The sequence below is a fragment of the Thamnophis elegans genome, chromosome 17 (assembly GCF_009769535.1).
Source record: "Thamnophis elegans isolate rThaEle1 chromosome 17, rThaEle1.pri, whole genome shotgun sequence".
In the NCBI taxonomy this organism is placed as follows: Eukaryota; Metazoa; Chordata; class Lepidosauria; order Squamata; family Colubridae; genus Thamnophis; species Thamnophis elegans.
Window position 1 is genome coordinate 15,076,199 of NC_045557.1, and position 72,089 is coordinate 15,148,287.

Genomic DNA, 72,089 nt, shown 5'->3' on the forward strand with positions numbered 1-72,089 from the left:
TCCCTTTCGCAAGCGAGGCCGTGGCGGCGCCGGCGCCGCCCGCACAACGGGCGAGGCGGCCACGCGTAGTACGCGAGGCCGCGGCTTTTGCAGGGAAGGCCTCGACTTCCCTTTCGCAAGCGAGGCCGCCGCGGCGCCGCCGCCGCCCACACCACACGGAGGCGGCCACGCGGCCTATGCGAGGCCGCGGCTTTCGAAAGTGAGGCCGCCCCCCCCCCAACCCAGAAGACGCCACGCGTAGTACGCGACGCCGCGGCTTTCACGAGGGAAGGCCTGGAGGACTTCCCTCGCGAAAGCTAGGCGGCTACCGGCGCCCCCCCCCCAAAGCGGCCACGTGGCCTACTCGAGGCCGCGGCTTTCGCAAGCAAGGCCGCCGCCCCCACCACCCGGAGGCAGCCACGTGGCCTACGCGACGCCGCGGCTTTCACGAGGGAAGGCCTGGAGGCCTTCCCTGGCGAAACCTAGGCCACTACCGCTGCCACCCCTATCCCCCCCCAGCTTCCTACCGCCGCTACCACCGCTGCCGTCACCACCGCCCACCCGAAGTCCCGCCGCTAGCTCCCGAGTCTTGCCGCCAGGGCTTGGTTGCTTACCTGTGGGAAAGCAAAGCTCCTGGGCAAGGGAAGCGTGAAGCACGAAACGAGGCGTCTCGGCAACAAACAAACCCTTTGGAAAGACTCTTTGAGAGAAAGATTCTTTTCAAAAGAGGAATGTTAGCCGTTGGCGCCACACTTTTAAACGAAGCCAGCCCCGCTCACTGATTGGCTGGACTCCAGCCAAACAGTGAACGGCAGGCTGCGCTTAGTCCAGACGGGCGGGGGAGCGCACGACAGGGCCAGGACCGGTACCGCGTTCCCGGAAGTTCCTTACTTCCGGTTCACCGACGAACCGGATCGTGCGATCCGGTGCGAACCGGTAGGAACCCAGCCCTGGTGGAGCCCCTGACTTAGAAGGTTAAAGAAGGGGAAGGCTGAGTGTGTCAGTGTGTCCATGTTCGTGTGTGTCTCTATTTGCAGTTGGTTTTGTTCATTCAAGCTAAGTTCTCCTGGCCCAGAGCCTCCGTATTGACCAAATGTGGAACCCCCTGACCTAGAAGGTTAAAGTTTGCATGTAACAAGTTTTCCTCTGATGTGGCTCAAAGATTGATAGGAGTGTGGGGAAACTGATTAGCTTGCAAATGGATTTCCTTCAATGCCATTAGTCCATCAGCTCCTTCTCATTCATCAGTTCCCCTCAGAGTCATTCTTGTTTGTGCATCCTCTGTATTCTTTCAATACAATGAAAAAAAAGCAAAACAACTATTTGAATCAGAGGCTGCTACCATTTGGCTATTTCTGTTTATGCTCTACTAGCCAATACCCAGCATTCCCCGGGTATTTATTTATAGGGGGAAAATGTCCGGACCAAATATAATTTCTTTACCTGAGGGACACCCCTTCTGGAGTACTGCGAAGCCATTATCATGGCAACTCCACTGTACAGTAGAAGCCATTTTAAGGCACACAGGCTGCATTTTAACCCCCCTCCCCCGAGAGGTGTTAGGGGTGTCTAACCCTAACCGTATTTTGCTCAGGAGCGTAAGTCATCTGTGCTGAAGTTTGATTCAAATTGAAATTCTATATCGATTCTGGACCACTATGAGGTTTTTTTTTAAAAAAAACCTGTTTCTTAATGAGATTTAATTTTAGTTTCTTCTGGAAACATTGCTTCTTTTTAAGACTCTTTAAGATTTTGAAATTTTGTTTTTTGTTTTTCTTTGTTTATTTTTAATTTTGGAGGGAGGAGTTTTGTTTTATAACTTTTTTTCTCAATAAAATAAAAATAGAACCAAAATAAATATTTGAACCAGAAGCTGCTACCATCTGGCTATTTCTGTTTATCTCTTTAGGATATGGAATGGAATGGAATAAGAATTAGAATAGAATAAGAATAAGAATGGAATGGAATGGAATGAAATGGAATGGAACAGAATAGAAAAAAATAGAATGGAATTTGAAGAGAATAGAATAAGGAATAGAATAAGAAATGGAGGATCGAATACGAAATAGAGAATAATAGAAAATAGAATAGAATAGAATAGGAGCTGGAAAGGACTGTGAAGTTCTTCTAGTCCACCCCCTGCTCAAGTAGGAGACCATATCCCATTACAGACAAATGGTTTTCCAATTTCTTCTTGAAGCCCCCCAGTGAGGGCAAAGGAAGGAAGGAAGGAAGGAAGGAAGGTTAAAATAGCAGAATAACAGAATTGGAAGGGACCTGGGAGGTCTTCTAGTCCAGCCCCCTGCTCCACGGAGATACTAAGGAGCCGAGGTGGCTCAGTGGTTAGGGTGCAGTACTGCAGGCCACTTCAGCTGACTGAAGTTCAGCAGTTCAGCGGGTCAAAATCTCACCGGCTCAAGGTTTGACTCAGCCTTCCATCCTTCTGAGGTGGGTGAAAGGAGGACCCGGATTGTTTGTTGGGGGGCGATATGCTGACTCTAATAAACCGCTTAGAGAGGCCTGAAAGGCCTAGGAGCAGTATATAAGTCTAACTGCTAACTGCTATCCCATTTCAGATAAATGACTGTCTAGTCTCTTCTTAAAAACCTCCAGCGAGGGACAACCACACTTCTAGTGGCAGGCTGTTCCACTGGTTCATTGCCTCCACTGTTAGGAAGTTTCTCTCCATTCCAGGTTGCTTCTCTCCTTGATTCGTTCCAACCATGTTTCTTGTCCTGCCCTCTGGACTTCCTCCCCAAACCCAAAGGCCCACAGAAAGGCAACTCTCCAATGCCAGCTAATCATGCATTTTAATAACATTTGCCAGGGGACAAGCAGAGCGCATGGCAAAACACCAGAAGGGGGGGAGGTAGGAGAGACCATGACATGATTAGGATCAGGAGACAGGTTCTTCTGGAAGTTCTCAGGATGGTTTTCGCTGCCGAGTTCTCCGTCACGTGGGCTTTCGGTGGTTGGGTTGACCTTGAGAAGCCAACGGAATAAGCCACCCCAAAGTTTCCATGGACAGCATCAATTCCCAGGTCTTTTTTCTTGAGAGCTTCCGTCTTGGGTTGTGGTTGGAAGCCGAGAGATGACCTTCTCCTGCTCCATTCTCGTTCCGGATGTTGCCTTCAACAGCTTCTTAACAGCATCTTGGATTTTGATCCTTCTACTTGCGATAGCGTGCTGGGAAGGTGGCAGCACAGTTATAACATGGGTGTATCAGCGGCTGACATGGGGTGTAGCATGGGCTAACAGCATCTGGATTTTGATCCTGCTCCCCTGGGATATCACTGCTCACACCCGACTGCTGAGGAGGGACGCCTGACAGCTGAGGTGGGGTGCTGGAACGGCTGAGGTGGGGCGCCGGATGGCTGCGGTGGAGCACCAGACGGCTGAGGTGGGGCGCCGGATGGCTGAGGTGGAGCAACGGACGGCTGAGGTGGAGCACCGGATGGCTGAGGTGGAGCACCGGATGGCTGAGGTGGAGCGCCAGATGGCTGAGGTGGGCCATACCACTGAGCATAAAAGGTGGACCACTGCAGAGGTGGGGCATACCCCTGCTGAGATGAGGCGCCCGATGCCTGAGGTGGGGCATACCACTGCAGAGGTGGGGGCATACCATTGCTGAGATGAGGCGCCCGATGCCTGAGGTGGGGCTTACCACTGCAGAGGTGGGGCATACCACTGCTGAGATTGAGGTGCCCGATGGCTGAAGTGGGTTTCCCGATGGCTGAGACGTGGCACCGGATGGCTGAGGTGGGTTTCCTGATGGCTGAGGTGGGGCCACCACTGCTGAGGTGGGGGGACCCACTGTGGAAATGGGTGGTTGGGGTAGTTTTGACTGCCCTGCTGATTCTGGAAGTTCATCATGGATGACTTGAAGGAACCTGGGAAAGAAGTGAAAAAAAGAATCGTCCGGTTGTTTCAATCATCAAAATTTTATTGAGTAACTTGCCCCTTCCGCCTGCTTTCCTCCATCCCTTGATGGTAGACTGCTCCTGAACCTGGAAGCTCCACTCCGTCTCCCTCATTGGTGGAGATGACAGTTATCAAAATCGGACAGAGAGCTTCCCTTAACCCCCCAAAACCAGTTTCCATCCTTTTAAAAAAGGACGCAAGTAAAAAATGCAAGTAGAAAAATAAGGGCCACCTTTGGGGGAAGGGAGCAGCATTCCGTGGGCCTCGGCGTTGAGTCATGCCGGCCACATGACCCCGGAGATGCTTTCGGACAGTGCTGGCTCTTCGGCTTTGAAACGGAGATGAGCACCGCCCCCTAGAGTCAGGAACACTAGCAGATATGTGCGAGGGTTTGGATTTGAAACGATCTCAGCCAGGAAGCTAAGTGGGTTTATTTGGTTTTCCTTGGTTTTTGACAAATCGATGGGACTCAATGAATCTGAGGCAAAAATATAACATCCCAGTGTGTCCCATAACTAAGTGAAGCCAAGGTTATTTATTTTACTACTATAATTCAGGGGAGGCCAATCACCAGCTCCTAATTCATAAACCTGATGAACACAATCTATTGCCAAGCAGGAAGATTTTCCAATTCTTTGTGGCTTCTCCCAGTGTGTACATTTAGAAAATAATCACCAAAGATGTGATTCTGGGAACAATGGGTAAAAAACCCATTCAATTCAATCATCTGCCAATAACCCAATTCTTTTAAAAACAATTTCCTTCTTTGAAGATTGCAAACCTTCATCTGGGCTCAAAATAAATCTGAATTTAAGTGTAGCCTTAAGGTAAAATCTTCAAATTTTAAGGTGCATTGAAGCAGCCGTCGACAGTTAAAAGAGCCGCATTCAATTCAAGCACACTGCAATAGACTTGGTATTTTTTAAAAGAAACCTGGTTTTTTCCTCCTCCCTGATTGCCACTTTCATCTAAATTCCATCTGAAATAAATTGGAATTTAAATTTAGGTGTTAAGATAAATCTTCAGTTCTAAGGTCCATCAAAACAGCTGCTTAAGAATGAAAACAGCTGTGTCCCTTCAATAACTAGGTTCCCCCCCTTCCTTCCACCAAGATTGCAACCTTCATACGAATACAAGCCAAAATAAATCAGAATTTAAATTTAGGTTTTTAGTTAAAATCTTCAGGTTTTAAGGTGCATCAAAACAGCCTCTTAACAATGAAAACAGCCGTGTCCCTTCAATAACAGGGTTTTTTATTCCTTCCTTCCACCATGATTGCAACCATCCAAATTCAGACTGTAAATAAATCTGATGTAATTTAGGTGCTTAGTTAAAATCTGCAGGTTTTCAGGTGCATCAAAACAGACTCTTAACAATGAAAACAGCTGTGTCCATTACATAACTCACCTCGGCTGGGAGATCTGATTGGAGGAGTCTTCAGGAGCTCAGGGAACGAAGTGAATTGAGAAAGCAGAAGCTTTGGAAAATTTATAAAGCAGCTGCTGAATATTTCGTGGTCATCAAGTTCTTCCTCATTTGATGTTTGTGTGGCCCTTCTGGCATTACTTAGATCCGTCTTGGCCTTGAACTTATGACCATTTTATCACTGCCGCTTTTATCACATAAGTGATTGTCCAGAGAAAATTCGATTTCCATTTGTTCAGACAGAAGAATAGGATAGAATGGAATAGGATGAGTGGGTTCCAGAGAAATCCCAATTCATTGTAAACAAGACTCAGACCACAACCTCACCATCTGAGAAGGTTCATCACCACAGAGGAAATCCATATTTCGTGCAGTCTTTAACTTTCTAAGTCTGGGGGCTCCAGAGTTGGTTACTTTAAGAAAGAGGGAATTCAACTCGCAGAATTCCTCGGTTGTCAGAAGGTTGCAAAAAGGGATGACATGACAGTCATCGATATGAACCATTGCCAAGCATATTGAATTTTAATCATGTGATGGTAGGGATGGTGCACAGTCATAAGTGTGAGAAATGGTCATATTTGCAGTCTTGCGTCAAACCTGTCTTTTGTAAATCAAGCCTGACCTTGACCCTCTAGTGACCTTGAGAAAGTCTTGGTGAAACGTGGTTCTCTCAAATCTAGCCAGTAGCCCATCCTACAGAGACATTGTGGTCCAATAGAATAGAGTGAGTTGAGTTGAGTTGAGTAGAGTAGAGTAGAGTAGAGTAGAGTAGAGATAGAATAGAGCAGAGAATAGAATAGAATAGGATAGAATAAGGAATAGAGAATAGAATAGAATAGAAAAGAAAAGAATAAGGAATAGAGTAGAGATAGAAAAGAATAGAATAGAATAGAAGAAGGAATAGAGTAGAGAATAGAATAGAATAGAATAGAAAAGGAATAGAGTAGAGAACAGAAAAGAATAGAATAGAATAGAAGAAGGAATAGAGTAGAGAATAGAAAAGAATAGAATAGAATAGAAGAAGGAATAGAGTAATGTAGAGAATAGAATAAAAGGTCTGGCCTTTGAACTTATGATCCTTTTTATGACTGCCCCTTTTGAAATATGTGGTTTCCAGAGAAATCTGACTCATAGTAAACAAGACTCAGACCACACCTCACCATCAGAGAAGGTTCATCAGGTCAGAGGAATCCATATTTTGTGCATCTTTAATCTTCTAATAAGAGGGCTCCAGTGTTTGGTACTTTAAGACGGGTGGATTTCAACTCCCAGAATTCCTCGACTGCTGACAGCGCTGGCTCTTCGGCTTTGAAAGGGAGATGAGCACCGCCCCCTAGAGTCGGGAACGACTAGGAGATATGTGCGAGGGTTTGGATTGAAACAATCTCAGCCAGGAAGCTAAAGTGGGTTTATTTGGTTTTCTTTGGGGTTTTTCGGCAAATCGAGGGGTCTCAATGACTCCAAGGCAAAATATAACATGCCAGTGTGTCCCATAACTAAGTTTGAGCCAAGTGTATTTATTCTCATTACTATAATTCAGGTGAGGCCAATCACCAGCTCCCAAATTTATAAACCTGAATGAAACAATCTATTCCCAAGCATGATGATTTTTGCCAATTCTTTGTGGTTTCTCCCAATGTTAAATCTAAAAATAAGCACCAAAGATTATTGTTCTGGGAACAATGGGGAAACAGCCATTCAATTCAAGCACCTGCCAACATCGCAATTCTTGTTAAAATTGACTTGCCTTCTTGGAAGATTTCAACCTTCATTTGGGCAGGAAATAAATCAGAATTTAAGTTAGGCTAAATTAAAATATTCAGTTTTTAAGGTGCATTGAAACAGCTGCTATAAATTAAAACAGCCACATTCAATTAAAGCCGCTTTCAATAACTCACTTTGCTCTTTAAAAAATGGTTTCCGTCTTCCTCTCTTATATGCCACTTTCATCTGAATTCAAACTGAAATCAATTGGAATTTAAATTTAGTCTCAAGTTAAAACCTTCAGTTTTAAAGGTGCACAGAACAGCCCGCTAAAGATTAAAACAGCCGTCTTCAATTCTAGCACCTTTCAAAAATTCTTCTCCTTCCCTGATTGCTACCTTCATCTGAATCTGAAATAAATCTGAATTTAGGAGTAGCCTTAAGGTAAAATAATTCAGATTTTAAGGTGCATCGAAACAGCCACCAAGAGTTAAAAGAGCCGTATTCAATTCAAGCACACTGCAATAACTTGTTCTTTTTTTAAAAACCCACTGTTTGTTTTTCTTCCTCTATGATTGCAACTTCATCTGAATTTCAGCCGAAATATAATCAGAATTTAAATTTAGGTGTTAAGATAAATCTTCAGGTTTTAAGGTCCATCAAAACACCATTTAATGATGAAAACAGCCATGTCCCTTCAATAACCTAGGGTATTTTACCCTTCCTTCCACCAAGATTGCAACCTTCATCCAATTCAAACTGAAATAATCAGAATTTAAATTTAGGTGTTAAGAATAATCTTCAGGTTATAAGGTCCATCAAAACAGATGCTTAACGATGAAATGTGTGGTTTCCAGAGAAAACCCCACCCATGGTGAACCAGACTCAAGGAGACATTCCTGGGCAGGAGAACAAGGCATCTGTGGAACTGCCCGACTCCAGACTTGTGGGGTTCTTCATCACTGGAGGTTTTGAAAGAAGAGATTGGGCAACCGTTGCCTGGAATTGTGTAGGGTCTCCGGCCTTAGGAGGAAGTTGGGTAGAAGACTCTTCTATTCTTTATTCTATTCTACTCTATTCTCTTCCTTATTCTATTCTATTCCTTATTCTATTCTATTCTACTCTATTCTCTTCCTTGTTCTGTTTTATTTTATTCTATTCCTTATTCTATTCTATTCCTTGTTCTATTCCTTATTCTATTTCTTATTCTATTCTATTCTATTCTGCTCTACTCTACTCTATTCTATTCCTTATTCTATTTTATTCTATTCCTTATTCTATTCTACTCTATTTTATTCCTTATTCTATTTTATTCTATTCCTTATTCTATTCTACTCTATTCTATTCCTTATTCTATTCTATTTTATTCCACTCTACTCTATTCCATTCCATTCCATTTTATTTTATTCTATTCCGTTCTCTTCTATTCTAGAGCATCACAATGGCCCTGTAGGTGGATTACTGCCAGATTTGAGACACAACATCCAACAAGTTTCACCAAGACTTTCTCAAGGTCACTAGAGGGTCAGGGGTCAGGCTTGATTTACAAAAAAAACATGTTGACAGAAGATTGCAATTATGACCATTTCCACACTTATGACCATGGCACCACCTCTACCATCACATGATCAAAATTCAGATCCTTGGCCATTGGTTCATATCGATGACTGTCATGTCATCCCTTTTTCGGAAGTTCTGACACAGCCAATTCAAAGGGAAGCCAGGTTTCCTTACAACCAAGTTCCTAACTTACAACTGCAAGGATTGACTTAACAATGGGGCAAAGAAGGTCGGAAAACAGGGCAAAAGCCGCTTAAACCACTATCAATGGGGCTCAAACTTCACAACTTCCAGATGGGACCTTAAGAGCTTCCATGGATGGCTCAGGAGAGGGGCCTCCAAACTGGTCACTTTAAGACGGTGGACTTCAACTCCCAGGATTTCCTCAGTGAGCCGAAGTAATCTGGGGGTTGAATTCCACCCTTCTTAAAGTGATCAAGTGTGGAGCCCCCTGAGTAGAGGTTAAAGTTTGCATGTAACAAGGATTTCCTCTGATGTGGATCAAAGATTGATCAGGAGTTTGGGGCGTCCTTTTCCGCAGGTTGAATGATAGCCTGTAGGAATAATCACGGTTTTAAATTAATCCTGGGATTAGGTTAATCAAGTTACATTTTGGTGGATTCATTTGCTCTTTAAAGGGATTGAAGGTTGGGCCCATCTCTTGGGACCGGCATCGTGGGACTGGCATAAATTGGGCACCGGTCTCTGTGGAAGAGGGGCGAGGGTGGACTATAGGGCCTGTTGAACCCAGTTCCAACAATCCACTTGTGGTATTTGTAGAGGAAACTGCTCTCAAAATCCGCCTTCCCAACTCTAAAAGGATCTCGCTCCAGGGGTATGCAAGAGAACACAGAATCATGGAAGGAACCTCGGAGGTCTTCTAGTCCAACCCCCTGCTCAGGCAGAGACCCTACACAATTCCAGGCAAACAGTTGCCCCATATCTTCTTTCGAAACCTTCAGTGATGAAAAGTATAATTTTCTCTGGAAACCACTTATGTCGAATGGGGCAGTCATAAAAAAGGGTCATAAGTTTAAGGCCAAGGTGGCTGTGAGTAATAACCACAACGGCCACACAACATCAATGAGGAAGAACTCCATGCCCACAACTATTCAGCAGCTGCTTTATAAATTCCGCAAGGCTTCTCCTTCCTCAATTCACTTCTCTCTCCGAGCTCCTGAAGACTCCTCCGATCGGATCTCCCAGCCGAGGTGAGTTATTGAATGGGACACGGCTGTTTTCATTGTTAAGAGGCTGTTTTGATGCACCTGAAAACCTGCAGATTTTAATCTAAATTTAAATTCAGATTTATTTCAGTTTGAATTTGGATGAAGGTTGCAATCTTGGTGGAAGAAAAAAAACCCAGTGTTTCTTTTTAAAAAAACCAAGTTATTGCAGTGTGCTTGAATTGAATATTGCTCTTTTAACAGTTGGCGGCTGTTTTCGATGCACCTTAAAATCTGAAAATTTAACTTAAGCCTAAACTTAAATTCAGATTTATTTTGAAACCAAATGAAGGTTGTGATCTTCAAAGAAGGAACGTCGATTTTAAAAACGAATTGGGTTATTGGCAGGTGATTGAACTGAATGGGTGTTGTTCTCCATTGTTCCCAAGAACAATAATATTTGCTGATTATTTCTAGATTTACATATTGGGAGAACCACAAAGAATTGGCCAAAAAAAATCATCCTGCTTGGGAATAGATTGTTTCTTCAAGGTGTATGAATTCAGGAGCTGGTGATTGGCCTCACCTGAATTAAGTAGTAAGAATAAATATTGGCTTAACTTAGTTATGGGACACCTGGCATGTTATATTTTTGCCTCGGATTCATTGAGACGCCTCGATTTGCCAAAAACCAACGAAAACCAAACAAACCCACTTTAGCCAGCAGAGGGTAGCCATGTTCCTCCTCCTCCTCCTCCTCCTCCTCCTCCTCCTCCTCCTCCTCCTCCTCCACCACCTCCTCCTCCTCCTCCTCCTCCTCCTCCTCCTCCTCCTCCTCCTCCTCCTCCTCCTCCTCCTCCTCCTTCTTCTTCTTCTTCTTCTTCTTTCTTCTTCTTCTTCTTTTTTGAGAGTAAGAATGGAATCTTTATTTTTAAGCAAATTAAATAGCCCAATTTATTTATTTACTTATTTCCAAAACAACATATGTTGCAAAAAAGTATATCAGCTGGTTACAAAAAGCCTTTGTGCATCTCTTCCACCATCATCAAATATAATTCATATTAATTCAAATATCTTAACTCAAATATTTACCATATTAACATCATCATACCTCCACATTTATTTGACTACAGTTATTTAAACATCCTTCATCCTTAAATATACCAAGATTCAATCCATAACCACATGCTGCATTTCATTTACTTATTTATAAATCCTCCATTAACATTAAGTCCTCATAATCCTGTTTTAGCTAAACATCCATAATATTTAATACCAAAGATTTCTAATCCTCCATGTATATAATTTATTATCATTATCCTTTCTTTATTTAATTAGATCCTATATCATAGCATTTTCCCCCTATTAGTTAAAATTTAACTGTATATAATTTTTTAAAATGATAATTATTATTGTTATTAATAATCTTTATATATAGTCCAAAAATATTTCTAACCTTCCCTTCTCATATCCAATTATTACTTATCATGGTTCTTCTTCTTGAATTTATCTTATTATCATTTTTTTAAAAGGACGGAAACTTGGTTTTGGGGGGGGCAAAGGAAGCTCTATTGTCCGATTTTGATAACTGTCATCTCCACCAATGAGGGAGATGGAGCGGAGCCTCCAGGTTCAGGAGCAGTCTACCATCAAGGGATGGAGAAAGCAGGCCGGAAGGGAGCAAAATTACTCAATAAAAATTTGATGATTGAAACAACCGACGATTCTTTTTTTCATCTCTTTCCCAGGTTCCTTCAGTCATCCAGGATGAGCTACCAGAATCAGCAGGGCAATCAAAACACCTTTTACCCCCCAGTATATGCAGTGGGGCCCCACCTCAACAGTATGGCGGCCAACCTCCGCAGTATGGTGGCCCAGGTCAGCAGTTTGGCGGTCCCCCTCACGATGTATGGCGGGCCAACCTCAGATGTCTGGCGCCAACTCAGAGTATGGCGGTCCACCTCAGATGTCTGGCGGCCAACCTCAGATGTCTGGCAGCCAACCTCAGATGTCTGGCGGCCAACCTCAGATGTATGGCGCCCAACCTCACCGTGCTAACCGCCCATTTTACCATGCTGCTCCCCTCCCCAGCAACGCTACTGCAAGTAGAAGGACCAAAATGCAGATGCTGTTAAGAAGCTGTTGAAGGCAACGTCCAGAAGGAGAATGGAGAAGGAGAAGGTCCATCTCTCGGCGTCCAACCTCAACCCAACACGGAAGCCCACCAAGAAACAAGACCCTGAGAATTGATGCTGTCCACGCAACTCTGGGGTGGCTTATTCCGTTGGCTTCTCGAAGGCCAACCCAACCACCGAAGGCCCAAGGGGATGGAGAACTCAGCAGCCAAAACCATCATGAGAACTTCCAAGAGAACCGGTCTCCTGATCCTTAATCATGTCATGGTCTTCTCCTACCTTTCCCCTTCGGTGTTTTGCCCTGCGCTCTGCTTGTCCCTTGGCAAAATGTTATTAAAATGCATGAATTAGCCGGCATTGGAGAGTTGCCTTTCTGTGGGGCCTTGGGTGTGGGGAGGAAGTCCAGAGGGCAGGACAAGAAACAATGGTTGGAAATGAATCAAGGGGAGAAGCAACCTGGAATGGAGGAGAAACTTCCTAACAGTGGGGGCAATGAACCAGTGGAGGTTTTAAGAAGAGACTAGATCTGAAAGGGGATAGGTTCTCCCCCTTGAGCAGGAGGCTGGACTAGAAGACCTTCACGGTCCCTTCCAGCTCTAGTCTACTCTATTCTACTCTACTCTATCCTTATTCTATTCTATTCTATTCTATTCTATTCTATTCTATTCTATTTTTCTACTCCACTCCACTCCTCTCTACTCTACTCTACTCCTATTCTTTTCTTTTCTATTCTATTCTATTTTACACTACTCTACTCTTCTCTACTCTACTCCCCATTCTGTTCTGTTCTATTCAATTCTATTGGACCACAATGGCCCTGTAGGATGGACTTACTGGCCAGATTTCAGACAGAACATTCAACCAGGTTTCACCAAGACTTTCTCAAGGTCACTAGAGGGTCAGGGTCAGGCTTGATTTATAAAAACACAGGTTGACTTACAACTGCAATTATGACCATTTCTTACATTTATGACCGTGGCATCATCCCTACCATCACATGATCAAAATTCAGATACTTAGCCATTGGTTCATATCGATGACTGTCATGACATCCCTTTTTTCGGACCTTCCAAGCAGCCAATTCAAAGGGAAGCCAGGTTCCCTTAATGACCGTTTTCCTAACTTAACAACTGCAAGGATTGACTTAACAACGGTGGCAAGGAAGGTCGGGAAACGGGGCAAAAGCCACTTAGCCACTATCAATAGGGCTCAAACTTCACAACTTCCAGATGGGACCTTAAGAGCTTCCATGGATAGCTCAGGAGAGGGGCCTCCAAACTTGGCCACTTTAAGACAGGTGGACTTCAACTCCCAGAATTCGTCAGCCAGCCGAGGAACTCTGGGAGTTAAAATCCACCCATCTTAAAGTAACCAAGTATGGAGCCCCCTGACTTAGAAGGTTAAAGAAGGGGAAGGCTGAGGGTGTCAATGTTTCCATGTTCGTGTGTGTTTGTATTGCAGTGGTTTGTTCATTCAAGCTAAGTTCTCCTAGCCCAGAGCCTACGTATTATAATAACCATTATTAAATGATTAGGTAATACGCTTCTGAGTCTGCTCCAGGCAGAACCAGCAGCCCCCCCACCTCTGCAGGAGACCCTCCCCAATTCCAGGCAAATGGTTGTGCCGTATCTTCTTTCCAAACCTCCAGTGATGGATCATCCACACCTCCTGGAGGGAAGCCCTTCCACTGTGCATTGTTCTCATGACCAGGAAATTTCTCTTTAATTTCTCTAATTAACTTAGTTGAAGTTGGGATTTCTTTGGAAGCCATTTATATCAAAAGCGTCATAAGTGCAAGTCATTAAAACAGGGTCATAAGTTCAAGGCCAAATATAATCAATTGATTCATTGTCCCATTTTGTTCAAACAGAAGAATAGGGTAGAGTAGAGTGGAATAGACCAGAATAAGGAATAAAATAAGAATAAGAAAACAGCAAATCGAATCGAATCAAATAGCAGCTGGAAGGGACCTTGGAGGGTCTTCTAGTCCAGCCCCCTGCTCAAGTAGCCAGGGGGCTAAAGCTAAAGTGGGTTGATTGGTTTTCGTTGCTTTTTTGGCAAATCGAGGGGTCTCAATAAATCCGAGGCAAAATATAACATCCCATTGTGTCCGCCAACAGTTAAAAGAGCCGTATTCAATTCAAGCACATTGCAATAACTTGTTTTTAAAAAAGAAACTGGTTTTTTTTCTTCCTCTATGATTGCACTTTCATCTGAATTCAAACTGAATTTAATGATGAAAACAGCCGTGTCCCCTTCAATAACTTAGGGTTTACAATACAATACATACAATAGCAGAATTGGAAGGGACCTTGGGAGGTCTTCTAGTCCAACCCCCTGCCTAGGCAGGAAACCCTATACCGTTCCAGACCAATGGCTATCCATCTCTTCTTAAAGACTTCCAGTGTTGGGGCATTCACAACTTCTGGAGGCAACTTTTGTTCCACTGATTAATTGTTCTAACTGCCAGGAAATTCCTCCTTAGTTCTAAGTTGCTTCTCTCCTTGATTAGTTTCCATCTATTGCTTCTTGTTCTACCCTCAGGTGCCTTGGAAAATAATTGACTCCCTCTTCTTTGTGGCAACCCCTGAGATATTGGAACACTGCTAACATGTCTCGCATAGTCCTTCTTTCTCTTAAACTAGAAATACCCAATTCCTTCAACCGTTCTTCCTATGTTTTAGTCTCCAGTCCCCCTAATCCTCTTTGTTGGTTTTCTCTGCACTCTTTCTAGAGTCTCCACATCTTTTCTACATCGTGGCGACCAAACTGAATGCCGTATTCCACGTGTGGCCTTCCCAAGGCCTTATAAAGTGGTATTAACCCTTCACGTAATCTGATGTTATCCCTCTGTTGATCAGCCCTAGAATTGTGTTGGCTTTTTTGGCAGCTGCTGCACACGGCTGGCTCCTATTTAAATGGTTGTCCACTAGGACTCCAGATCCCTTCACAGTTACTATTATTGAGCAAGGTACCACCTATACTGTACCTGTGCATTTCGTTTTTCTTGCCTAATGTAGAACCTTACTCTTTCCACCACTGAATTTCATTTTGTTAGATAGTGACCAATGCTCAAGTTTGTCAAGATCCTTCTGTATCTTAAGCCTGTCTTCTGGAGTGTTGGCTATTCCTATCAGCTTGGTGTCATCTGCAAATTTGAGGAGTTCCCCATTTATTCCCTCATCCAAATAATTGATGAAGATGTTGAAGAGTATTGGGCCCAAAACAGAGCCTTGGGGTCTCCAACTGCATCCCTCCCTCCATGTAGATGCAGTTCCATTGAGGACTACACGTTGAATGCGATTGGTCAGCCACTTACAAATCCATCTGTCTAATGATTTGCGCATGTGCGAGGCAGGATGGCCGCTGGTTTCCTTTGCTCCGTCCGTGGAGCAAAAAAAACGCCGAAATAAACCGGCGTTCTGGATCGGAGCCTTACAAAACAGGGTCCCTGCAACGGAGCGAAATCCTGGGGAGCTGAACAAACAATCTTTCGCAGGGTCGACGCTCCCAAACGTCCTCTGTCCCACGCGGCAGCCCGGAGTGTGCTTTGCAGCGCTCGTTTAGGCTGGCGGAATGGCGGCGCTGCGCTAAAGGCTTTGCTTTGGCGTTTTTAAGCCTTAGGCGTTTTAGTCACCTACAAGCAGCTTTGGACCAGCGTTTTACGATCTTTTATGGTCCTAGCTTTAGCCCTATTTCCTTTGCTGATTGGGAGGACCCTGGTGCTTAGTTGTCTCCGGAGGACTATTGTTATTCAAGGAGGGTGGGTGATTCGAACGATGCTGGAGGAGGCAAGGCAGCTGGTTTTCTCCCGGCTGCTGTAGTCTCTTTAGGCGCCCCCCCCTCCCTTTCTACTCTGGTGGATTATATTACTGGATGTTTTTGGCGTTTTTCGACATCTTTGGCCCTGTTTTCCTTGGAATCTCTTTAGACTCTGTTGCTGACTTTATAGAGGGTAGTTGGTTTGATATGGGGCGGTATAAGACCTGGCAGCTGGCCTTGCGGCCATTACCACAACCCCTTAATCTACCCCCTAGGCCTTTTTTACAGCACGGCCTCTCCTTTTCTCCCTGGCCCTCAGTTCGCTCTTACTTATATGGGACTTTACCATATGGTTCCTTACTCACGGCTACTGGACATTGGACATTGGACTCACGATCTAGTTCGGTTGGTACGATCATTGCCGCCCGTTGTTGTTAAGAGACTCCATCTTAGCCCCTTTGGAGCTTCTATCCCATACCATCTACACCATCTTTACCATCTATCACGCAAGAAGAGAGAAGAAGACAAAATCTTTCTCCCTATTTATATTTCTGCGAACCCACCTGACTGGACTTTATGCGAACCCATCTACCATCCAATCCTAATTTAAGAGCTGCACATTATTTTTTATTCTTTTAACAAATTCTTCCTTTTTTCTTCTCTCTTCTTCTTTCTGTCTTAGTATGGGATATGTTTGTGTTATGCCTTTTGAGTGAATGTTCCCACTTTTATTGTAATTATTGCTGTATTTTTGTTTGTTTTTAACCATTACGTGGGGATTGTTTGGGTGAGTGAATGAATATGTATGACTCGGAGGGCCTGCTGGGGAATGTGGGGGCCACTGAGGTGGCTGGAGGGATTACTGCTACGGGAGTGGGTCGGAGCATTATGGTCACTACAGGGAGAGGCAGAATACGGCGGGGACTTAGGGCTGGCCATTACCGGGGAAGGAGGGTTCGCTATATTACAGAGATCCCTCCTTCTGGCCCTATGAGTCCCACTCCAAGGCCAGATGGTGCGAGTAATCAGGAACCCTGGTCTCAGGCTGCTGTTGCTAAATGCCAGTCTGTTGTTCACAAGGCTCCCCTGACCGCTGCAGATACCAGCCGGAACACAGAGGATCACTTGGCAAACCATCTCTGGGTTGAGTTTCAGGATGTTGCCTCTGGAGATGTGACAAGGCCATTCGAGCTGTGAGTGCCTCCACCTGTATTCTGGACCCGTGTCCATCCTGGCTGGTTGCCAACAGCAGTGAGGTGACACGTGCTGGATCCAGGCGGTCGTAACCGCCTCCCTTCGGCAGGGGCACTTCCCCGCTGCACTTAAAACGGCGGTGGTGAGACCCCTCCTGAAGAAACCATCCTTGGATCCAGCCATTTTAAATAACTACCGTCCTGTCTCCAACCTTCCCTTTGTTGGGAAGGTTGTTGAGAAGGTGGTGGCCTTCCAGCTTCAACGGGCCTTGGAGGAAGCTAGCTACCTTGACCCCTTCCAGTCTGGCTTCAGACCCGGTTACAGCACAGAAACCGCTTTGGTCGCATTGACCGATGATCTCTGGAGGGCCGAGATGGAGGCCATGCGTCCATCCTGGTTCTCCTTGACCTCTCGGCGGCTTTCGATACCATCGACCATGGTATCCTTCTGCGACGACTGCGGGAGGTGGGGGTGGGAGGCACTGTTTTGCAGTGGTTCTCCTCCTACCTCTCGGACAGGTCGCAGTCGGTGTTGGTCGGGGGGCAGAGATCGTCCCTGAGGCCCCTAAAATATGGGGTGCCGCAGGGTTCGGTCTTATCCCCCCTACTATTTAACATATACATGAAACCGCTGGGCGAGATCATTCGGAGGCACGGGATAAAATACCATCAATATGCGGACGATACGCAATTGTATCTGTCCGCCCCGTGCCAACTCAATGAAGCGGTGGACGTGATGAACCAGGGTCTTGAGGCCGTTAAGGACTGGATGAGCTCTAACAAACTGGTACTCAACCCGGACAAGACCGAGTGGCTGTTGTGTTTCCCTCCCAACAATTTGGCTAATGTTCCATCTATCAGGCTGGGGGGTCAAATTTTATACCCCTCAGATAGGGTTCGTAACTTAGGAGTCCTCCTGGATCCACAGCTGACTCTCGACCATCATCTGTCGGCTGTGACCAGGGGGGCATTTGCCCAGGTTCGCCTGGTCTGCCAGTTACGACCCTACCTGAATCGGGAGGCTCTCACAACAGTCACTCGAGCCCTTGTGATCTCTAGGCTGGAATACTGCAATGTGCTCTACATGGGGCTGCCCCTGAAGTGCATCCGGCGACTGCAGTTAGTTCAGAATGCGGCCCGCGCGAGTGATAGTGGGCGCACCTCGGTTCGCCCACATTACACCCATCCTCCGCGAGCTGCACTGGCTACCTGTTGATCTCCGGTGCGCTTCAGGGTGCTGTTGACCATCTTTAAAGCCCTTCATGGTAGTGGATCTGAGTACTTGAGAGACCGCCTTCTGCCGATTACCTCCCTCCGACCGATAAGATCGCACAGACTGGGCCTCCTCCGAATTCCATCCGCCAGTCAATGTCGACTGGCGACTACACGGAGGAGAGCCTTTTCTGTTGCAGCTCCGACCCTGTGGAACGATCTCCCCGTCGAGATACGCACCCTCACCACCATCCAGGCCTTCCGCGCAGCCCTTAAGACCTGGCTATCCCAACAGGCCTGGGGATAAGCCTCTAATTTGCCCCACCCGAGTGTTGAATGTTGAATGCAAGTTGTGTTTTTATTACTTTATTTTGCTCACATATTGTTTATTTTGAATTGCACCCCCTCCCTAATGATTGTAAGCCGCCCTGAGTCCCCTCAGGGAAAAGGGCGGCCTATAATCCTAATAAAATACTAAAAATACTAAAAATACTAAAAAAATACTAAAATACTAACCCACATTCTTCTACTTTATCTAGTAGTAAGTTATGGTCTACCTTATCAAATGCATTACTGAAATCCAAGGTAAACTATATCGATGGCATTCCTCTGGTCACTAATTTTGTCACTTTGTCAAAGAATGCAATAAGATTAGTCTGGCATGATCTGTTTTTGACAAACCCACGTTGGCTTTTGGCTATTACTTTGTTTGCTTCTAGGTGTTCGCTAATTCATTGCTTGATTATCTTTTCCAGAATCTTTCCTGGTATTGAGTTCAGGCTGATAGGTCTGTAGTTTCCTGGTTCTGTTTTTTTCCCCCTTTTTTGAAGATGGGAACCACATCAGTTCTTTTCCAGTCCCTGGCAGTTCCCCGGTGCTCCAGGATCTCTGAAAGATATAGTTCAGTGGTTCTGAGATCTCGTCTGCCAGTTCCTTCAGAACCCTGGGGTGTAATCCATCGGTCCTGGTGATTTGAACTCGTCTAGGGTAGACAGGTGCTCACTTACCATTTTCTTCCCTATTTCAATTTGTGTTCCTAATCTGATTTTTATGGTGCCGTTTTTGATAGGTTGGACTGTTTTATCCCTTTGTGTAAAGACAGATGCAAAACATGAGTTAAATAGTTCTGCTTTCTCCCTGTTGCTCATCACTTTCTTGCCATTTTCTCCCAGCAATCGACCAATTATTTCCTTAACCTTTTTCTTGTTTTTAACATGTTGGAAGAAGCTTTTTTGTTATTTTTTACTTTCGTGGCAAGCCTTTCTTCATTTTGAGCCTTTGCTTTCCTCACTTTATCTTTACATGCTCGGGCTATTTGCTGATATTCTGCCTTATTTATGTCTCTCCCCTTTCCACTTTTTATACTTATCTATTTTGTCTTTCAATTTGTCAGAGAGTTCTTTATGCAGCCATGCTAGTTTCTTTTGGGAGTTGTTATTTTTCTTCTTCATTGGTATTGTGCTAGACTGGGCTTTTGTAATCTCATTTTTCAAAATTTCCCAAGCTTCTTGAGTTGTTTTCCACTTGAGGATTCTCATCCATGGAATTCTTCCCAAGCTCTCTCTAAGTTTATTGAAATTAGCTTTCTTAAAGTCCAAGAGTCTAGTTTGACTTTGTTCTACTACTTGTGTTTGCATAATGTTGAATTCCAATATTGCATGGTCACTTCCCCCAGGGTTTCTGTGGCTTCAACACCTTCTATCATTTCCTCTCTGTTAGTGAGAATTAAGTCCAATATTGCTGATCCCTTTGTTCCCTTCTCTACTTTTGGGAAACAAAGTTGTCTGCTAGGTTTGCTGGAACCGGTTTTTTTCCCTTCCTTCCACCAAGATTGCAACCTTCGTCCAAATTCAAACTGAAATAAATCTGAATTTAAATTTAGGTGTTAAGATAAATCTTCAGGTTATAAAAACAGCTGCTTAATGATGAAAATGCGTGGTTGCCAGAGAAAACCCACCCATGGTAGACCAGACTCAAGGAGACATTTCCTGGGCAGGAGAACAAGGCATCTGTGGAACTGCCCAACTCCAGACGTTGTGGGTTGTTCATCACAGGAGGTTTCAAAAGAAGAGATTGGGCAAACCGTTTCCCTGGAATTGTGTAGGGTCTCCTGCCTATTCCTTATTCTATTCTATTCCTTATTCTATTCTATTCTATTCCATATTCTATTCATTCCTTATTCTATTCTATTCCTTATTCTATTCTATTCCTTATTCTATTCTATTCCTTATTCTATTCTATTCTATTCTATTCTATTCCTTATTCTATTCCTTATTCTATTCTATTCCTTATTCTATTCTATTCCTTATTCTATTCTATTCCTTATTCTATTCCTTATTTTATTCTATTCTATTCCTTATTCTATGCTGTTCCTTATTCTATTCTATCCTAATCTAACCTAATCTAATCTAAACCAGTCGATTCTGTTGGACCACAATGGCCCTGTAGGGTGGACTCCTGGACAGATTTGAGACACAACATCAAAGTTTCACCAAGACTTTCTCAAGGTCATTAGAGGTTTACAAAAGACAGGTTGATGTAAGACTGCAATTATGACCATTTCTCACACTTATGACCGTGGCATCATCCCTACCATCACATGATCAAAATTCAGATACTTAGCCATTGGTTCATATCGATGACTGTCATGACATCCCTTTTTCGGACCTTCCAAGCAGCCAATTCAAAGGGGAAGCCAAGCTCCCTTAATGACTGTGTTCCTAACTTAACCACTGCAAGGATTCCCTTAACAACGTGGCAAGGAAGGTCGGGAAACGGGGCAAAAGCCGCTTAGCCACTATCAATGGGGCTCAAACTTCACAACTTCCAGATGGGACCTTAAGAGCTTCCATGGATGGCTCAGGAGAGGGGCCTCCAAACTTGGTCACTTTAAGACGGGTAGACTTCAACTCCCAGGATTCCTCAGCCAGTCGAGGAATTCTGGGAGTTGAATTCCACCCGTCTTAAAATGACCAAGTGTGGAACCCCCTGACTTAGAAGGTTAAAGTTTGCATGTAACAAGGTTTTCCTCTGATGTGGCTCAAAGATTGATCAGGAGTATGGGGAAACTGATTAGCTTGCAAATGGATTTCCTTCAATGCCATTGGTCCATCAGCTCCTTCTCCTTCATCAGTTCCGCGTCAGAGTCATTCTTGTGTTTGTGCATCCTCTGTATTCTTTCAATACAATGAAAAATAGAAGCAAAAGAACTATTTGAATCAGAGGTTGCTACTATTTGTCTATTTCTGTTTATGCTCTACTAGCCAATAACTCAACATTCCCCGGGTATTTATTTATAGGGGAAAATGTCCAGACCAAATATAATTTCTTTACCAGAGGGAGACCCCTTCTGGAATACTGCGAAGCCGTTATCATGACAACTCCACTGTACAGTAGAAGCCATTTTAAGGCACAACAGACTGCATTTTAACCGACCCACCCCTGAGAGGTGTTAGGGGTATCTTACCCTAACTGTATTTTACTCAAGAGCATAAGTCATCTGTGCTGAAGTTTGATTCAAATTTAAATTATATATCGATTCTGGACCACTGTGAGTTTTTTTTTTAATCCTGTTTCTTAAATGAGATTTAATTTTAGTTTCTTCTGGAAACGTTGCTTCTTTTTAAGACTCTTTAACATTTTGAAATTTTGTTTTGTATTTTTCTTTGTTTATTTTTAATTTTGGAGGGAGGAGTTTTGTATTATAACTTTTTTTCTCAATAAAATAAAAAATAGAACCAAAATAAATATTTGAACCAGAAGCTGCTACCATCTGGCTATTTCTGTTTATCTCTTTAGGAAATGGAATGGAATGGAATAAGAATTAGAATAGAATGGAATTTTGAATAGAATAGAATAAGGAATAGAATAAGAAATGGAGGATCGAATACGAAAGAGAATAGAATAGAATAGAATAGAATAGAATAGAATAGGAGCTGGAAGGGACTGTGGAGATCTTCTAGTCCACCCCCTGCTCAAATAGGAGACCATATCCCATTACAGACAAATGATTTTCCAATTTCTTTTTGAAGCCCCCCAGTGAGGGCAAAGGAAGGAAGGAAGGAAGGAAGGAGGAAGGAAGGAAGGAAGGGAAGGAAGGAAGGAAGGAAGGAGTAGAATAGCAGAATAACAAGTTGGAAGGGACCTGGGAGGTCTTCTAGTCCAGCCTCCTGCTCACGCAGGAGATAACTTATCCCATTTCAGATAAATGACTGTCTAGTCTCTTCTTAAAAACCTCTCAGCGAGGGAGCAACCACAACTTCTAGTGGCAAGCTGTTCCACTGGTTCATTGCCCCCAATGTTAGGAAGTTTCTCCCTCCTCCATTCCAGGTTGCTTCTCTCCTTGATTCGTTTCCAAACCATTGTTTCTTGTCCTGCCCTCTGGACTTCCTCCCCACACCCAAAGGCCCCACAGAAAGGCAACTCTCCAATGCCGGCTAATTCATGCATTTTAATAACATTTGCCAGGGACAAGCAGAGCTCAGGGGCAAAACACCAAAAGGGGGAAGGCAGGAGAAGACCATAACATGATTAAGGATCAGGAGACCCGGTTTCTTCTTGGAAGTTCTCATGATGGTTTTGGCTGCCAAGTTCTCCATCCGCGTGGGCCTTCGGTAGTAGGGTTGACCTTTGAGACGCCAATGGAATAAGCCACCCCAAAGTTCCATGGACAGCATCAATTCCCAGGTCTTGTTTTCTTGGAGAGCTTCCGTGTTGGTTGAGGTTGGAAGCCGAGAGATGGACCTTCCCCTTCTCCATTCTCCTTCCGGATGTTGCCTTCAACAGCTTCTTAACAGCATCTTGGATTTTGGTCCCTTCTACTTGGCGGTAGCGTTGCTGGAAGGGGGCAGCACAGTTAACATGGGTGGTAGCACGGCTGACATGTGGTGTAGCATGGCTAACAAGCATCTTGGATTTTGATCCTGCTCATTGGGATATCACTGCTCAGCACCGACTGCTGAGGAGGGACGCCCAACAGCTGAGGTTGGGTGCCGGACGGCTGAGGTGGGGCACCGGATGGCTTGGTGGAGCACCGGATGGCTGAGGTGGAGCACCGGGACGGCTGAGGTGGAGCACTGGACGGGCTGAGGTGGAGCACCGGATGGCTGAGGTGGATCACCAGACGGCTGAGGTTGGAGCACCGGACCGCTGAGGTGGAGCGCCGATCGATTGAGGCATCGCAATGGATGGCTGAGATGGAGCGCCTGACGGCTGAGGTGGGCCATACCACTGCGCATAAAAGGTGGACCACTGCAGAGGTGGGGCATACCATTGAGTAGATGAGGCGCCCGATGCCTGAGGTGGGGCGTACCACTGCAGAGGTGGGGCCATACCACTGCTGAGATGAGGCACCCGATGGCTGAAGTGGGGTTCCCGATGGGCTGAGACGTGGCACCGGACGGTGCTGAGGTGGGGTTCCTGATGGCTGAGGTGGGGCACACCACTGCTGAGGTGGGGGACCCCCTGTGGAAATGGGTGGTTGGGTAGTTTGAACCAACGGCTGATTCTGGAAGTTCATCATGGATGACTTGAAGGACCTGGGAAGAGATGAAAAAAAAGAATCGTCCGGTGTTTCAATCATCAACATTTTTATTGAGTAACTTGCTCCCTTCCGGCCTGCTTTCCTCCATCCCTTGATGGTAGACTGCTCCTTAACCTGGAAGCTCCACTCTGTCTCACTCATTGGTGAGATGACAGTTATCAAAATCAGACAAGAGAGCTTCCCTTACCCCCCAAAACCAAGTTTCCATCCTTTTAAAAAAGGACGCAAGTAAAAAATGCAAGTAGAAAATAAGGGCCACCTTTGGGGGAAGGGAGCAGCATTCCGTGGGGCCGTCAGCGTTGAGTCATGCCGGCCACATGACCCCGGAGATGCTTTCGGATAGTGCTGGCTCTTCGGCTTTGAAACGGAGATGAGCACCACCCCCTAGAGTCAGGAAACGACTAGCAGATATGTCGAGGGTTTGGATTTGAAACGATCTCAGCCAGGAAGCTAAAGTGGGTTTATTTGGTTTTCCTTGGTTTTTGACAATCGATGAATCTGAGGCAAATATAACAACCCAGTGTGTCCCATAACTAAGTGAAGCCAAGTTATTTATTTTACTACTATAATTCAGGGGAGGGCCAATCACCAGCTCCTAAATTCATAAACTGAATGAAACAATCTATTCCCAAGCAGGATGATTTTCTAATTCTTTGTGGCTTCTCCCAGTGTGTACATTTAGAAATAATCACCAAAGATTTGATTCTGGGAACAATGGTAAAAAACCCATTCAATTCAATCATCTGCCAATAACCCAATTCTTTTTAAAAACAAATTCCTTCTTTGAAGATTGCAACCTTCATCTGAGCTCAAAATAAATCTGAATTTAGTGTAGCCTTAAGGTAAAATCTTCAGATTTTAAGGTGCATCGAAGCAGCCGTCGACAGTTTAAAAGAGCCGCATTCAATTCAAGCACACTGCAATAACTTGGTATTTTTTAAAAGAAACACTGGTTTTTTCCTCCTCCCTGATTGCAACTTTCATCTAAATTCAAACTGAAATAATTGGAATTTAAATTTAGGTGTTAAGATAAATCTTCAGTTCTAAGGTCCAGCAAAACAGCTGCTTAAGAATGAAAACAGCTATGTCCCTTCAATAACTAGGTTCCCCCCCCTTCCTTCCACCAAGATTGCAACCTTCATACGAATACAAGCCAAATAAATCAGAATTTAAATTTAGGTTTTAGTTAAAATCTTCAGGTTTTAAGGTGCATCAAAACAGGCTTAACTTGAAAACAGCCGTGTCCCTTCAATAACAGGGTTTTTTATTCCTTCCTTCCACCATGATTGCAACCATCCAAATTCAGACTGTAATAAATCTGAATTTAATTTTAGGTGCTTAGTTAAAATCTCAGGTTTTCAGGTGCATGCATCAAAACAGCCTCTTAACATGAAAACAGCCGTGTCCCATTACATAACTAACCTCAGCTGGGAGATCTGATTGGAGGAGTTTCAGGAGCTCAGGAACGAAGTGAATTGAGAAAGCAGAAGCTTTGGAAAATTTATAAAGCAGCCGCTGATTTCGTGGTCATCAAGTTCTTCCTCATTTATGTTTGTGTGGCCCTTCTGGCATTACTCAGATCCGTCTTGGCCTTGACCTATGACCATTTTTTATCCTGCCCCTTTTATCACATAAAGTGATTTCCAGAGAAAATTCGATTTCCATTTTGTTCAGACAGAAGAATAGGATAGAATGGAAAGGAGATGGGTCCAGAGAAATCCAATTCATTGTAAACAAGACTCAGACCACACTAACCATCTGAGAAGGTTCATCACCTCAGAGGAATCCATATTTCGTGCAGTCTTTAACTTTCTAAGTCAGGGGGCTCCAGAGTTGGTACTTTAAGAAGGGGAATTCAACTCGCGAATTCCCGGTTGTCAGAAGGTTGCAAAAAGGGATGACATGACAGTCATCGATATGAACCAATTGCCAAGCATATATGAATTTTGATCATGATGGTAGGGATGGTTGCCACAGTCATAAGTGTGTGAAATGGTCATATTTGCAGTCTTACGCCAACCTTTCTTTTGTAAATCAAGCCTGACCCTTGACCCTCTAGTGACCTTGAGAGTCTTGGTGAAACGTGGTTATCTCAAATCTAGCCAGTAGCCCATCCTACAGAGACATTTTGGTCCAATAGAATGAGTTGAGTTGAGTTGAGTTGAGTAGAGTTGAGTTGAATTGAGTAGAGTAGAGTAGAGTAGAGAATAGAATAGAGAGAGAAAGAATAGAATAGGAATAGAATAAGGAATAGAGAATAGAATAGAAAAGAAAAGAAAAGAATAAGAGGAATAGAGAGAGAGAATAGAAAAGAATAGAATAGAATAGAAGAAGGAATAGAGTAGAGAATAGAATAGAATAGAATAGAAGAAGGAATAGAGTAGAGAATAGAAAAGATCGAATAGAATAGAAAGGATAGAGTAGAGAATAGAAAAGAATAGAATAGAATAGAAGAAGGAATGGAGTAATGAGAGAATAGAATAAAAGGTCTTGGCCTTTGAACTTATGATCCTTTTTATGACTGCACCTTTGAAATATGTGGTTTCCAGAGAAATCCTGACTCATGTAAACAAGACTCAGACCAAACCTCACCATCAGAGAAGGTTCATCAGGTCCAGAGGGAAATCCATATTTCGTGCAATCTTTAATCTCTAAATAAGAGGGCTCCAGTGTTTGGTTACTTTAAGACGGGTGGATTTCAACTCCCAGAATTCCTCGACTGGCTGACAGCGCTGGCTCTTCGCTTTGAAAGGAGATGAGCACCGCCCCCTAGAGTCGGGAACGACTAGGAGATATGTGCGAGGGTTTGGATTTGAAACAGTCTCAGCCAGGAAGCTAAAGTGGGTTTATTTGGTTTTCTTTGGGGTTTTTTCGGCAAATCGAGGGGGTCTCAATAAATCCAAGGCAAAATATAACATGCCAGTGTGTCCCATAACTAAGTTTTAGCCAAGTTATTTATTCTCATTACTATAATTCAGGGGAGGCCAATCACCAGCTCCCAAATTTATAAACCTGAATGAAACAATCTATTCCCAAGGCAGGATGATTTTTGCCAATTCTTTGTGGTTTCTCCCAATGTGTAAATCTAAAAATAATCACCAAGATTATTGTTCTGGGAACAATGGGGAAACAGCCATTCAATTCAAGCACCTGCCAATATCGCAATTCTTGTTAAAATCGACTTGCCTTCTTTGAAGATTGTAACCTTCATTTGGTTTCAAAATATATCTCAATTTAGGTTTAGGCTTAAATTAAAATATTTAGTTTTCTAAGGTGCATTGAAACAGCTGCTATAAATTAAAACAGCCACATTCAATTAAAGTCACCTTTCAATACTCACTTTGCTCTTTAAAAAATGGGTTTTCTGTCTTCCTCTCTTATTGCCACTTTCATCTGAATTCAAACTGAAATCAATTGGAATTTAAATTTAGGCTCAAGTTAAAACCTTCAGTTTTTAAGGTGCACAGAACAGCCCGCTAAGATTAAACAGCCGTCTTTCAATTCTAGCACCTTTCAAAAATTCTTCTCCTTCCCTGATTGCTACCTTCATCTGAATCTGAAATAAATCTGAATTTAGGAGTAGCCTTAAGTTAAATATTCAGATTTTAAGGTGCATCGAAACAGCCACCAAGAGTTAAAGAGGCCGTATTCAATTCAAGCACTCTGCAATAACTTGTTCTTTTTTAAAAAAACCACACTATTTTTTTTTCTTCCTCTATAATTACAACTTTCATCTGAATACCAACCGAAATATAATCAGAATTAAATTTAGGTTTAAGATAAATCTTCAGGTTTTAAGGTGCATCAAAACACCATTTAATGATGAAAACAGCCGTGTCCCTTCAATAACCTAGGGTATATTTACCCTTCCTTCCACCAAGGATTGCAACCTTCATCAAATTCAAACTGAAATCAATCTGAATTAAATTTAGGTGTTAAGATAAATCTTCAGGTTTTAAGGTGCATCAAAAACAGCCGCTTAACGATGAAAATGAGTGGTTTCCAGAGAAAACCCCACCCATGGTGACCAAGACTCAAGGAGACATTTCCTGGGCAGGAGAACAAGGCATCTGTGGACTGCCCGCCTCCAGACATTGTGGGTTCTTCATCACTGGAGGTTTTGAAAGAAGAGATTGGGGCAACCGTTTGCCTGGATTGTGTAGGGTCTCCGGCCTTAGGAGGAGTTGGAGTAGAAGACTCTTCTCTTCTATTCTTATTCTATTCTATTCCTTATTCTATTCTATTCTATTCTATTCTACTCTATTCTCTTCCTTGTTCTGTTTTATTTTATTTATTCTGTTCTATTCCTTATTCTATCTATTCCTTGTTCTATCCTTATTCTATTCCTTATTCTATTTTATTCTATTCCTTATTCTATTCTGCTCTATTTATTCCTTATTCTATTTTATTCTATTCTATTCTACTCTATTCGATTCCTTATTCTGTTTATTCTATTCCTTATTCTATTCTACTCTATTCTATTTCTTATTCTATTCTATTCTATTCTATTCCACTCGGGAAACGGGGCAAAACCCACTTAGCCAGTATCTGTGGGTCTCAAACTTCACAACTTCCAGATGGAACCTTAAGAGCTTCCATGGAGGGCTCAGGAGAGGGGCCTCCAAACTTGGTCACTTTAAGACGGGTGGACTTCAACTCCCAGGATTCATCAGTGAGCCGAAGAAAATCTGGGGGTGAATTCAACCCATCTTAAAGTGATCAAGTGTGGAGCCCCCTGACTTAGAAGGTTAAGTTTGCATGTAACAAGGATTTCCTCTGATGTGGATCAAAGATTGATCAGGAGTTTGGGGTGTCCTTTTCAGCAGGTTGAATGGTAGCCTGTAGGAATAATCACAGTTTTAAATTAATCCTGGATTAGGTTAATCAAGTTACGTTTTGGTGGATTTATTTGCTCTTTAAAGGGATTGAAGGTTGGGCCCGTCTCTTGGGACCGGGCATCGTGGGACTGGCGTAAATTGGGCACCGGTCTCTGTGAGAGGGGCGAGGGTGGACTATGGGGTCTGTTGAACCCAGTTCCAACAATCCAACTTGTGGTATTTGTAGAGGAAACTGCTCTCAAATCCATCCTTCCCAACGCTAAAAGGATCTCGGCTCCAGGGTATGCAAGAGAACACAGAATCATGGAAGGAACCTCGAGGTCTTCTAGTCCAACCCCCTGCTCAGGCAGGAGACCCTACACAATTCCAAGCAAACAGTTGCCCAATCTCTTCTTTCAAAACCTACAGTGATGAGAAGTATAATTTTCTCTGGAAACCACTTATGTCGAAAGGGGCAGTCATAAAAAAGGGTCATAAGTTTAAGGCCAAGGTGGCTGTGAGTAATACCACAACGGCCACACAAACATCAAATGAGGAAGAACTCCATGCCCACAAACTATTCAGCGGCTGCTTTATAAATTCTGCAAGGCTTCTCCTTCCTCAATTCATCTCTCTCCGAACTCCTGAAGACTCCTCCAATCGGATCTCCAGCCGAGGTGAGTTATTGAATGGGACACGGCTGTTTTCATTGTTAAGAGGCTGTTTTGATTCACCTGAAAACCGACAGATTTTAACCTAAATTTAAATTCAGATTTATTTCAGTTTGAATTTGGATGAAGGTTGCAATCTTGGTGGAAGAAAAAAACCCAGTGTTCTTTTAAAAAACCAAGTTATTGCAGTGTGCTTGAATTGAATATTGCTCTTTTAACAGTTGGCGGCTGTTTCGATGCACCTTAAATCTGAAAATTTTAACTTAAGCCTAAACTTAAATTGAGATTTATTTTGAAACCAAATGAAGATTGTAATCTTCAAAGATGGAATGTCGATTTTAAAAAGAATTGGGTTATTGGCAGGTGATTGAACTGAATGGGTGTTTTCCCCATTGTTCCCAGAACAATAATATTTGCTGATTATTTCTAGATTTACATATTGGAGAAACCACAAAGAATTGGCCAAAAAATCATCCTGCTTGGGAATAGATTGTTTCATTCAGGTGTATGAATTCAGGAGCTGGTGATTGGCCTCACCTGAATTAAAATAGTAAGAATAAATAATTGGCTTAACTTACTTATGGGACACACTGGCATGTTATATTTTGCCTCGGATTCATTGAGACGCCTCGATTTGCCAAAAACCAACGAAAACCAAACAAACCCACTTTAGCCAGCAGAGGGTAGCCATGTTTCTCTCCTCCTCCTCCTCCTCCTCCTCCTCCTCCTCCTCCTCCTCTCCTCCTCCTCTCTCCTCCTCCTTCTTTCTTCTTCTTCTCCTTCTCCTCCTCTCCTCCTTCTCCTTCTCCTTCTCCTCCTCCTCCTTCTTCTTCTCATCTCTCCTCCTCCTCCTCCTCCTCTCTCCTTCTCTTTCTTCTCCTCCTCCTTTCCTTCTCTTCTCCTTCTCCTCCTCCTCCTCCTCCTCCTCCTCCCTCTCTCCTCCTCTATCCTCCTCTCCTCCTTCTTCTCTCTTCTTTTCTTCTCTTCTTCTTCTTCTTCTTTAGAGAGTTAGAATGGAATCTTATTTTTAAGCAAATTAAATAGCCCAGACAACATGATTTTTATTAAGCAATAAGAAATTTATCTTTTTTTTCTTTTTTAAAATAAATTTATTTATTTATTTATTTCCAAAACAAACATATGTTGCAAAAAGTATATCAGCTGGTTACAAAAAGCTTTTGTGCATCTCTTCCACCATCATCAATATAATTCATATTAATTCAAATATCTTAACTCAAATATTTACCATATTAACATAATCATACCTCCACTTTTATTTGACTACAGCTATTTAAACATCCTTCATCCTTAAATATACCAAGATTCAATCCATAACCACATGCTGGCATTTCATTTACTTATTTATAAAATCCTCCATTAACATTAAGTCCTCATATCCTGTTTTAGCTAAACATCCATAATATTAATACCAAAGATTTCTAATCCTCCATGTATATAATTATTATCATTATCCTTTCTTTATTTAATTATACCTTCCCTTCTCATATCCAATTATTACTTATCATGTTCTTCTTCTTGAATTTATCTTATTATCATTTTTTTAAAAGGACAGAAACTTGGTTTTGAGGGGGGGGGCAAAGGAAGCTCTCTTGTTTGATTTTGATAACTGTCATCCACCAATGAGGGAGATGGAGTGGAGCCTCCAGGTTCAGGAGCAGTCTACCATCAAGGGATGGAGGAAAGCAGGCCGGAAGGGAGCAAATTACTCGATAAAAAATTGATGATTGAAACAACCGGACGATTCTTTTTTCATCTCTTTCCCAGGTTCCTTCAAGTCCTCCAGGATGAGCTACCAGAATCAGCAGGGCATTGGAAACACCTTTTACCCCCAAAATATGCCATGGGGCCCACCTCAACAGTATGGCGGCCAACCTCCGCAGTATGGCGGCCCAGGTCAGCAGTTTGGCGGCCCAGGTCAGCAGCCTGGCGGTCCACCTCAGATGTATGGCGGCCAACCTCAGATGTATGGCGGCCAACCTCAGATGTATGGCGGCCAACGTCAGATGTATGGCGGCCAACCTCAGATGTCTGGCGGCCAACCTCAGATGTATGGCGGCCAACCTCAGATGTATGGCAGCCAACCTCAGCCGGGCTACCGCCCATTTTAACCGTGCTGCCCCCCCCCAGCAACGCTACCGCAAGTAAAAGGACCAAAATTCAAGATGCTGTTAAGAAGCTGTTGAAGGCAACATCCGGAAGGAGAACGGAGAAGGAGAAGCCATCGCTCAGCTTCCAACCTCAACCCAACACGGAAGCCCACCAAGAATACAAGACCCTGGGAATTGATGCTGTCCACGAAACTCCAGGGTGGCTTATTCCATTGGCTTCTCAAAGTCCAACCCAACCACCAAAGCCCACGAGGATGGAGAACTCGGCAGCCAAAACCATCATGAGAACTTCCAAGAAGAACCGGTCTACTAATCCTTAATCATGTCATGGTCTTCTCCTGCCTTCCCCCTTCTGGTGTTTTGCCCTGCGCTCTGCTTGTCCCTTGGCAAAATGTTATTAAAATGCATGAATTAGCCGGCATTGGAGAGTTGCCTTTCTGTGGGGCCTTTGGGTGAGGGAGGAAGTCCAGAAGGCAGGACAAGAAACAATGGTTGGAAATGAATTAAGGGGAGAAGGAACCCTCTATTCTATTATTCTATGTTCTGTTCTGTTCTGTTCTGTTCCGTTCTGTTCTATTCTATTGGACCACAATGGCCCTGTAGGATTGTCTACTGGCCAGATTTCAGACACAACATTCAACCAGGTTTCATCAAGACTTTCTCAAGGTACTAGAGGGTCAGGGGTCAGGCTTGATTTATAAAAGACACAGGTTGACTTACAACTGCAATTATGACCATTTCTCACACTTATGACCGTGGCACCATCCCTACCATCACATGATCAAGATTCAGATACTTAGGCATTGGTTCATATCGATGAACCAATGAATGAACTGTCATGACATCCCTTTTTCGGACCTTCCAAGCAGCCAATTCAAAGGGAAGCCAAGTTCCTTAACAACCGTGTTCCTAACTTAACCCCTGCAAGGATTCACTTAACAACGGTGGCAAGGAAGGTTGGGAAATGGAGCAAAAGCCACTTAGCCAGTATTTATGGGGCTCAAACTTCACAACTTCCAGATGGGACTTAAGAGCTTCCATGGATGGCTCAGGAGAGGGCCTCCAAACTTGGCCACTTTAAGACGGGTGGACTTCAACTCCCAGGATTCATCAGCCAGATGAATCCCACCCATCTTAAAGGACCAAGTGTGGAGCCCCTGACGTAGAAGGTTAAGAAGGGGAAGGCTGAGGGTGTCATGTGTCCATGTTCATGTGTGTTTGTATTCGCAGTTGGTTTGTTCATTCAAGCTAAGTTCTCCTGGCCCAGAGCCTACGTATTTTTAATAGCCATTATTAAATGATTAGGTAATACGCTTCTGAGTCTGCTCCAGGCACAACCAGCAGCCCCCCCACCTCTGCAGGAGACCCTCCCCAATTCCAGGCAAACAGTTGTGCCGTCTCTTCTTTCCAAACCTCCAGTGATGGATCATCCACACCTCCTGGAGGGAAGCCCTTCCACTGGTGCATTGTTCTATGACCAGGAAATTTCTCTTTAATTTCTCTAATTAACTTTAGTTGAAGTTGGGATTTCTGGAAGCCATTTATATCAAAAGCGTCATAAGTGCAAGTCATTAAAAAAGGGTCATACGTTGAAGGCCAAATAGAATCCATTGATTCATTGTCCCATTTTGTTCAAACAGAAGAGTGGAGTGGAATGTAATAGAATAGAATAGAATAAGAAATAGAATAAGAATAAGAAATAGCAAATCGAATCTAATCGAATAGCAGCTGGAAGGGACCTTGGAGGTCTTCTAGTCCAGCCCCCTGCTCAAGGAGGAGACCATATTCCATTGCAGACAAATGATTTCCAATCTCTTCTTTTTATATTAAAGTTTTTTTAATTTTAATGTTCATAACATATAATCACATGTATACTAATACATAACCAACATCATATTGTATTATTAAATGTTTATAACAATTCAATTTACCAACAACTCCCAAAAATCAGTTACTGTCTTCTGCTCTCTGTCTACCATATTTGTACTTTATCCATCACTTCCTTCTCCCCTCTTCCTCCCCCCCCCCTCCTTTCTTCCTCTGTCACCTCCCTACTTCCCCTTCCTCTCCCTTTCTCCTCTCTCTCCTTTCCACTCCTCTTTCTCTCCTCCTCTACCCCCCCCTTGCCCTCTTCCTATTCCTCCCTTCTTCCCTTCCCTCTCTCCTCTACTTCCCACTCTTCATCTCGTTTACTTGGTGTATTTCAGCCTCTGAGCAAGTTCCCTTTTAGGTTGATGGCATTTATAATTCCTTTTCAATATTTAATTTTTCTCCTCCTTTTTAGTAAAAAAAATCAAAATAAAAGTATGCATATATAGTCATTGTGCTTTTAAAACCCATCTCCCCTCCAGCCTAATTTTGGCCGAGATGTAGACCTGGTTACAATTCCTCGCTATTCTCATCATTATCTTTATATAATTAGACATCCTTCCATGCCCCAGAAAAAAGATTCTGTTTTTATCTCAATAGTTTCCCATTGTAGGTATATTTCACCTTCCCTCTCTATTTTTCCTTATCTTGGATTGGATTATCCTTAATTGTCTTTAGATGGAAATCCTCGCTGTTCAATGTTTCACTTCCCTTAATCTATTATATAAAATAACAAGCGGTAAACATATTTCAACCCATGCTTAGTTGTCCTTCTTTTGTCATATTCAATCAGTTCGCAACTCAATTTAATTATCTTAAAATTTTGGATCATAAACCTCTCCTTTACCACTCCCCATATCAGTTTCATATTATCCATGTTCCATATATTGTAACCTTTATTTAACTATCTTTCCATTATCATATTCAACCAGTTAGCAACTCCATTTCATTGTCATGGTTTAGGAATAAAGCCCTTATCTTTATGCTGGTTTTCCCAATTTCTTCTTGAAACCCCCTCCGTGATGGAGAAGGAAGGGAAGGAAGAAAAATAGCCAGAATAGCAGAATAACAGAGTTGGAAGGGGCCTTGAAGGTCTTCTAGTCCAGCCCCTTGCTCAAGCCGGAGAAAGGACCATTTCAGATAAATTATAATCTTTTTCTTCCTCCAGATTGCAGCTTTCATCTGAATTCAACTGAAATAAATCTGAATTTAAACTGACGGTGGTATGTTAAAATCTTCCGGTTTTGATGTGCATCGGAACAGCCGCTTATCGATGATAAACAGCTGCGTCCCATTCAATAACTCAGGGGTTTCCTCCCCACTTCCTTCCACCAAGATTGCAACCTTCATCGAATTCAAGCCGAAATAAATCTGAATTGAAGCTTGCCAGTCTTTGGATGCTGAGGCTGTTGGGAGCAACCCAAGCAACTCTCCTCGGCTGGGAGGTCCGATCGGAGGAGTCTTCAGTAGCTCGGAGAGCCAAGTGAATTGAGGAAGCAGAAGCTTTGGAGAATTTATAAAGCAGCCGCTGAATATCCCTTGGCATCGAGTTTTTCTTTATTTGATGTTTGTGCGGCCTTTCTGGCATTACTCACAGCCGCAGGGCTAAACCAGGATTGGGAAGGAGGTTAATTATCTGCCATTCACCCAGAGATAAGGGCTTTGTTGCCTTATCAGATCTGGGTTGATTCCCCCCCTCCTCCCCTCCTCTTCCTCTGGAGGAGGAGGAGGAGGAACGGCATTTCTAGAGTCCCTCTACTCGAAAAGCAGAAAAGAAAATGGAAATAATGAGAATGCGTGGAGTTCTCGACTTGTGGCAAGTCCTTACTGACAGTTTTACGTTAGCATTGGCTGCTGGGCTTCTATGTGACCCAAAGAGTTGTGGTCTTACTAAGGCTGTTTTAATCTTTAGTGGTCGCTTCTGTGCACCTTAAAAACTGACAGTTTTAATTCAAGCCTAAACTTAAATTCTGATTTTTCCAGCCCAAATGAAGGTTGCAAACTTCAAAGAAGGAAATTCAATTTTAAAAAGAATTGGGTTATTGGCAGGGGCTTCAACTGAATGGCTGTTTTCTCCATTGTTCCCAGAATAATAATCTTTGCTGATTATTTCTAGATTTACACATTGGGAGAAACCACAAAGAATTGGCAAAAAAAAATCATCCTGCTTGGGAATAGATTGCTTCATTCAGGTTTATGGATTTAGGAGCTGGTGATTGGCCTCACCTGAATTATAGTACTAACAATAAAAACTTGGCTCACTTGTTAGGGAACATATCTTCATATCCAGTTATATTACAATAATATCCTGATATCTGTCACACTGCTAAAATAATAATCCAACCTGTATAATTCTGGTATTAATACACATCATTGAAATATAGTCATAAAATTATTTTACTCTATTTTCCCTATCCTTTATCTTACCGCTTCCGATCCTTTAATCTTATTTAATCTATTTATTTATTCTATTACTCTCTACTTACTCTACTCTATCTACTCTACTCTACTCTACTCTACTCTACTCTACTCTACTCAATTCCTTTGTATTCTATTCCCATTCTATTCTATTCTATTCCCACCATGCCTGGTCCCACAACCTTCAATCCCTTTAAAGAGCCAAGGATCCACCAAAGCGTGACTTGATTAATTAAATCAAACACAAATACAATAGCAGAGTTGGAAGGGACCTTGGAGGTCTTCTAGTCCAACCCCCTGCCTAGGCAGGAAACCCTATACCGTTTCAGACAAATGGATATCCAACCTCTTCTTTTTTTTCTTTTTTTTCCGGTTCAAAAGTTTTATTTTCTTTAAAACAAACATTTCATCATTCCTCAATCAGTAAGGCATTAGAGTACAATTTTTTTGTGTGTCAAAATAGTTCTAGTTTACCACCAAATTCTTGTCTAGCCTAATGTATACCCCTCCTCCACCTCCCCCCAACCCCCTCCTCCTTCACCATCCCCGACTTCCCAGAACCCGTACACAGTATGGATTTTTAACAAACACAGTCTAAAATCTATTGAGAAAAAAGAAATAAAGAAATTAATGACATCTCTACGTTGATCTTAGCTTCTTCTTGCTGAGCTAACTTTAAACAATTGAAATCATTCCTGATCTTAAGCATAGGCTAACTGGAATTTCTTGGTCCCGTATTTATTTTGTGTATAGTCAATCCATTTTTTCCAGTCTCGTTTATATCTCTCATTTGAGTGATCTTTAAGATATGCCGATATTTTAGCCATCTCGGCTAAGTTTGTGACTTTCAATGTCCATTCTTGGGTTGTAGGCAGGTCTTCCTTCTTCCAGTATTGCGCCACCAACAGTCTTGCTGCCGTTATTAGGTGCAGAATCAAGTTGGTCTCTACCACTGTAAAGTCAGTACATATACCTAGTAAGAATAACTGAGGAGTAAACTTTATCCTTCTTTTAAAGATATTTTGCATAATCCACATATTTTTATCCAAAATGCCTTAACCTTTTGGCAGGTCCACCATATATGAAAATATGTAGCATCGAGAGAACCACACCTCCAACATTTAGGCTGTACATTCGGATACATAGAAGCCAGCTTTTTAGGATCTAAATGCCATCTATAGAACATCTTATAAAAATTTTCTTCAGGTTTTGAGCTTGTGTAAATTTCATTTCTTACCCAGATTCTTTCCCATGTATCCAACATTATTGGTTCTTCAATATTTTGAGCCCACTTTATCATACAATTTTAACTAATTCTGTTCCGAATCCATCTGTATTAATACATATATCCTCTTTATATGCATTAAGCTTTGATCTCTTATTTGTTTAAACGATTATCCTCAACTTGGATAAAACCAATTTTTTGATCTATTTTCCACCTGGCCTGTAATTGCCCATACTGGAACCATTTGAACTACCTTCTCCTCTTTTAATACCTCCAAAGATTTTAGTTGCAGTACCCCCCTTTCCAAAATGAGAAGCTGTCTATAGGTAGTTCTATCCTGTTTTTGTGCTATGTTCGTATTTTCAATTGCATGTCTAGGAATTGCCCACATGGGTATCTTGTCATTTAATTTATATTGGTATTTTTCCAGACCCGCAGTAAAGCATTTCTTAAAATATGACTTTAAACTTCTTATCCAATTTTTTTTGAATAACAGATAAGCATGCCAACCATATACCAGATCGTGTCCCTCGATATTCAGTATTCTATCATTAGTTAAATGAGTTAAATTAGTTTAATTGTCCTGCCCTCAGGTGCTTTGGAGAATAGCTTGATCCCTTTCTTTGTGGCAACCCCTGAGGTATTGGAAGCCTGCTATCATGTCTCCCTAGTCCTTCTTTCTCTTAAACTAGACCTACCCAGTTCCTGCAACCGTTCTTCATATGTTTTAGTCTCCAGTCCCTAATCCTCTTTGTTGCTCTCTCTGCACTCTTTCCAGAGTCTCCACATCTTTTCTACATCGTGGCGATCAAAACTGAATGCAGTATTCCAGTGGCCTTCCCAAGGCCTTATAAAGTGGTATTAACCCTTCACGTGATCCTCTGTTGATGCAGCCTAGAACTGTGTTGGCTTTTTTGGCAGCTGCTGCACACAGCTGGCTCCTATTTAAATGGTTGTCCACTAGGACTCCAAAATCCCTTTCACATTGCTACTATTGAGCAAGGTACCACCTATACTGTACCTGTGCATTTGGTTTTTCTTGCCTAAATGTAGAACCTACTCTTTTCACTGAATTTCATTTTGTTAGATAGTGCCCAATGTTCAAGTTTGTCAAGATCCTTCTGTATCTTAGCCTGTCTTCTGGAGTGTTGGCTATTCCTGCCAGCTTGGTGTCATCTGCAAATTTGAGGAGTTCCCCATTTATTCCCTCATCTAATCATCGATGAAGATGTTGAAGAGTCCTGGGCCCAAAACAGAGCCTTGGGGTACTTTAATCCAGAATTAATTGAAAGCCCTGATTTTTTCCATTTTATGATGACCGACGGGCTATATTTCAACCTGTCGAAAAGGACATTTTTATCTATGGGCATCCAAATCTGATTTAATCATCCAACAGGAGTCTGATTTAATAGCATTTAATGGCCTCCAGAATTCCGAGATTATTCTTGGTAGGAAAAGTACAGGTAATTTTTCCCGCGTCCCGCGCCATTCCCAAAGATCCCGCGTAATTTTGGCGCCTTCTTTGACTCGCTCCACCGCCAATCCATTGCTGCTCGCATGGGCGGGGTAGCGTAGTGAGTGAGCAGGCGGATGGGCGGGGGAGCGAGCTCGCCTTTCCAGCTCCACATCCGGATAAGCCGTGGGAAAGCCTCCACGAAAAGAGCCACCTGGGCCGCCGCTTCTTCTCCGAACTCAGATTGAGTGACAGGGGGGCGAGTGAGCGGGCGGATGGTGGTGGGATCGCCGCCGCTACACTGCAGCTGACTCACCCGGGCCGGGCGGGCTGGGAGGCTTTGGACGTCCGGGCGGGAAGAGCGTGGAGGATGGCAGAGCGGCGCTTGATGCGACTCTGCTACTTCTGCTGGAGCAGCCCCTAGATAGGGAAGGCAGGTGGCGGTGCGCAGCAAGGGAGTGCAAGCGGCGGATCCCGGGCTCATATGCACCCACCGGGACGGAGCATGCTCTCGATCGCTCCAGCCCTGCCTGCCAGCACGCTAAATAGCCGGCATGACTTTGAAGTGCTGGCTTGCTGCTTGCCTTCCATGTCGGCGGCGCAGAAGGCAATCCAGCCATTCAAAGTCATGCCGGCAGTTTAGAACTCGGCCGCCATTCAGCAAAACATGTTTCGCTGAATGGCGGCCGAGGGGCATGCTAAAGTGCCAGCATGACTTTGAAGGACTGGCTTGCCCCTTGCCTTCCACATCGGCCCGCGCGGAAGGCAATCCAGCCCTTCAAAGTCATGCCGGCAGTTTAGAACTCGGCCGCCGTTCAGCGAAACATGTTTCGCTGAAGGCGGCTGAGGGGCCGGCATGACTTTGAAAAGCTGGCTTGCCGCTTGCCTTCCACGTCGGCCGCGGAAGGCAATCCAGCCCTTCAAAGTCATGCCGGCAGTTTAGAACTCGGCCGCCGTTCAGCGAAACATGTTTCGCTGAACGGCGGCTGAGGGGCCGGCATGACTTTGAAAAGCTGGCTTGCCGCTTGCCTTCCACGTCGGCCCGCGCGGAAGGCAATCCAGCCCTTCAAAGTCATGCCGGCAGTTTAGAACTCAGCCGCCATTTAGCGAAACATGTTGGGTGGGAGACAAGAAGCGGGCAGGCTTTATGCGGCCGGCATGGAGGTGGCATTCGGCTCCGTCTGAACTCAGGTGCTGTTGTTGGCTTGAGAACCGCTCTCTTCGGTTCGCGAGGACGTGGTTTCGTCTATTTCGGCAAATGCGGTGACGCTAACTGCGCCGACAGAAGCTACTGGTTGGCGTGGGAGGACCCGGCTGTCTTGCCTCCACGGCTTTCGTTGACGCCGCCACTACTGGTGCTGCTTGTGCAAGGGGGGATTCGGGACAGGACAAGGAGCAGCTGAACGCCTCTCTTAACCTGCTTTCGAGCGCTGCCTGGGCAGAAAAGACGCGAGAGGTCTCCCCAACCGCTCCAAATTGGCTGGAGGAGGAGGAGGAGGAGGTGGTGGCTGATCCGCTGATGCTCAGATCCATTCCATTGTATTTGTATCCCCCATAAGAGCCGGCGTCCATGTTGCCTGGATCTCTATAGGATCCATCCATGGATCTGCCGGCCCCATAATTTAACAGCTGATAGTCTGGGGCATTAGGGTAGCGTCCTGAGAACGAATGTACAAAGTAATAACTCATGTGGGTTTATATCTTGGAGGGCTTGATTTGTGGGTTTGTGGTGGTTATAGCCCCCATGCTTGAGAATTTATGATGTATTAATGAGTTATAGTGGCAGTGCCTCCCCCTCTCCCTCCTCAGCTAGGAACACCTCAGCTGGGCAGGCAGGGGTGCTCGGCTTTGCCAGCTTCAGCTCAGCCGCAGCGTAGGTCAGCAAATTTTAAGAGGCACTTGTCTAAAATGGATAGGATCTCCTGCTTGAGGAGGGGAAGGACTAGAAGACCTCCAAGGTCCCCTCCAGCTCAATTCTGATTTGACCAGAGCCCTGGTCAACAGTTGCAACACCGACATTGTGGAATGAAGGTTGCAATGGCCATTGCAAGCCACTAAAGGACTTTCCAGCCCCTGTTGTCTTTCTTAGAGAAGAATGCAGAATACCGGAGCTGGAGGTCATCTAGTCCAACCCCTGCTCAAGCAGGAGACCTGATACCATTTCAGGCAAACTGTTGTACATTATTTTCCAAAACCTCCTGTGATGGATCACCCACAACTTCTGGAGGGAAGCCGTTCCACTGGTTAATTGTCCTCACTGTCAGGAAATTTCTCCTTAGTTCTAGGTTGTCTCTCCCTGGTTAGTTTCCATCAATTGCTTCTTGTCCTTCAGGGGCTTTGGAGAATAGGTTGACCCCTTCTTCTTTGGGGCAGCCCCTCAAATTTGGAAGACTGCCATCATGTCACTCCTAGATCTTCTTTTCTATAGTCTAGAAATCCACAATTCCTGCAACTGTTCTTCATATATTTTGTCCTCTGATCCCCTAATCATCTTTCTTGCTTTTCTCTGCACTTTCCAGAGTCTCCACGTCTTGAGACTGATTGATTGGTCGATCTCAAGTAGCTTCTATCCACCTCAAAGCCACAAAGTGTTTCCTCCAGGCTCTTATCACAGATCACTTATGTTAACTTATCAGCTGCAGTTATTCACTTAAGAACTGTGGCAAGAAAGGTGGTACAATGGGCTTAGTGACCAAAGTTACAATGGCATTGAAAAAAGTGACTGATGACCATTTTTCACACTTAGCGACCATTTTCACACTTAGCGACGGTTGCAGCATCCTCATGGTCACGTGATCAAAATTTTGATGTTTGGCAACAGTTACAATTTATATTTGTAAATTGCAGTTATGTTGAAATAAAAAAAATTACAATACTATTTTGCATTATATGAAAATTTTTGTTGCTCCGTATAAATTTTTAATCAAGCCCCCCCCCCCCCCCCCCCGCCGGGGCAAAGGTGTCCCTCTTTACCAATCTGAAAATGGTCACCTTACCTTTGGCAGGAAGACAGATGAAAAGATTGAATTAAGGGGTTCTATTTTCTCCCTGCTGGCTGTCACTGCTTTGCCACCTTCTCCCACTAGTGGACCTGGCCTTTCTTCTTGATTTTTTTCCTTGAAGGAGATTTCTAGCTTGAAGGCAAGGCTAGATGTGTCCCCTCTGCAACACCTGTTGTGTTGTGTCTGTTCTGTGTCCCCAGACAAGGGAGGCCACCAGAGCCTCTTCTGCGAAAGGGAAGCTCCTTCTTTGCAAATGGCCTTGAGGAAAAGGTGAAGCCCATGGGAAGCATGTTTGGCCATCTGAGGATTTGCAGACAAACCAAGTCTTTAGCAATGCCAAGGACCCAAGTTCAAGGCCCATCTCACCACTATTCCCACCTGCAAATTCAGTCCACAATGCATGCACATTCAGGTTTTGGGGTTCACAATTCCACGCCAAATCAAATCAACCTCGGTCTCCAAGCCCTAATAACAAACATTCATCCGGCTTCAAGCTTGTTCATGATCAAACTTGTTTTCATTGTTTTTGAAATACAAAGAAAAGAAAAAGACATAAAGATGGCCAAACCATCTCCAGTTTTCACATATGTCTTCTCAGTCTCCTCTGACAGCCCTGCGAGGGAGTCCAGACAAGAAAAGCACACCCAGGAGTGCAAGATCTGTATCTTTTCTGTGTTGTAAGGTTGCGCTCACAAAATCTTCCAAGTCTCAAAGACATTCTATCCTCCTGTCTTCCAAGGCCACCTCCACCCACCCTCTTGGTAAATCTTCTCCAGGTTAAATGGGAGGAAGTGGGCACCATTGTATAACAATTTGATAGCAATATAGCACCTTTTCTGATTCACACATTTTCTTGAAAGACAGAAGAAAATTATCAAATTAAATCCATTATCTTTATTGCAGTAAAAAAGAGAAATGGTTCCATGCCTTTGGCAGAGGGGAAGAAAGAACAACAGGACAATAAAATGCCTAAATAAGTCATTTGTCATTGTGACTCCCAATTGAGATGATCGGGGAGATCAGAGTCCAAAGTATGATGGATCTGTAAGGACCTGCCTCAGTTACCTTCCCAAGAAAGGAAAACTCTCGAAACAATTTACATTTCCAAAGAACTTTTACTGAGAGAGGTGATTGCAGAGAAGTCACAAAGCTTAGGATCCCTCTTCAACCCCCACCCTGATCCCCCACGTCCATCTGGAGCCAATAAGATGCCACAAAGGTGTTTTGGAGATCGCCAAGGCTGGGTGAGGGGAAAGGTTGGTCCTTGGGGCACTGCCACCTGGGATACCTGGCCCAAGATCCCAAGCACTTACAACTACAGCAAAGCGAAAGCATGCAAAGGCCTTCTCCTCTCCACCAGAATGGCAGTGTTCCAAGAGGGGCCGGACAAGATCTGAGGCTTATTTGGCAGAAGAGTTTGGCGACCTCTTGGATCAATCCAGGGGCCCCCAGCCATCCCCACTTGGGAAATTCAGCTGGATGGACCCAGGGAAAGGAGGAGGTCCCTGAGGGCCTGAGGTCCCCTGTGGAAATGGGGGTGCAATCCACCACCCCAATCCACCGAGCTGCTTGTCAGGGCACACAGGCACCGCAAGCTGTGTGCCCATGTGCAGTGTGCCTTTTGGCATAAAAACAGCCTACAGAGTGTGGACGGGGGTGGGCGAAACAAGCTCTACCAGTACAGTCTCTGCTGCTCCCAGCCACTAGCGGTGCAGCCGTCCTGAGCCGTACCCGCAGCAACCCACCACTGGTGCGAGTGGGCTGACCCATGACTGAAATAAAGGGTGGGCTTGAAGATACGGAGTCATGGATGAGACTGATATGGAGGGGAGGAAAACCGGGACAAAAGCCCCCTCAAAAACCCATGGAGAATAGGGAAGGTTCCCTGATCTTAAGCTGTGGAAGCTCCCTCGGCCTCCCTCACAGGGGTCTGGTGGGGAAAAGAACGGGGACTACTGTGAGCTCCTGAATATTAAAGAAAGAAACAACAAAAGTGGGATTTATTTGGGGGGGGAGAAGATGAGGCAGCAGCCAAAGCAGTTTCTGGGGCAATTGGGATGTGGGAAAGGAAAGAAGGGAGTGGCCACAGAGAGTGACATGGGCCAGCCTGTGGTCCCCTTTTGAACCCTTCCCCCAGTAGCCAAATTGGTAATGAACTTTCGTGTCCCAAAGAATCCTCTTGAAAGCCATCAAAGAAGACCATGGACATCTGAAGTGAAGGAATGGAGGAAGGCTCATCAGTCGCATCCATCAGTTGGGTTTCACATGGAGCTAGGATGGCCACGGCTTCTGGCTCTTGCAGGTAGTGGTGGTGGTCTCCTTTGGGAGGCTGGCCAGAATCGGACCAGCATCCTCCTTCCTCCAGCTGCTAAGTAGAAAACAAAGTAGATGGTTGAGCTTTAGTAGACAGGACGGGCCGGAAGGTCTAAGGGCCCATCATGTAGAATAGGTTGGAGGCAGGTAAGTCAACATACCGACATAAGAATTCTTCTGACCTGTCACTCCAGGATGAGAAGGGAAGGAGGGGAGGGAAGGAAGGGGAATGGAAGAGAAGGAAGGGGAAGGGGAAGGGGAAGGAGGGAAGGAAAGGAAGGGGAAGGGGAAGCAAAGGAAGGGGAAGGGGAAGGGAAGAGAGCCAAAGGAAGGGGAGGGAGGAGAGAAAAGGAAAAGTTGGTTTTCTCAGAGGGCTTCTTTAAAATGGTACCTTTTCTGGATTTCACCACCAGAAGAATCCCCAAACAGCCAAGGAGGAGAAGACTTCCTAGTTTGCTAAGGCACAGCAGGGCCCAGAGAGGCAGCCTTGAATGGTTTGTCCTGAAAAAGAGCAACAGCCCCTGTTAATCCTTTCAGGAGGTCCCAGAGAATGGAGGTGCTTGTCCGCGTTTGCAGCAGAAAAACCGCTAGACTCAAGTAGTTAAGCAGCACCTGGAATGGGACATATCACTCTGGCTGGCTGGGATGTAGATATTAAACCTCTTCCATGCCAAGCCCTCCTTTATCAACAAGTCATCCTTATGTCTCTGGAGCCATTCATCTGCCCCCAAGGCATCTTTCAGAACTTCCACTGGCTGCTCCCCCAGATCACTGTGACCCAGGGGGCTTGGCTGATCCTCTGCTTCTGCTGGGGCTCTCTGGTCCTTGGGGCCCAAGTAGGGTCCTCCTGTCACTCTCTCCCTCTTGAGCACGGGCTCCTGCTCCAGCTTCTCAGCCCTCTGTTTGGGGCAGCTCCGGCTGCTTGCATCCCAGCTTCGGCTTGGCCGCCGCCAGGGTCTCTTGAGAGGGGGCTTCCCTTGGTCCCCTCCCCCTTCCATTTCTTTGTTGGTTGCCAACATCTTGAAACTGCCAGCCTCCTGGTGGGTCCAAGTGGGCTGCTACTTGGGGAGCTGGTTTAATCTCAACTGTCCAGTTGGTGAATCAGAAAAAGAAACTCCTGCATTATTTTACCAAGTATATAAAACTTTACCGGCACGGAAGAAGTGAAACCAGTTCTGGGCTTCCCATGCAAGAGTGTGGTTCATCCCCCACCTTTCCCCAGGGGCCACACACAGTCCATTACATCCACCAATCCCTACTGTGCATTTTGCTATGGAAACTAGAAACCACACTGGGACATCTGTTTGAGTGTCCTTGAAGTGGGAGCAGTGTCTCATGGGAACCAACAATACTGGATGCCATTCCCCCCACCCCTCAATTCCATTCCACCCCTCCCTTTTTTGCAACCAAAGCAGAATATAGGTGGAGGTGCAAGTCAGCCTTGACACCCACCCAGACTCCATCAAGGAACCAGAGCAGGTGTTACCAGGGTGCACCAATCTGCACCCACAATGGCTTGTGGTGACCCCAGTGGATGCTCTGCGTGGTCTTCAGAGACTGGTCCCAACACAAGGTGAATCAGCATGTGTGACAGTGGCAGGAATTAGTGTGATTGTCTCTTGAGGTGGATGTATGCTAAGCCTCCTGGGCACGCTGAACACAAGCCAAGCGTCCATAAAAATTGCACAGAGGTTAGGGGAGTATGACCCCATGGAGAACTACGTTTGGAGAAGTCTGGAAACAGGATCCCTAAATCCACTGTCACTCAGACTTGCTAGGACTGAGCCTGAGCCTGGTCCTAGAATCCGGAACCTGATCATCATCTCCAGTTACACGTCACTCATGGAGACTTTGAAGTACTACCTCAACCCTCTCGAATCTCACATACAACCCGAAGGTTTGGCACCAGATTTATGCAGGGGATAAAAGAGTCCTCTCTATTCTTTAGTACAATACATTTGTTAGGTCCCCATAGATAGCAATCGGGACACTGCCATTCTGGAGGGGGGGGGGAGTTTGGGGGGAAGTTCTGTGATGTGTCTTTTACGTTGGTCCTCTTTCTCTTTGATGTATCTTCCTGGGAATGGGAGGGGGAGGGATGAGCCTGGGGCCATCTGTTTCATCTCAACTCCGGAGGAGCAAGATTGCAGCACCTGAGAACAACTTCTTATCACCCTCTCAGCTCCGAGTTCCCAGAACATCTTCACACCTTGAGGTTGGCTCCCATTGCACCAGACATCGGGAGGATTTTGAAGAGTGACTTTTACTCTAATGTTTCTGTGAGGGAAGTTTAGAGCCGAGGTGGCGCAGTGGTTAAATGCAGCACTGCAGGCCACTTCAGCTGACTGCAGTTCTGCAGTTCGGCTGTTCAAATCTCACTGGCTCAGGGTTGACTCAGACTTCCATCCTTCCGAGGTGGGTAAAATGAGGACCCGGACTGTTGTTGGGGGACAATATGCTGACTCTGTAAACCGCTTAGAGAGGGCTGAAAGCCCTATGAAGCGGTATATAAGTCTAACTGCTATTGCTATTGCTATAGTTTAGATCCTGCCTATTCTCTCCGCTATCCCTCTCTCTCAATAAAACTTCCTTTTGAAATGCGGCTTGTTTCAAGAGTTCTCCTTCCTTCAGGGAACTATTGCGATTAATCCAGGAGAAGTCATATCAAAAGTTGGGCAAAACATCTGTGCAATCAGACGATCCATCCATTTCTGAATCTGGGCTTGTAAAATGGATTTTATAAGAACTCATCGGATGCAACTGAGGGAGCTGAAGCAGCTTCACAAATGCTGCTACAATAAAATTAGCAGATTAAATCTGTATGTATAATAGCAGTGAGCACTTCTTCCTAATCTTCTACCATCTCTCTACCTGCAGCTTCAGCCTCTGCCCTAAGGTCTCTTTCAAGGAGTCAAAAACTTACCAGCACAAACTTGCTTTAAGGAAACTTCCTTAATTGCCTGACCAGAAGGGTTTTCTGCTGTGCAGGTAACAGTGAGATCAACATTTCGGGTGAGGAACTTGATTGTAGAACTCCCAGGGGTGGGTTGCGTACTCTGGACAGCTGAGCTCCATCTGAATGTTGTCCAGTCTTCCCAGGTCTCCTTAGAGCAGCTGCAGCTGCCAAGCTAGATTTTCACTGTCAGCAGGAATGCAGGTCACTCTCAGCTGAGACTTCTGCAAAGGTCCTGAGCCAGGAGATGGAGAGACACCATTTGTGAAAGGCAAAAAATCCCAGGAAGGCCAAGGAGGAAGGAAAGCATCAACAGAGGAGCCTCAAGTAATGTTTTGCATAGATTAGAGCAGAGAAGAAACATCTGTGACTAATTCCCACAACAATTTCCCCCTCTGCCTTCCATCAAGGCCTCTTTCTATCAAACCAGGGACTTGGTAAGCCTCACATTTCACCCCCCCAATGACCCCCTGAGAGCCCCTGGCGACTCCGGCCAGTCCCACCAGATTCTGAATTGACTGTCTGGAGATTCCAGCTTCAAAGACCCACCTGGATCCCATCCAGGAACCACTTGGTGTCAGCCTGTTTTGGAACGTTCATGGCTGCCACAGCAAGGCTGGTTGCAGCTGTGGGAACGGGGGAGGGGAGGGGGGAGGCATGAGCTTTGGGTTTTTGATTTTGGGTGGGGAAACATTGGGTCCTTCAGAGTCAGGTTTTCTCAGCTGTGCCAATAGGGCATTCCCAAGAAATGTTTACTGTGAGAAAACTCCAGGCCTCCAAAGTTTGATTTCATTGGGTCTGCTACTTGGAACCCTGATGCTTGGCCTGGCCCAGTTCAACCTCTGCCCCATGGAGAGGGGAGTCTAGAGAGAGCTGCGTTGGACACCTGCAGGTCCCCCTCCCTCCAGTGGGAGAAGAGTTCAGGAGAACACAGTTGAGCTTCACTTCTGACCCATCATACAAAGCAAGTCCTGAGCTGTGCCCAAAATCCTGCAGAGACGGTATTCAGACGGCTCTGGAGCAGGTTCAGGTAAACCATTAAAATGTAAAATACCTCCTCTGGTTGGCCCTCAGCCCTGCCACCACTTTCCACTGGCTCTCCCCGTCCATCCGTCGACGCTCCCCTCATCCTGCCCACCCGTTTGCTGCTTGTCCCAACCCATCCCAGCTCGATATATGTCGCCTTCACCACGTGGCCAAGCTAATGGCCTCGTCAGTTGCCTCCGTGCCTCGGCCACTCTGCTCAGCTCACCAAAGGTAAGTATGCTGCCAGCTCGCCTTCACCCTGACAGGTTGGGAATGTGCCATTCCCTGGGCTCTGGCCTTCCTGGGGCCTCCTCCTTTCGCCCTGCATCACCCCGATTCCCCTCCTGCAGAGGCCCTTACTCAATCTCACCATGCGACCACCGCCTCTCTCTTTGTGCTTACGCTTGGCCTGGCCCAGATCAACCTCTGCCACATGGAGAGGGGAAGTCTAGAGAGAGCTGTGTTCGGCTGACAAAGGGCAGCTGCAGGCTTCTTGCACCAAAACTACCCTAAAACTACAGCAAAAAAGAGGCCTGAAGTTCCATCACCACCATCACCACCCTGTTCTTCGCAGCGGCCGTACACATGCACCCCATTGCCTGCCGATGTGGCACCCCATTGCCAGACCCAGCCAGTGAGAAAGGCCTTCTGCCACCGGAGGAACAGCATTCGCAGCAGAGATGCTCGGAAGGCAGCCAGACTGCAGTGTACCTTTAAGGTACTTCAAAGTGAGGGGGAGGGGGACCATAAAGAGACAGGCCACAATAGCTGCCTTTTTCTGTCAATTTTGTGGAGATCACTTGATGGGCCATGGCTTGGATGGGGTCATGTGACTGAGTGGGGGTGGGCCAACTCAACATCAGGTTGAGTTGGCCATGCCCACTCAGTCACATGACCTCCCACTAAGCCACGCCCATAGAACCGCTAGTAAAAATAATAATCCCACCCACTGAGCTCCTGGCATGTAAGATGGGGAGCAGGGCGGAAACAGGGGGGGGGGGGGAAATGTTGGCATTTGTGGGTGTGGGGTGTGTACAAATGTGAACTGAGCTGGACCTCATCATAGCCTCTTCAACCAATTTGCATTGCTAAAGTGGACAAAACGAGGCCCAAACATCTGATGGACAGAGCAAGCTCGAACAGAGTTTAAAACAAGGGAGCAGCTGTGAGTCCCATCTTCGAAACTGGATACCCAAAGCCCCCCCCCAAACAGAAAAGCCCCCCACCCTCTCTACACCACCTGGGCAAAGGACGCAGGCCCAGGATTCTCCGCCATGGCTGGGATACTTACTAAACACTTGCAGATCAAAGGACTCATCCACTGTTTTTCCATTGTGTAGAAGAATTGTTGCTGTGTATCTGCCAGCATCCTTTTGCTCTAGATGGTTGAGGTGTAACTCTGTGCAGTCCTCAGAGACATTCAGACTCTTTTGCAAGTGAGAGTGAGTGACCTGGATGGTGACATGTCCCTGTAACGTTCACTTCAGCAATACTGAATGATGTAACCCTGGTGAGTCCCTGCTCTGTCTTCGTCCAGAAAATCCTTTTATATGGTGGGCAGGTCTTCACTTGGAAAGTGGCAGACTCCCCCTGGATGCCATTCACCCCTGCAAGGCCAGAGAGAAGAGCAAGGAAACCTTCAGGATTGGATCACAAGAGACCTTCCAAACCAGCCCATTTCTGACCCCGCAATTCCAGGATAAACTTTTTTCTGAGAAAGGACAAAATGACTCCCATCCAAAGGACATGGTGGGGGTCTCTGAACAATGCCTTTCCTTCCCAGCGTAGCAAGAGGTATTCTAATGTCCTATGTGGGAGTCTTCTCTGTCGCTCAAAAGACAATCGGTTCCCTGTCCGCCCTTACCCTGAGAGACCCAACTGTCAGCTAGCCTGCTGCTTGCTGCCATGGACAAGGGGGAGAGGTCAGTGGAGATATTTTTTGTTATTAATTTGCAACTATTGTCTGGGCTGTGCTCTCCAAGATCATTTCTCCCTAGCCACAAGAAATTGCCCTAACTACAAAAGAGGGGCTCTATACTTTGCTTCAATTTGCTGTTTTGCACACATTGCCTCAGATCTTGCCTGCAACTTGTTGCCTTCGTTCATTCCTACTCAAGTACATTCTCTGTTTCTATGGAGCCAAGGAGTTTTCTTTCCTAGGAAATGGACAGAAGTAGCACTGATATAGGCAAGACCTGCTTTAATAGTCAACTTGGAGGCTGCAGTCTAATATGGGATAGTGCGCATCCAATATCCAACCATAGGAAGTAAGCTGGAGGATAGTGGAGCTATGGCCGACTCTCCCACTAGACCGCGCATGCTTGAGATGAGGGAGAACGGTGAGAGGAGCCAGACTTCATCAAGAAAGCTATCAGGCTCAGATGGGAAGGGGTGTTGGACAGTGGAAGATGCCCCCCCCCCCCAAGTTGAAGCCAGAGGAAGCCATATTGAAGCAGGTTCTGATCCTGATACAAAAGGTTAGGGTGAGTTGAAGAGCCCAAGAATCTCCTGCACAGGCAGCTTCTCAAGGTTCCTGGTCACCACATACCAAGCAGAGGTGGTATTCAGTCGGTTTGCACCAGCTTGGGTGAACTGGTAGGGGCAATTTTAACTGCTTCACTGAACCAGTAATTGCCACCTATGCCTGGCCACGGCCACGGCCCCGTCTGCCGCTCAACACTCCCCCCCGCCCACTTGACACTTGCCCCACCCACCCCCATGCTATACACGTTGCCTTCACCATGCAGCCCAGCTAATCACCTTGTCAGTCGCCTCCATGCCTCGCCCGCCCTGCTCAGATCACCAAAGGTAAACATGTTGCCCGCTTGCCCTTTGCTTTGGGTCAGGGCCCAGAGACACACCATTCCTCAAGGCCCCAGGCTCTGCCGACTCACCATTCCCCTCACCCAGGTCAGGGAATGCCCCTTCCCGGGGCCTCCTCCTGCATGCCGCCTGTTCTCCCTTTGCCACATGTCACCCCGTTTTCCATCCTTCAGAGCCCTTAATCCCCTCACTTCCTCCCCCATGACCATCTCTTTCTTTGTCCTGTGCTGCAACCTTACCTTCCTCCCACGAATGGCTGCCAGGGAAGGCAAACCAGGGCTGAGCTTTTTCGGTGTGAGAAGCCTCTCAGCCACCGCCTCTTTGCCAGCTGGAACCAAGCCGACAGCGGTGGCTGGCTGGAGGCTTATTGCACCGAAAACTATGGCCTCCACTTCTCAAACGCGCCAAAAAAGAGCTTCAGTCCTGTGACCATCACTGTGATGTCCTGTTGTTCCCACCAGCTGCACACACACACACATATACGCACACTGTTGCCTGCTGTGCCAGAGGGACCTGCCCAGAGAAGTCCCTCCTCTCCAGCGCAGCAGGCAATGGGACACATAGCCGGCTCGAAGAACAGGTTGGCAACAGCAGTGACAAGACTGAAGCAGAACGATGTGAGCCTCACTAGCTGGGAGGTAAAATTGACAACGGGGGAAGGGAAATCCGCTCTCAGCTTACTGCAAAAAGGGTTGCCTTGGTGGTGAGGACATGGTGAGGCTCGGATGCCTTTTGGGACCAGGTTCAGCTTCCGTGGGGCCTCCAGGTGGGAGGCCTGAGAGAAAATGCCCCCCCCCCAAGGAGTGCCTCAAACCCTTTTCCTATTGTCTCATTGAAGAGCGCAAAGCTGATACTAGGGAGGGAGGGAGGGAGGGATTTACAGAATGGAGCTCAGGGCAGAATCTGAATGGGGAATGGCCCTTTGAGAGGGGGAGTGTGTGAAAGTGAAAGGGATCAGAAGACAAATAGCCCAATAGGTGAATCCAAGGAAACACAATAATCAACCCAGGGAAGGAGAAAAAGGAGAAGGAGAAAAAGGGAAAGCTGGGCTGAAGAATCCTCCAGTTTGGGACATAGACAGAAATTAAAGAGATAAAGGAAGGGGAAATGTAAGAATCTCTGGGAGGAAGGAAAAAGGATAATGTGCAGATTCAGGAGGTCTGGCAAGAGAAGCTCCTTCTGTGGACATGAAAGACCAGTTTGGACCATGAGTCCCAACTCCTACATGGAGCAAAAGAAACAGTCCCACTCAGTGGCCGTCCTGTGGACCAATGCACTAGGCTTCTGTCATGGGAGGAGAGGGGGCTGCAACGAGGCTCCTTTTGTCTCGTCTCTTTCATCCAGAGAAAAACTTACCACCACAAACTTCCTTTAAGGTGACTTCCCTCAATGCTACACTAGCCTTATTTAGTGCCATGCAAATGTGTGTTAGATCAAGGCCTTTGGAGATGAGCTCCAGCACAGAACTCCCGAGGGTGGCGGCCGTGTTCTTGACATCTGAGAACCATCTGAATTCCACTCCATCTTCCCAGGTCTCTTGAGAGCAGTTCAGCCGCCAAGCTCCGTTCCCAGGAATGCATGTCACCTTCAGCTGGCAGTCCTGCAAACGTCCTGAGCAGGAGATACAGAAACACCATTTGTGAAAGACCAGACAACCACAGGAAGGCCAAGGAAGGAGGACAACAGTAACCCATGCATCAACATGGGTCAATGAATGGTTTTGCTCAGATTAGAGCAGGGGAAACGCATGTTGCCCAATTCTGTTACAAAGAACAATTGCACAACAACCCTGCCTCTCTTTTATGACACTCGTTGAGAAGGGAGAGGCCCCCCATGGTAGCCTCTCATCCCCTGCCTTTCTCCAAGCCCTTTTCAAAACAGGCGAAAACATGCAAAGAACCGTTGCAAGAATTGGATAAGTGTAATCCGGTGAAAAGGAGACAAATATGTTATTCCAATATTTGAGGGGCTGCCACAGAGAAGACGGGGTCCACTTATTCTCCAAAGCACAAGAAGGCAAGACAAGAAATAGTTATAGTTATAGTTTATTAAACTTGTATGCCGCCCTATTCCCAGGGGGACTCAGGGCGGCTAACAAACCAATAGGGAAGGGGGGCAATACAAAGAAAACAAACAGGACAAAACAAATACAAAAAAACAGGTTAAAAACTCCTCAACAGCTGCAACAATTCGAGTGGGGCTGGGAACTCATCAGCCCCAGGCCTGCCGGAACAGCTAGCTTTTAACGGCTTTGCGGAAAGCCTGAAGGGTGGTGAGGGTCCGAATCTCCACGGGGAGATCGTTCCAGAGGGGCGGAGCAGCCACAGAGAAGGCCCTCCCCGGGGGGTCGACAGTCGGCATTGGCCGGCGGATGGAATCCGGAGGAGGCCTAATCTGTGGGATCTAATTGGTCATAGGGAGGTAATTGGCAGGAGGCGGTCTCTCAAGTACCCAAATCCGATACCATGTAGGGCTTTAAATATCAAAGAGAGATCCAACCTGGGAATAAAAATAAATTTTCTGCCAGTTAGAACAATGAATCAGGCTTGCCTCCATATGTTGTGGATTGTCCATCACTGGAGGCTTTCAAGAAGAGACTGGACAGCCACTTGTCTGGAATGATCTCCTGCTTGAGCAGGGGTTGGACTAGAAGTCCTCCAAGATCCCTTCCAACTCTTTTATTCTGTTAGACCAAAGCTATAAATTGAGGGCAACATGATGAATCTCTAGGCTGACCCTTCAAGGCCCCCTTAACTCTTCCCCAATCAGTTTGTGGGTCTAGCCACTCCCACCAGGTCCAGGGGGAAGATGCAGAACTGCCTCTCTGGAGATTCCAGCCTCAAAGCAACGCTGCCTGTCTTCCTTCCTAACAGCCCATGAGGAACCTGGCCTGGCCCAGTCCAGCCTGTGTCCATGGGGAGGGGAGCAAGGAGGGAGCTGGGCCTTTCCAGGCTCGGGGAGGAAAAATTATCCAGGGAGGAAAAGTTTGCAGGACAGAGTTTGAACTCTGGAACGGAGAGAAAAGTGACGAGTGTTTGGGCAGCGGTTCAAATGTGAGCAAGGCTGGACCTGATCAGAACATTTTTGAACTACTTTGCATTGTTAAAGTGAACCAAACTCTGCCCAAGCATCTGATGGACAGTGTTCTGGAGTCCAAAAGGAGGGAGCAGCAGGTGAGAAGCTCTGATCTCCATCCAGATGCTGCATCTCTGCAAAAACCGGGCACTTAAAGACCCTCCCTCAAAAGAACCCCCCTCCCAACTCTCCACATCAGCCTGGGCAAAGGAGGGAGGCCAGGAATTTCATGCCACGGACGGGATACTTACTAAACACCTGCAGGTCAAAGGACTCCTTTGCCCTTGTGTTTTGTCGAACAATGTCTGCCGTGTATCTGCCAGCATCCCCTTTCTCTAGGGGGCTGAGATGTAGTTTTCGGCAGTCCTCAGAGACGTTCAATCGCTCTTCATAGGCTGCGTGGGAGTCCTGGAGGCGACATGGTTCCTGAAAGGTCACCACAGTGATATTTGTGGAGTTGTTGCCGACACTTTTACTCCAGTAAATTTTTTGATATGGTAGAGGGTCCGTCAAATAGAAAGTGACAGAGTCCCCCAGAATGCCAATAACTTCTATTGTTTCAGAAGTTCCTGCAAGGCCAGAGAGAAGAGAGAAGAAGCCTTCAAAGTGGGGTCCCAAGGGATCTTCCCAGCATCCAATTTCTTTCCCTCAGATCCCTGGGGTGCCACCCCCTCAAGGGCCACTTGAGTCCAGATTCCTCTATCCCCTTTCTACAGGAACCCAGGCTCAGTCAGTTGCCAGGTGTCTCAATGTCCGTTGCTCTGGACATCTGATCTCCTGCCCACTTCCACTTGCCCAGCTCAGGTCATCTCCACTGTCCACTGGTGCCCCTCTTGTCACTGGCTCACCCACTTACATGGGTCATCTTGCCTCTGTTGTCTACTGGTACATCTGGCACCTCCTCTGGTTACTGGCTTGACCACTCACCTGGGTCAGCTGGCCTCTACTGTCTCCTGACTCACTGTCCTTCCTCTCTCCCCCTCTCCCATTTTTCCTCAACCTCCCCCTTTGTGCTGTCTCCTCTCAACTGAGGAGTCAGGTGGTCAGGTGGTGGGCAGATGTGCTGGTAAGCCCTTCTTCCTCTCTCTCTTTTCTCCTCAGTAATTCTCCCCCATTTTTTGCACCAAAACCTTTTCCCTTTTCTCCACTTCTCTCCTTTCCCATCTTCTTCTTCCCATCACACCAGGAAAGCCTTTTCTGGGAAAAGATAAAATGGCTCCAAGATAGCAGACATAGTGGGAACACGACATGACCAGAAACAAGGAGGAATTTGGACATCAGGGAAAATGTTTGAGTGGAATGAGTCCTCTGCTGATGTTTAATTGGATAGCAGGTCTTTAGTTGGGGATTTTGTAGCAGTAGATCTCTGCACTGGACTAGATCTTCTCCAAGGTCCTTCCAACTGTTGAAATCTGTGCTTCTCCTCAAACTACAAAGTCTCCAGCAAATTCTTCCCCGTTACTGAACTCAAGGGCTGGCAACTGCATGTGAATAAGTCAAATGGCTTGAGAGTTCATTTCCGGTAAACCGTGGGAAAGGTCAGGGTTCTTTGACATGTAGTTACCAAGGCTGTGAGCTCTTCAAGGTTTTTCATGATTTACAATAAAGGGTTTCTTCACATCTACTTCCTCAGTACGTCTGTCTGCTTCAACTTCCACAGAATTCAGTTGCCCTTCCAATTCTTTGGCCAAATTCATTGGTCCCAGTTCTCATGAGAGCTGCGTAGCAGTCAATTATTTCATTTTTATTTGTTTAGTTAGTTTGTTGAGCAAGTACAAGATAACAGGTATAAGTGTAAACATAGACATGGACAAGGAAATGAGTACAAATAAATGGGGACCTCTTAGGAAGGGGGTGAGGTCCACGGTGGAGAATTTAAGGATGGGGCTGTGGGGGTTTGAGGATGTAACAACGGAGTCAGGTAGAGCATTCAAGACGTTGACCACTGTTGCTGAAATCGTAAAACACCACTTACCGGCTCCTAAGAGAAGGATCGGGAACCACAAGCTGAGCATGCTTTTGAATGACAGGTCAATGACTCGCATTCCAAGAAGTGAAGTCAAGCGAAGTCTAATTTCTGCAAAATATAAATAGTCAGGTTAATTTGCATCGTTTATGGTATTCAAAGAGCTACAGTCTCTCTTTCTCCAATACAGGGGTTTGCCGTGTGCTTAGCTGCGCGCGTATCTCCTCCTGTTTTTTCCCCTCCCTCTTACGCGCCCCCTTGGTGCAGCGGGCTAACACCGGCGAAAGGAGTGGGGTGGACAGCATGGCACAACTGGGTAAATTATAAACCACAGATTTTAATCCTATTTTTTTTTAATTGAAATTTTTTGAAAAAAAGACTTTTATAAATATTTACCTCCCCTCCCTCACCCTCCCCACCCAAGCCCAACCCCCCCCCAACCTTCCCCCCCCCGACTTCCCAGAACAGATACAGGGTATAAATCTTTAACAAAGATATTCTAAAATAAACTTTAAAAAAGTTAGTATCATCTTTCATTTGAGCTTTAACTCCTCTTTTGTTAGGTTAACTCTAAATAGATTATATTGTTCCTCACTTTTTCAGTCATAAACTATCTGTCAGCACCTCTCCATTAGATAATTAGGAAAGAAGACCACGAGACTCCATGAGTAGAAATCAAGTGTACTTTTACTAATTATAAATGATTAAAGGCATAACGTAGCGAAGTCTGATTATTTAGGCGCGAAAGCAATTGATATATAGAATAACCCATTCCCCACCCCTTGGCATCACAGCTACAGTCCAATCATAATTCTCCCAAGTGTCAGGTGTGAGATAACTTCAAAAGGCATCACGAAGATGGAATGTGGGTGCTGTTAGTCCTGGCGGGAATCTCCTACGCATGCGTAGTCCGACAGGCAGCTGAGCTCCAGAACCTTCCCCCAGCACAATGAGTAACCCCTCCCAAATACCATGCCCTCCCTCCCCGTTTCATGGCAGCCGAAAGCAACAGCAAAGCAGAGGCTGACATCCGGCCGTCCTCCGGAAAAAGGCGTTCAGGCCTGGAAAATGACAAAACACAAACAAACAGACGAACAACAAAACAGAAGAGAAAAAGAGGGGGGGGGAGAGAAAGTCAAAGCTTGTCAGGATAAACAGAATAAAACTGTTGAAGCAGTCGGGGAGCACGGACATGGGACTTGTTCACCCATTCGGTATGAGATGGAGGAAAATGCTTCCAAGCCACTAGGTACTGAATCTGATTCCGCCTCCGTCGAGAGTCCAATATTTCTCAAATCTCAAAATGTTGTTCACCATCAATCAACAGGGGGGCAGGTGGTGGGTCCACAGGCGGACGTAAAGATGAGAAACGAACCGGTTTAATGAGGTTAACGTGGGAAACTGGATAAACATGGTTGAGATGCTTGGGTAGCTGCAAACGAACCGAAACAGGATTGATGACCTTGATGATGGGAAATGGGCCCACGTACTTAGGCCACAACTTCTTAGACTTTTGTGTAGTTTGAAGGAACTTTGTGGATAAATAAACCTGATCACCCACTTTGTATTGGTAAGGTTGCGCACGCTTCTTATCAGCCTGTTTCTTATGAGCGTGATGCGCAGCATCCAAAGTACTAAGTGCCAAAGGCCAAACATGGCTCAATCGCTCACTCCATTCAGAGTCGGAAGAAACTTGTGGTTGCTCAAGGGGAATTTCAGGAATAGGAACAAAGTCCTGACCAAACACAACACGAAAAGGAGTGAATCCAGTGCTGCTATGGACAGAATTATTATAAGCCACTTCAGCGTGTGGCAACAAGTCCACCCAATCATCTTGCTGATAATTGATGAAACAACGCAAATATTGCTCCAGAACAGAATTAGTCCTCTCGCAAGCCCCATTAGTCTGAGGGTGGTGGGCGGAGCTTAGGCCTTGGGCAGAGCCAATGCGCTTAAGAAATTCCTTCCAGAAAACAGAAGTGAACTGGACACCTCTATCGGAAATGATACGATCAGGCACCCCATGCAAACAGTAAATATGAGAAATGAAGAGCTTAGCAAGTGCCTTCGCAGAAGGAATCTTGTGGCACGGAATAAAATGAACTTGTTTGGAAAATAAGTCAGTAACCACCCAAATGATGGTGTGCCCCTGGTTCTTGGGAAGTTCGACAATAAAGTCCAAGGGGCAACACGGCGGGCTACAGATTGGAGCAGGCCTTGCGGTTTCCCTGGTGGTCCTTTAGCGGCTGCACAGACCGGACAACTGGCAACATGAAGTTCAATGTCTTTTTTCAAAGAGGGCCACCAAAACTGCCTCTTCACCAAATGCAGCGTCTTCACAAATCCAAAGTGACCCGCCAACTTGGAATCGTGAGCCCGTTGGAGAACGACGAGACGAAGAGAGGCAGGGACGTAAAGTTTCGCCCCAATCCACGGTAAATCGTCCCTCATTGTGCATTCACCTTGATGCTGCTGGAACCAGTCATCCTGGGGAAGGGCCTGTTTGAGGTCAGAAAGGAAATCTTTAAGCACTTCTACTTTCGAGCATGCCTGCTGCCGAGTGACAACCGAAGCAGCAAGGCTGGATGCGGGAACCACGGGTTGAACAATACTCAGCTTAGAGCAGTTGTACTGAGGGAGTCTGGACAAAGCATCAGCCATGAAATTCTTCCCTCCCGGGATGTACTTGAGTGTGAAATTGAAGTGGTTGAAATGCTGAGCCCAGCGCATCTGCTTAGGGGAGAGGCGCCTTGGAGTTCTCAAAGCCTCTAAGTTTTTATGGTCAATCCACACCTCAAATGGGTGCTTAGCGCCCTCCAGAAAGTGGCGCCACGTGGCCAAATCCCAACACACTGCAAATGCTTCTTTCTCCCAAATTGCCCAATGCCTTTCTGTGTCCATGAGCTTACGGGAGGTGTATGCACATGGTTGCAAATTACCTTGGTCGTTGGTCTGAAGCAAGACGGCCCCAACTGCCACATCGCTGGCATCAGCTTGAACGACAAAAGGCTTGTCCATGTCCAGATGCTTCAGAACCGGTTCCGCCGCAAAGAGCTGTTTCAACCTCTCAAAAGCAGCCTGGCACTCCATGGTCCAATCCAGCGGCTTGCTAGGCTTAGGTTTAGGCCCACCTTTGGACTTCAACAAATTAGTGATGGGAAGCGCAATTTTGGCAAAAGAAGAGATGAACTGACGATTGAAATTGGCAAAACCCAAAAATTTCTGCAATTGTCTACGTGTACGGGGCGCCTCCCACTCAGTGACCGCTTTCACCTTAGCGGGGTCCATCTCAATACCAGCGGGGGAGATATGGTACCCCAGGTAGTCAATCTTCTCCTAGTGAAACTCACACTTGGACAATTTGGCATACAGTTCAGCGGCCCTGAGCTTTTTCAAGACAGTGCGGACCAAAGTGATGTGTTCGTCATAAGTTTAAGTGTAAATAAGGATATCGTCCAAATATACGATAACGCCTTTGTAAAGATGATCATGCAAGATCTCATTAATTAATTGCATGAAAACTTCAGGCGCCCCCTGCAGGCCAAAGGGCATCACTCGGAACTGGAAGCCACCAAGGGGGCAGTTGAAAGCAGTCTTCCACTCATCCCCCTCCTTTATGCAGACTCTATAGTACGCTTCTCTGAGGTCCAGTTTAATGAAAATGCGGCCCTTCCCCAATTGGGCTAACATGTCCTTCATCAGCGGCAACGGGTAGAGGTTTTGGGCAGAGATACCGTTTAGGTTTTTGAAATTAACACATAATCTCAGGGAGCCATCCTTCTTCTCTCTGAATAATACGGGTGCAGCTACCTTGGGTCATGCTGGCTCGATGAAACCTCTTTCCATGTTTTTATCAATGAATTTTCTCATTTCCTCCATCTCTCTAGGGGACATGGAATATATTTGGGGCTTTGGAAGCTTGACACCGGGCAAAATATCGATGGAGCAATCAGTAGGTCTGTGGGGCGGAAGTTTATCTGAAGATTTTTCACTAAAAACTCCTTTCAGGTCCCAATACACTTTCGGAATCTTTTCCTCTCCCTCAATTCTTTCCTGACCCCGTCATATTTTACAGTTAAGGGAGTGACTTTTGCCATTCTGCATCTTCTGGGGGGCCCCCCTGCTCTGGCAACCGCCATGGCTGGTGGGGGGGGAGAAGCTGTTTCTGGGTTAGTTTACTCCCATCCTCCCTCGGCCTCTTCACCCTCCCTAAATTTTTGCATAGAGTACCTTTGTTCAAAGTCTTCCGTTTGGTCTCTTTCTCGGGGTTTTCGTTCGGGCAAGATTTGTTCCAATTCGACTGGCTTTGCCCTTTGTTTTCTCCTGGTAACTCCAGCATCCCAACTTTCGCTGTCCTCTTTTTGCCCCACATTCAAGGACCATCGAGGGGGAATCACAGGGTCCGCTATTCCTAGCCCAGCCATTCTTCCAGGTAATGATGGGTCAGCGGTTTCCCTTTCAATTTCTTCATCACTTGCTTGCAAAGACATCTCCCTCGTTCCTTCTTGTAAGTACACCCCCCACGGAAGGTTGAAATCTCCTGGTGGGGTGTGAGTGAGACTTCGCATACTGTCAGAACCTCTCCATTAGATAATTAGGAAAGAAGACCACAAGACTCCATGTGTAGAAATCAAGTGTACTTTTACTAATTATAAATGATTAAAGGCATAGCGAAGCGAAGTCTGATTATTTAGGTGCGAAAGCAATTGATATATAGAATAGCCCATTCCCCACCCCTTGGCATCACAGCTACAGTCCAATCATAATTCTCCCAAGTGTCAGGTGTGAGATAACTTCAAAAGGCATCATGAAGATGGAATGTGGGTGCCGTTAGTCCTGGCGGGAATCTCCTACGGATGCGTAGTCAGACAGGCAGCTGAGCTCCAGAACCTTCCTCCAGCACAATGAGTAACCCCTTCCAAATACCATGCCCTCCCTCCCCGTTTCATGGCAGTCAAAGCAACAGCAAAGCAGAGGCTGACAGGGACTTTTGCCATTCTTCGTCTTCTGCCCCCCCCCCCTACTCTGGCAGACACCCTGGCTGGGGGGGAAGCTGTTTCTGGGTTTGTTTGCTCCCATCCTCCCTCGGCCTCTTCACCCTCCCTAAATTTTTGCATAGAGTACCTTTGTTCAAATTCTTCTGTTTGGTCTCTTTCTCGGGGCTTCCGTTCGGTCAAGGTTTCTTCCCAGTCGGCTGGTTTTCCTCTTTGTTTTCTCCTAGTAACTCCAGCATCCCAACTTTCGCTGTCCTCTTTTTGCCCCACACTTAGGGACCAACGAGGGGGAACCGCAGGGTCCACTATTCCTAGGCCAGCCATCCTCCCAGGTAATGATGGGTCTGCAGTTTCCCTTTCAGTCTCTTCTTCATCGCTCGCTCGCAAAGACAGCAACAGCAAAGCAGAGGCTGACACTATCCGTATTTATTTTGAATATAGTCAATCCATCTTCTCCACTCCAGTTTATATTTCTCATTTGAATGGTCCTTGAGATATGCTGATATTTTAGCCATCTCTGCTAAGTTTGTTACTTTTAATGTCCATTCTTGTATAGTAGGCAAGTCTTCCTTCTTCCAGTATTGCGCCACCAACAGTCTTGCTACCGTTATTAAGTACAAAATCAAATTAGTCTCTATAACAGTACAATCAGTAGTTATACCAAACAAAAATAACTGAGGAGTAAACTTTATCCTTTTTTAAAGAACATTTTGCATAATCCACCATATTTTTATCCAAAATGCTTTAACCTTTTTACAAGTCCACCATATATGGTAATATGTAGCATCAACACAATCACATCTCCAGCATTTAGGTTGTAAATTTCGGATACATAGAGGCCAGTTTTTAAGGATCTAAATGCCATCTATAAAACATCTTATAGAAGTTGTCTCTCAAATTCTGGGCTGATGTCAGCTTCTGCCTTGCTGTTGCTTCAGCTGCCATGAAACGGGGAGGGAGGGCTGGTATTTGGGAGGGGTTAATTAATGTGCTGGAGGAGTCTTCTAGGATGTTCGAGATGCTCAGATGGCGCATGCGTGAGACCTTCCCGCGTAGAATAACGGCCTCGACATTCCATCTTCGTGATGCCTTTTGAAGTTATCTCACACCTGACACTTGAAGGACTTATGATTGGCCTGGAGCTATGATCCTAAGGGGTGGGGAATGGGCTATTCTATATATCAATTGCTTTCGCGCCTAATTAAGTAGACTTTGCTTCGCAACTGCTTGCTTACCATTTATAATTAGTAAAAGTACTTTGGATTTCCTTCCCATGGAGTCTCTAGTCTTTCTTTCCTAATTATGTAATGGAGTGATGCTGACAAGAAGCAAAGTCTACTTAAACCCTTTCCAGGAGATTTACGTCTACCGAGAAGGGAGGTAATGTCTTCTCCGATCAGGGAGGAGGAGGGGGCCATTGGAGGTGCAGATTCCAGCGGAGTAGGACCTCCCGACCTTTCGCTACACGAGCCCGGCCCGCCCGACCTCTCCTTACACGAAGATTTATTTCAACTGCAAATTTCCAGCCAGCCTGAACCTCCCCCACCCCGATGGTCGACTTCGGTGGGACAAAGAGAGGCAGAGACAAGCTGGAATGCTGGAATCACCCAAAGACAACCCCAACAACCATCGCTGGAGCCGGGAGCCGTGAGAAAACCCCAGACGAGTGAATTCCCTGATTATTGGAGTCAAAGGTACTTTGGGGAAAGAAGGGGGGACGATGAAAGAGACTGGAGAAGCTGGCAACACCAGGGGCCCATGAGAAAACCCCAGCGGAGTGAATTACCTGATTATTGGGGTCAAACATACTGTGAGGAAAGAAGGGGGGAGGAGGAAAGAGACTGGAGAAGTTGGCAACGTTACCCACACCCGCCGTCTCCCCCTCCCCCTCGGCCTGCTTCACCCCCTGCGGCTAGAGGTTTTGCTGACCAAGGGGGCCCACCCCCCGAAGACATCGGATGGCTAAAATCCCTCCCTTGCCTGTGCGTTACAATGGTGATTCTGCTGGCCTGGCCTCTTTTCTTATGCAGGTGTTTAATTACATGGAAATTTATGGCCGAGACTTTGAGACTGACATCATGAGGGTCAGAATGGTTCTTTTGTCTTTAGATGGTGAAGCTGCCAAATGGTCAACTGCTTTGCATATGTCTGGCTCTCCCCTCTTGGGGAATTTCAACCGCTTTATGGAGGCCTTCCGCCAACATTTTGATGACCCGTTAACGGAGAAGCAGAGCAAATTAAAATTTATAACCTTTGAACAGGACGATAGACCTGTCGCCCAGTACATCCAGGAATTTCAGTGTCTTTCACAATACATGAGAGGCTGGGGGGAGGACGCCCTACTGGACAAATTTGCTTCAGGATTAGATGAAGACATTTATCAGCAATATGTCAATCGTAACCTGCCTAGACGTTTGATCACGTGGTTTGAGCACGCAGCGGATGCTGAACTCGACTTAACCCGGCTCCGTTATGCTAAAGAGGAACGGAGGAAGCGGAAAGAGAGGGCTGCCAAGTCCCTCCCCCCTCAAGCCACTCAAACGCTCTTCAAACGGCGAGGTGAAGGGAGGGGGCCCCCTTCAGGCCTCTCCAGACCTTTAACATGCTTTCGTTGTGGAAAATTAGGGCACACCGCCCCCGAATGTCATGCTAAATTACCCCTCTCTGCTCAACTTCCTCCCAAACGTGAGGAAAAGTCTGGCAGAGTCACAGAGAAGAAGAAGAAGGAAACAGCTTTCGCTGTGGATTCCAACCCCCCTCCTTTCGCCCAGCCATTAGAGGGAGACGCGGACGCCAACTCCTCTTCTTCTGAGGACTCCGATGACGACACGTCGCCTCACTGGGTGAGTTCAAACAAGGGGCCCCTCCTAATCCCCATTGAGTTAAAAGTTCCCCCTGAGGGGCAACCTGCCACCCTTCAGGCCTTGCTCGATTCAGGCTGTTCCCGATCCATGATCAACCCCGCCATGGTGGAAAAATTGGGCCTCAAATTGCGCACTTTGAAAACCCCAATTGTGTTTTGCCAAATAGATGGATCTATTGCGGGGGGGGGGTGCCCATTTTTTTACGGAGCCTTTGGAAATGAAGATGGGTACCCATACTGAACTAATTTCCTTTGTGGTCGCACCTGGCATGGACAGGCCACTCATTTTGGGCATCCCGTGGCTCCGGAAGTGGAACCCTCGCGTTCGCTCCAAGGTGCCTCCAGTGGGGGAGGGCTCTCCGGACCAACCTATCACTGACATTCCTGAAGTGGCCGCTAGAGGGCAGGAGAGAATTGCAGGAGAGGAGAAAATTCCGAAAGAGTATTGGGATCTTAAGGAAGTCTTCAGCGAAACATCTTCGGACAATCTGCCCCCCCACAGGCCTACTGATTGCTCCATAGACATTTTACCCGGGGTTAAGCTCCCTAAACCCCAGATTTACTCCATGTCGCCTAGGGAAATGGAGGAAATGCGTTCTTTCATTGACAAAAATTTGAAACGTGGTTTCATTGAGCCGGCTCGACCCAAAGTGGCTGCCCCTGTACTTTTTCGTGAAAAAAAGATGGTTCTCTTCGTTTATGCTGTAATTTTAAAAACCTTAACGCTATCTCAACTCAGAACCTCTACCCGCTCCCGCTGATGAAAGATTTGTTGGCACAGCTAGGGAAGGGCCGCATCTTTACTAAATTGGACCTCCGGGAAGCTTACTATAGAGTACGCATTAAGGAAGGAGACGAATGGAAGACTGCTTTCAACTGCCCTCTTGGTTGCTTTCAGTTCCGGGTCATGCCTTTTGGCCTACAGGGGGCTCCTGCTGTTTTCATGCAACTTATTAATGACATCTTGCACGATCATCTGTACAAAGGAGTTATCGTATATTTGGATGATATCCTTATCTATACCCGCACCTATGACCACCACGTCGCTCTGGTGCGCACTGTTTTGAAAAAACTCCGTGCCGCTGACCTCTATGCCAAATTGTCTAAGTGTGAGTTTCACCAAACTAAAATTGACTATCTTGGCTATCGCATCTCACCTGATGGCATTGAAATGGACCCTGAGAAGGTGAGGGCGGTCACTGAATGGGACGCGCCCAAAACTCGTAAGCAATTGCAAAAAAATTTGGGTTTCGCTAATTTCTACCGTCAGTTCATTCCCTCTTTTGCTAACATTGCTCTTCCTATTACTAATTTGCTCAAGACGAAAGGCGACCCGAAACCTAAACCTACTAAGCCTTTGGACTGGAACATGGAATGCCAGGCGGCATTCGAGAAACTTAAACGCCTCTTTGCCGCTGAACCAGTCCTTAAGCATCCTGACCTCGACCGGCCTTTCGTCGTCCAGGCTGATGCCAGTGATGTTGCCGTAGGGGCCATTCTGCTGCAAGCCAACGACCAAGGTAACCTGCAGCCTTGCGCGTACACCTCCCGAAAGCTCACTGACACGGAGAGGCGTTGGGCGGTTTGGGAAAAGGAGGCTTTCGCGGTCCGGTGGGCCCTGGCTACGTGGCGCCATTTCCTAGAGGGCGCTAAACACCCATTTGAGGTGTGGACTGACCACAAGAACTTGGAAGCGTTGCGGACGCCTCATCGTCTCTCCCCCAAACAAATGCGATGGGCCCAATATTTCAACCGTTTCAATTTCACTCTAAAGTATATCCCGGGAGGGAAGAACTTCATGGCGGATGCTTTGTCCAGATTACCTCAATATAATTGCTCTAAACTGAGTATCGTCCAACCGCTCCTGGCAGCTCCGGTACTCACGCGTCAACAGGCCCAAGCACAGAGGGAGGTGCCTCAAGATCTACTTTCTGACCTTAAAAAAGCTCTCCCTCACGACGACTGGTTCCTGAACCATCGGGACGAGTGCACCATGAGGGACGATCTACCGTGGATTGGTGCTAAATTATACATCCCTGCGTCCCTACGGCTACTGGTCCTTCGTCGAGCTCATGACTCCAGATTGGCGGGTCATTTTGGATTCGTAAAAACTTTGCACCTCGTGAAGAGACAATTCTGGTGGCCCTCTTTAAAAAAGGACATTGAACTTTATGTGGCCAGTTGCCCAGTTTGCGCTGCCGCCAAAAAACCACCAGGGAAACCGCAAGGACTGCTCCAGTCTGTCGCTCGCCCGGTTGCCCCTTGGAAGGAGATTTCTATGGACTTTATTGTTGAGCTTCCCGAAAGCCAGGGGCATACCGTTATATGGGTGGTCACTGATTTGTTTTCCAAGCAAGTTCATTTCGTGCCTTGTCACAAAATTCCTTCCGCCAAGGCATTAGCTAAACTGTTCATTTCCCACATCTACCGTTTGCATGGAGTGCCCGACCGTATTATCTCCGATCGTGGGGTCCAATTTACATCTAATTTTTGGAAGGAATTTCTCAAACGCATTGGCTCCGCCCAGGGCCTTAGCTCCGCCTACCATCCTCAGACTAATGGCGGCTGTGAACGTACTAATTCCGTGCTTGAGCAATATTTGCGTTGTTTCATCAATTATCAACAAGACGATTGGGTGGACTTGTTACCACATGCTGAGGTAGCCTACAACAACTCGGTTCACTCCAGCACGGGTTTCACCCCTTTTCGGGTCATTTACGGTCAAGATTTTGTTCCCATTCCCGAATTGCCTAGTGTCCAACCACAAGTCCCTTCAATTGCGGACTGGAGTGAGCGTCTCAGTAGAATTTGGCCGTTGACCCTCTCCACTTTGGACGCGGCACATAAAGCCCATAAGAAGCAAGCGGATAAAAAACGCTCTCAGCCCTATGAATACCGGCCTGGGGATTTGGTATATTTGTCCACGAAATTCCTGCACACTACACAGAAGTCAAAGAAGTTGGGACCCAAATATGTTGGCCCTTTCCCTATTGTAAAGGTCATCAATCCTGTTTCTGTTCGTTTACAATTGCCAAAACATCTCAACCGAATCCACCCGGTGTTCCACATTAACCTCATCAAACCTGTTCGGGTTTCCCACTTATGTCCCCCAGATGAACCTCCACCTGCTCCATTGCTTATTGATGGGGAACGTCACTTTGAAGTTCGTGCCATTCTTGATTCTCGCAAGCACCGTAATCGCATCCAATACCTGGTGGCTTGGAAGCACTTCCCTCCCTCACACACAGAATGGGTTGATAAATCCCATGTTCGTGCTCCCCGCCTACTTCAAGAATTTTATGCTGCTTATCCCAACAAGCCTTGACTCTCTTTCCCCCCCTCCTTCTTCTTTTTGTGTTTTGTTGTTTGTCTATTTCGTTTTTTTTTTTTTTCCGGCCTGACTGCCTTTTTTCCGGGGGACGGCCGGATGTCAGCTTCTGCCTTGCTGTTGCTTCAGCTGCCATGAAACGGGGAGGGAGGGCTGGTATTTGGGAGGGGTTAATTAATGTGCTGGAGGAGTCTTCTAGGATGTTCGAGATGCTCAGATGGCGCATGCGTGAGACCTTTCCGCGTAGAATAACGGCCTCGACATTCCATCTTCGTGATGCCTTTTGAAGTTATCTCACACCTGACACTTGAAGGACTTATGATTGGCCTGGAGCTATGATACTAAGGGGTGGGGAATGGGCTATTCTATATATCAATTGCTTTCGCGCCTAATTAAGTAGACTTTGCTTCGCAACTGCTTGCTTACCATTTATAATTAGTAAAAGTACTTTGGATTTCCTTCCCATGGAGTCTCTAGTCTTTCTTTCCTAATTATGTAATGGAGTGATGCTGACAGCTTGTGTGAATTTTACATTTCTTACCCATATATTTTCCCATGTATCCAACATTATTGGTTCTTCAAAATTTTGTGCCCACTTTATCATACAATCTTTGACTAATTCTGTTTCTGAATCCATTTCTATTAATACATTGTATAACCTTTTTATATGCATTTGACTTTGATCCCTAATTTGTTTTAGTAAATTATCCTCATTTTGCGTAAAACCAATTTTTTGATCTTTTTCCCATCTGGCCTGTAACTGTCCATACTGAAACCATGTTTGAATTACCTTTTCCTCTTTTAATCCTATTTTATTTTTAATGATATCAAATTTAGCTATAAAGTGGCCTTACCTACTTTTTTCCCCCTGGGCCTGCTAAATTCTGGTCCCTGGCGAGTTAAATGCATTCTGGCCTGGATTTCCTATTGTGCAATTTGTGTCATGGACTTCATCATTTTAAATTCCATAACATGCCAGTACACCTCCTTTCTGCCAAGAGATCAGAAAAAACAATGCTGGGATCTTCTGATATTTAAATGATTTATGATGTTTAGATATATAATTTGGATTACATTTGAAAACTATGCATTGATTAAATACTACGGAATACAATCCTGCGGCAGTTCTTCTTTCTTTTTTGGTTTTAGAAAAGGATAATTCCCTTTTTAGCCAGGCTTTTTGAATTAGATTATGGGGATGTTCATACCAGTTTTTAAGTGGATTTCAATTTTTAAAAAAATCTGTTAGCTGCTTTGAATGCCTTGGAGATGAAAAGATGGGGTACAAAACTGAAATAATAAAAAATAGTTTTTTATAAACTATGAAATAATTTTTCATTTTGAAAAATAAATGCAATACTTGATTAATTCCATATCTTTATTTAAAATAGTTTTGGCATGGCATATGATTTTATCGACTCAGTTGGAAAGACGTAGATGTTGTATCTGATTCTGAGGTATGTATATTCTTAAGTAACATAACACAACACATAGTCCAAACTTGCTAGACGATTTAATTGATCTTACTACTTTAAAGAGGGAGAGTTTCATGATAAATTATTTTATTACATTTATATTGCATTTATATATTATATTTATTACATTTATATTCCACATTATATATTTGTATTTAGTGTTTATTGTCAATTTTGATTGATATTATATTGATATATCAATACTGATTTTAGTCATATTAAATAACAATTACTGCTATTATTTATCAGCATTAAATATTTACAGTTTTTAATATTGAGTTAGTCATATTTTAGAATAATAGGATTATCTTTTAATAGGACAATTGGCAAAATCTAATTCAAATGTGATAGGTTGCATTCCAAAGAATGTGAGAGGACGGGTTGCCCACAAAATGCCAGGACCAGGCTGGTGGTGCCATGTCTCTCTCTACCCAGTCTAACAATGTAAAACCTGAGCAGAGAGGCTTTTTTCCCCCAGTGTGAGCGGAAAAGTATAGTGTTTGAGCGGCCCATTTTCATGCCTGGCATTCATCAGGCTGAAACCTCGCTCGCAATCGGCGTTTGACGCTTGGAAGGTTGCGCAAATGTCCAGCAGACGTGGCAGCAGTTCAAACTGTGGCTCTCTTAGATGCTCAGGCATGAAAATGTGCCGCTCAAACACTATACTTTCCCAGTCACACTGAAAAAAAATTAGAGGGAACATTGGATGCCTTCTCCCTCTCCGCCTGTTTTCTCCGCAGCAGTGCTCACCTCCCGCAGGAGGGAGGGAGAGAGAGAGAGAGAGAAACGGGGGGCGAGGCTGGATGGGTCCGCTCAGCTGAGAGGCTGGCAAAGGCACCTTGGTTTTCCCACTGCTGGGGCTCTCAGAGGGAGGAGGCAGCGATACTGGTCGGAACCCATTTCCCTTCCTGCTCATTGCCGCTTGCTCCCTCGCGGCTTAGCCAGCCAACTACCGCACCAACTGTATTAAACACCAAACCAATGGCTCACGTCCCTACAATCACAACAACCCAACAATCAACAACCCCAACACCCCAACATCCAAGACTAGGCATGCAGGCCCCCCAAGACCATCCAGGTTCACCGCTACAGACCTTAAATGCAACCTCTTCAACTCAAGAAGACTCACATATAAAATGCTGGAATTTCTTCTCCTAAATACGACTCAATTCAACCTTGCATTTGTCTGCAAAACGTGGTTAAACAAATCCTTTCCAGACTCCATTACCGCTCCAAGTGACTACCATGCCCACCGATCTGACTGTGAAATCCGAAGAGGAGGAGGTGTTGCGGTCTTCTACAAAAAGTCCCTAGATCTGAAAAATATTCAAGTCTCTTCCTGAGACCATTATCTGTGATCTGCCACTAGATACCACAATTCACTTCCTTTTATGTTACAGAGCCCCTGATTAGGACCTTCATCATGCGAGAAGCTACATGGCTAATGTGGGCAGCCTCATGCCCATATCCCATGATCTTCCTTGGTGATCTCAATTTGCCTCTTATTCATTGGACCCTCAATGAGTGCACTACTGAAACAACACATACGACCCTGTATAATGCCGTCACTACTTGAGGACTCGTTCAATTGGTAACTATTAGCACTAGATTCAACAATTGCCACGATCTAATCTTCTGCAACGGTTTAAACGCAATTTATAGCCTTCATATCAAAGAGCCTTTTTCCAACAGTGACCACCTCATGATGGACTTTTGTCTCAATTTGCAGGCTTAATAGCAGTGACTGGGAGAAGGATCTTGGAGTCTTAGTGGACAACCAGCTAAATAGGAGCCAGCAGCCAAAAAAGCCAACGCAATCCTAAACTGCATTAATAGAAGATCAAGGGAGGTCCTAATACCACCCTATAAAGCCTCAGTAAGGCCACACCTAGAGTCCTGCATCCAGTTTTGGTCCCCACACCATAAAATAGAGGTTGAGACTCTAGAAAAGGGTGCAGAGAAGAGCAGCCAGGATGATGAGGGGACAGCTACAGAGATGGCCTTAAGGACGATGTGTACCAGAGCTGTGTGAACAGCACACACACAAACACACACCGAGACCTGCTACACTAGTATGTGCTGGCTGCTGATGTGGAAATTAACCTAGTCAGAAATCGATACAGTGGGGGCAGCAGTTGGACTAAAAACCCACCTCCTGCTTTGAGAGATGTCCCTAGAGCAGCAAAAGTGTGTGTGGGGGGCGTCATCAACCAAGCCCAGATTGACGGCATGTTTCAGATGTGGGAACTCTTGCTACTCTAAGCCTGGCCCAAAACCACCTTCAACTGGAGGGGGAAAAGCTGACAAGGAGCCAGTGAAACACTGCAAAACAGCCCTGAAAGGTGTGGAAGTCATTGATATTCCTCCTCCAGGCCAGGAGGAGATTAGAAACTCCAGCCACTTCAGGGGAAAGCAAAACCAACTCCAAGGGTTTTGACCCCCTGGTAAGTCCTCATGTGGGCCCCAAGGCCATCCCAGTAGGACTAAGGGTACCCTCAACTGGTGCCCAGGAAAGGATGCTGGGCCTTTTAGACTTCAAACGCACCAGGTGTATTAGCCCAGAGGTGGTGGGGAAAATGGGTCTAAGACTGAGAACAATGAAAGTATCCTTCGCCTTTGGCCAATTGGATGAGTCGGTTGCTGGGAGAGGGCGGCCCATTTTGTGAACGAACCGGTAGAGATGTGGATGGGGGACCACCAGGGAGAAAAGTGTTATAATGGCCTTCTGCAGTCATTGAATAGGATTTGCCAATCTAGAGGTGAGAGGGGGGCAGCTATGAGATTGTAGTTTGCTTTTTTGAAGCTTTATTTAGGAGTCATATTAAAGTAGGACGTAAAGTGAGATTTGGAAATTGAGTGTGAAACCTACTGGGTCAGGCTGGACAGCCTCTCGGGGACCCTTTACTTCTATATTAAAAAGCCACACAGGCAAAATTGCAGCTTGCAAAAGAACAGGAAGCAAGGGCCTAACCGCAGAGTTCAATAGCCTCACAAGACCACAAGGGTCAGCTAAAGTTCGCTTAGAGACTCGTACTCAGTACCTATGACCCAAGACAAAAGGGGAAGTAAGACCCCATCCCCTTTATGAGGCTTTCTCCTCAAGGTAACCACTAAGAAATGAGTAAGGGTGTTTCCGTGTTACGCTGCCTTTGAGAATGTATAAGAACGTGTGCTTTGATAACGAAGGTGGTTCAGAACTTGCAATGCTAGCCATTTCGCTAGCTTTCTGAACCTGGCTGCCAAATAAACCTTTCCTGGGTCCTGAGAAGTCTAAAGCCTGTCATTTTCTGCAACAGTATTATGAGATTCTTTGTATGGATGCAAATTGAGACAAAAGTCCATCATGCTGTGGTCACTCTTGGAAAAAGGCTCTTCGATATGAAGGCTATAAATTGCGTTTAAACCGTTGCAGAAGATTAGATCGTGGCAGTTGGTGAATCTAGTGCTAATAGTTACCAATTGAACGAGTCCTCAAGTAGTGACGGCATTGTACAGGGTCGTATGTGTTGTTTCAGTTGTGCACTCATTGAAGGTACAATGAATAAGAGGCAAATTGAGATCACCAAGATATTTCACTGAGGACGGAACGGACCGACCAATGCCCCATCGAGGCCATCTCGCCCGTCTTCAGGTGCCAACAGAGACCTTTCTCTGGATGAGGGCTGACAACCTCCCTTGGGCATCCGGAGGACACCACCGATCCAAGAATCTGGCCAGGATCAGGACAAGTTAATAAAAATTACACTGGCTGAGAAAGAAGATGCCTGCAGAAAAGTATCAAAAGAATTGTAGACCCACCCGATTAGGAGTGGAAGAGGGGGTCCGATCAACTCCTGAGCCCGGGATAGTGTCTCTTCCAAACGGAACCGGCGTATCCTAATGAGGCTCTAGGTTTGTGTGGGAGGTTAATCTGCAGTTCTTGTTGGTGACCGTGATCTCCGGGGCTGCAGAAAGTGTGTTACAAATAGAACATGGGAGGGTGGGGAGCATTCCTCAAACGACCGAATGGAGAAGCGAAGAGACAGGAGAGACGAAGCGGGAGCCAAGCCGGGTCATTCCTTCCAAGAGGCAACTTTCCCATCGAATGACT

At 45.6% G+C, this 72,089-nt stretch overlaps 1 long non-coding RNA gene and 1 pseudogene across 1 annotated transcript; one reads left to right on the forward strand and one right to left on the reverse strand.

Annotated features, from left to right (window-relative positions):
* Positions 1-9,725: 9,725 nt before the first annotated feature.
* Positions 9,726-30,917, forward strand: LOC116520062. Its single transcript, XR_004256712.1, has 2 exons — positions 9,726-9,800; positions 30,873-30,917. It is a non-coding gene; the product is annotated as an uncharacterized LOC116520062 (long non-coding RNA).
* An 8,409-nt stretch (positions 30,918-39,326) lies between these two features.
* On the reverse strand, positions 39,327-39,896 carry LOC116520193 (annotated as a pseudogene).
* Positions 39,897-72,089: the final 32,193 nt, after the last annotated feature.